The 72,089-nt window shown below is 38.0% G+C and overlaps 1 long non-coding RNA gene and 1 other non-coding gene across 2 annotated transcripts; both read right to left on the bottom strand.

Moving 5' to 3' along the window:
- Positions 1-49,051: 49,051 nt before the first annotated feature.
- On the bottom strand, positions 49,052-51,524 carry LOC122194617 (uncharacterized). The gene is made up of 2 exons (XR_008224619.1): positions 49,395-51,524; positions 49,052-49,291 (listed from the first exon to the last, which is right to left on the bottom strand). It is a non-coding gene; the product is annotated as an uncharacterized LOC122194617 (long non-coding RNA).
- A 15,652-nt stretch (positions 51,525-67,176) lies between these two features.
- On the bottom strand, positions 67,177-67,280 carry LOC111890866 (small nucleolar RNA R71). The gene has a single exon (XR_002850028.1). It is a non-coding gene; the product is annotated as a small nucleolar RNA R71 (small nucleolar RNA).
- Positions 67,281-72,089: the final 4,809 nt, after the last annotated feature.

The raw sequence follows: 72,089 nt of genomic DNA, 5'->3' as shown, positions 1-72,089 counted from the left end.
TTCCCTTTAAGGTGTGCGCCATTAATAATAATAATAGGACGCAAACATCTTTGAAACGCTTGAACCTAAAAAGTAAACAATAATCTAATTAAAGCAAATGCATGTGTATGGACATTAAATATAAAGAAGTAGGTATATAAAATATATTACCACGCAACCTGTAGTCATGAAAAAGTATTCAAATTTGTTGTCATCATTCGTCTCTATATGTGTAACCATCCCTAGATTCTTCTTCTGCAAGTTGTAACAGTATATAGGTAGTCTAAGAAAGCTTTCTTCAGGGGTCCTTCTCAATAGATTTAGAGCATATATTTTATCATTCCATGCTTGCTATTATGAAACATGTACACAACGACATGCATTTAAAATTTTTTGTATTTGTTTTCCCCCAACATATTACCGGTACTATCAGCTAATATGCCTTTCAAGAAATGACCCAATACCTTTTTGTTGGCGTGTCGGTGACGGGGACGTAGCTGTGTGTTTGAGAAAGTATGTTTCTCTGATAGTTTAACCACTTGAAATGAATCAGTAGTATTATGTTTTGTTTCCCTAATCCGCAGTCACAATTATCCATATAGCAAATAGCTTAAAACATGTCTTTTGTAAATTTTTTCACTTTATATTGGAAACATTCACTAACATTTTTCTTTCCTAAATTAAGCTTAAGTTCTTCCTTGTTTTTAAAGAGTTGGAATAACTTAACATGGGAATTATAGTTGTGTGTTGTGGCCCCTTTACGATTTTTTGAGCTAATTCGGGCAGTGGTAAAGGATCAGGCATGCCCCAATGAGTGGGTTGTGTTTCTTCATAATCGGAAAAATAATAAGGAAACTTTTCATGTTGTGCTTTTCGGGGTTGAGGTTAGGGATCAGTTTCCACTTCTCCATCTTCATGATCATCCCCATAAAATTTAGTGTAACTCTGAAAATGTTACATTGACTCTCCACATGGAACAATATTACCATAATTAACCAACATCATTAGTTTTGCCTCATCATTCACAGATTCATAAACATGTTTGTGGTTTTAATAAAATAAAATTTATATAATATTAGTTTTTTGTGGTTTAAAAAATATAATTTAATTAAATTTGAAAAAGAAAAAAAATGAGTGTAACGATTGTTACCAATCCCTATGAAATGCTAAGATTTAGGTGCTAAGATAAAAAAATGACATGACATTTAAAAAAGTGATGTGACAAGATGTTAGGAGCATTACTACTTCCCCTGACCTTAATTTTATGTTTTCCATTTTTTTCTAACTTTTCCCATTACATTTATAATCCGAAAATCTACTGGGTTTTGGTGCTCCGTCCTTGACTCGGGAAATGGGACATTACCTAAAACTAATGGTTAGTTTTGGTCGGTGGGGTCAACTTGGCTATGTCACGCTGAATCGGTCCAAATATAACTTAGAATCTAATAAATCATATAGTTAACGGCATATGTATTCAATAGAGAAATTAAATATCCTTCTACATTTTATTCCTATTTATCCTATGATGATATATGGTCCATTAGCATGGCCTAAACTGCTCTAGAGCGCCAGCCTGGCGCGCTCCTGCCAACCCTATCCGACGTTCCCTTTCCAGCCTTGTCTAGCCCTCCCCTGCTAGGTGTGCAGGGGGTTGTTCTGCCGGCCCGGTCCAACGCTCCCTTGCCAGACTTGCTAGGGACTCTCCTGACGGCCTGACATGGCGCTCTCTTTCTTAGCGCCCCCTTGTCAGCCTCTCCTGGTACACGCCCGCCAACCCCGCCCAGCGCCTCCGGGTGGCCTTACCCAGATCCTTTCTAGTTGGGCCTGAATTGGGGTGACCCAAGGCCTGACCTAATTCCATTTGACCTAATTGTCGACTATAAATAGAATAGTGCCTCCTCCATAGAGGAGGACTCTTCCTGAGGTGGCTCAGCCACCACACTATACTCCAGCCGGGTGGCTCAGCCGCCACCCACCGCCGTCATCCACCATACACCAGCACCATCACCAAGATGGTCCTCTCCAGCTAAGGAGAACCATCTCAGATCTACCAGCTGATCTAACTTGATCGTCAAAGTCCGCTTCTGGGGTACCGTCTTTGGGACGGCTCTAACGGCCTTGTCTGTTGTAACCTCACAGATTCGACTCCGACCACCTACTCTAAGAGTGTGTGCTTCTGCACCGGAGATGAATCTGTGATGTCACAATAGACAAGGCTTTTAGAGCCATCCTAGGGACTGTACCTGGGAGCGGACTCCAACGATCAAGTTAGATCAATTGGCAGATCTGAGATGGTTCTCCTTAGCTGGTGAGGACCATCTTGGTGCTGGTGATGATGTATGGTGGCTGACAGCGGCTGAGCCACCCGGCCGGAGTATAGTGTGGCGGTTGAGCCACCTCAGAAAGAGTCCTCCTCTATGGAGGAGGCACTATTCTATTTATAGTGGACAATTAGGTCAAGGGGAATTAGGTCAGGCCCTGGGCCAACCCAATTCAGGCCCAACTAGCAAGGAGTTGGGCAAGGTCACCCGGAGGTGCCAGGCGGGGCTGGCGGACGCGTACCAGGAGAGGCTGACAAGGGGGCGTTAGGTCGGGCCGGCAGGAGAGTCCCCAGCACGGCTGGCAAGGGAGCGCCGGACCAATCCAACAGGAGAGTCCCCAACACGGCTGACAGGGAGCGACATACAAGGTTGGCAAGAGAACGCCGGGCAGAACTGGCAGGAGCGTGTCAGGCCAGGCTGGCGCTCTAGAGCAGTCTAGGCCATGCTTATGGACCATATATCATCAAGTGCCCCCACTCTGATGTTATTGGTATGCAGCCAATGACATTGTACTGGACTTAGTCATATAAACCGTGTGTCATCATCCTCTTATTATATAAAATGTTGACATGTGACACACTTAATGACACATTTAATGATATTGATAATATTTTAGTCAATTTGTCACAATTTAATATTGGTAGGAACATAATATGAATAAAATATAAGAAAATTTTTAATTTCTCATATTCAATAATAAAGTTTTTCTAATCTTATTTAACTATCAATAAACTCAATATATATATACATATATATATCAACAACTGAATCTATCTTTTAATTCATACAAATTTTCAACTAAACAACGACCTAATTAGAAATAAATCAAATTTTATTTTGTATAAGCCGTTGATTTATAAATCTACTTGTAAAACAATGTGTTTATTTTAGAAATTTACATAAAAAGTTAAAAACCATTAAATTTTCTAAGCTTTTATTAGAAAATCATTGTTTTTTTTTTTCAAAAATATGGTTCATATTTCTAAAAAAATTCATAAAAACCTTTAAATAAAAAACAAACTTTTATAAAAACCAACTATTTTCTAAGATTTATTTAAAGAATACACCGTAATTTATAGCAACCGGGCAAAATTTGTCAACAACTATGGTGTTTTTCGGGAAAACATAGAATTTTATAAAACATACTAGTGGTGTGTAAGAAACCGTATAAAGTGCCCATACCACGTCGCACCACACATCATAATACGGTTATGAACTTTTACGGTACGGTTTGCGGTTTATAGTTAGAAAACAGTGGTTTAAACCGCACTGTGTGTGTATATATATATATATATATATATATATATATATATATATATATATATATATATATATATATATATATATATATATATATATATATATATATATATATATATATATATATATATATATATATATATATATATATATAAGTCCCATAATATTTCCAGCTGTCAAATAACTTTATAATGAGAAATTGAGTAATCTAACCCTTCTAAACAACCATTTTAATATAAAAGCCAATTTTTTTTTTTTTGAAAAAATGACCACTAGATCCGGAATACCATATTCTGGAGCATGATGTTTTCTTCCGTAGGTGTGCTCCAGAATACGATATTCTGAAGTATTTATGATATTATTCTGTAGGGGTTGTCGGCTAGTGGGGATGAGGTCCGAAATATGACACTCTATACCTTCCGGACCAGAAAAAGTGTAGTCCGGACTAACGTCCGGAACGACCGTACATTCCTGAGTGGTGTTCCAGAGATATAGAATTTGGTTTTTTTTAATGTTTTTCTTCTAAATATGCAATACATTTATGTTTTTAATATATTCATGTGTTCAATACTTTCGAAAAACGTTCCGAAATGAGTACGGATACGAGTTTTTTTCTAAGTTCCAATTTCTAGTGGAGGCAAATGGCAGCGTATATGTAGTATCTTGCTCTGGATTACATATGCTTTGGTATAGATATAACCAATGATATCAAATTCGTTGGGTTAGTTATGTTGGTTGCTTCCAAGTCCAGGTTACACACAAATCAAATTCGTTTATCTTTTCAATGTCCTTGATCAAATATAGTTATGCAGATTCTTGACGATAGCGATGTTAGATATTTTCTAGTTTTGTTACTACTATGCCTCCTAACACAATACAGTTGTTTGTTGTTAATAATGTTATGGATGGTGGTACTAATCAATTTCCCGGGGAAAATCATTTTGGAAATGGTTCTTCTGATATTAGAAGTAACCAAATTTGTAATTTACTACTTATGACAACCAACCATGTTTCTTTTTACAACGACCCTGTATATAGGGGTGATTATAGGTCTAAAGAGAAGGTTGTTGTTTAGGATGACATTAAATAAATTATATTTTTTAAAACACAAACATTTCATACTAAATTACGACTTAAAATACCAAGAAACACAAGATAATAATTCAAACCACGACTTAATACCTAGAAACATGACTTAATACCTAAAAACATGACTTAATACATAAAAAACACACTTCATAAAAACATACTAGAGTAATGGGTCTTCCTCCAAAAACCAGTCTTCTAATTCGTCTTGCAGTGACATATTAAGAACAAGATTGTCCATTGCCCAAAGATGATCGGTCAAATGGCGACGAAGATCGACATGGATTACTGTATTGTAGACTATCCTCAATCTCTGTATCCATTATTGACCAAAAAATTCATGTGGTTGTGTCTCGGGGATGATTTCATTCTCTTCATACAAACATATCACATTTCCTTCTTGTTCTAGTATCATATTATGCAATATGATACATATACACATCACCTCTGTCATAGTAGAATATGGTTGCTTTGGCAACTATTTGTCAATGCTCTTTAAGTGCTCTAGACGCTCATTTGATATATTTTCTCGCTTTTTCTTGGACTATCTTAAATCTGGACCTTTGAGGGTCATCCGAACATGACAAAATTCAACGAAAACAAAAAGGTTAGGATAGATCCTATCGACAAGATAGTACCCAAATTTGTATTCCGTTTCACTGAAAACAAATGACAAATCTGGGGTAGTACCGACAGATACCTTGTTGAGTATTGGTGAGTTATTGAGAATATTATTCTCATTAAGCGAACCGGCACTACCGAAAAAGGCATGTCAGATCCACAAATTCTCTGAGTCTACAACTTCAAGTACGATCGAAGGATAATGATAACTGCCCTTTGTGTATCGTGCATGATGCATTAGGACACAAAATCCATCTCTAATGCATGGAATCTAAACTTCCTAACATCCCACGTAAACCATGCACATTCTCATGATGAGCATACAAATTTTGTACGTCACCAGAAGTAGGATGACACAAATATCGTGGATCGTACAAAGACATGACAGATCTGTAAAATTCGTTAATACTTTCTCATGTGGTACGTGCAGACATCCTAAAACTCTCATATAGTGCATCATAGAGGGGGTGACATATGCTAATATACAAAATACAACAGTACATTTTGAATTGGATCAAAGCCTAACGTACCTCTTGTGTCTGGGCGTTGCCACATATAATTAGACATCGAACTCACACCTTTGACAATACGCATAAACAAATATTTATGCATCCATAACCGTCAGCGGAAAGAATGAAAGAGAGCATGCTCGTTAAAATAATCAAGAACCGTCAGCGGAAAGAATGAAAGAGAGCATGCTCGTCAAAATAATCATGCATGAGATGTTGGCGGGCTGTTACGCTATCAAAAATATTGTCTGATAAAGATGACGATGATGATGAAGGTGAGGACGAAGACAATATTTTTTATATAGGAAAGACTCAATTTTTGAGAGAAAGAATGATAGTTAGTGTGTAACACTCCAAAAATAAACAAAAAATTAGTATTTTTAAAAACAACCATTAACCATCATTGTTTACAAAAAGATCCATTGTTTCAAAAGTAAAGTTATATCAAAGTGTCCCAAAAATCCATATCCTGAAAATAGGAATATGTGCACGATCAGGCCTTCGCTTTCCCTCGATCCTCAGGAGAACCTGAAACAATAAACTAAAATTGTAAGCCAAAGCTTAGGGAGTTCCCCTAAAGTACCAACACACAACATAACAACAAAGCATGCAAATATAAGCCTTCAGCCTGACTGGACCGCCTCGCAGGGCCTACAACCTATCTAGACCGCTCTACGGGCCTTTGGCCTGACTGGACCGCCTCGCAGGGCCTACAGCCTATTCGGACCTCCCCGTGTATATTGGCCTACAACATAAAGCAGGAACGCCTCAACCCAACCACAATATGTCGACATATGTAACAAACAAACATACACATAGAACCAACAAATACAGATAACCGTATAAAGCTACTAAGCAATACCATACTATCATATTACTACTCTACAACTAGGATACATAATCTAGTGGCCCGACATTGGAGCCTTCGAACCACGTGTATAGTGAGGAAAACTCACCTCTTGGTCCAAACACAAGCTGAATAAATCTCTGCTCCGAAAATCGGCTCTACCTAACACTTAATAATCAAAACATTTCCTAATTTAAAATTAATATCAATTTACCCAAAATACCCCCTTCGTCAAAATTGGTCAAAATCAACAAACCAGTCAAGTCAACCCAGCCTCATACGCGGGGCGTGCACAGATGTATGTGGGGCATACTCATTTTGACTGAGGATTCGGGATGAAGACCACGTATGTGAAATGTAACCTTCAGTACACCCAACATATGCACCTGGTCAACAATCCTTTCTCAAAATTGATTAATACCTTAAGACTTTTCGTCCAAAACCAGATCCAAGTCCCAAATGTCATCCTTGACCATAAAGTTTCCAACTTTATGGTCTTGCATGGCCATTAAGTGCTTAACACTAAAAACCCCAACATATTAAGCCATTAAGACAACCAAACTCATGCATGGGGAAGAACTAAGAGCCAAGATCATATTTTTATCCCTTCAACTATCCTAAAACATCCAAAAGGACACCTTATTGGGTCAAGGGTAGCTCATACCCAAAAGGACCAAGAATATGGGGCTAAAAAGCATAAAATTTTAACATAAACAAGATCTAATGATAGGATCATCAAGTTCATAACTTTATACCTCAAAATGAAGCTTAGATGTGAAGTGTTCCTGGATCTATGAGGTCTTGGTCTTCCAAGTTGGTGCTTCTTTCTTCACCTTGCTTCACAGGCATCACAAACACACAGTTTTGAGCTCAAAAGAACACACACAAGATATTAGAATTACAATGGATGAGATGGAGGTTGGAGGTGGGTGAGGCAGTGAGTATTTGAGAGTTAAAGATGTTTATATAGGGTCCAAACCCTAAAAATTAGATTTTGAAGATCTCGCATGTACGCCCTACGTACGCAATGTACGCTCAGCGTATGTAACCTCGCACATGTTGGGATTTTGTATACTACAACATCTTATGGTGCACATACAACCCTAAATGATTTGGATCTATGTTTACTCTAATTATACATGCAATGTTGTATCCAAAGCATTAAGCCTACAACTAGCATGGAAATGACATAATCAACATAGGATTGAGTTATGGAGTTACCTCTTTGTTGTAGCTTGTAGAACTTCTTGAGTTTGGCCTTTAAGAACTTAGTGCCCCAAGTGTTGTGTGACATCCCCTAATTTCTCGGCCAGAAAAGACCGATTTAATTTATGCTTTTTAAAATCAAATCAGAGAAATCTTTATAAAAGATGTTGCGGAATTGGTCCCCAAAACAAAATATGATAAAAGTTTATCAAAACCTTTCTTTAAGAAATATATCATTTCCTTTTTATATCAAAACCTCAGGATGTCATGTTTCAATACAGATCAAAAGCATAAACAACACATTATAAGCCTTACGACAGTTATTTGTAACTACTGGCCTATAATCCAAAATTCACTCATCATCATCATCCGACTATGCTCGGGGTCCTCTACCTGTAATATAAACAGCTGAGTGGGTCAGGCTTGGAAGCCTGGTGAGCATATAGGGTTTTCAACCCACAATACATAAATTTATTATGTTTAAACATCAATCAATCAACCGAATTACCCCAAACCCCATTATTTTATTTATTTCTTAAGGGTTTACCCTAAGAATCAACTATCACTCCTTCCTAAAGATTCATCCTAAGGAATAGACACAAAGTCACCTCATGACCGGGGTTTACACAACGGGCACTAATTCAATAGCTGCCAAGGTTTATTCAACATGTGCTAAGTCCATAGCTCTCATTTATCGACAGTATTATTTACAGGTATTCTCTCCTGCAATACATGTCAATGGGTTTTTAGAGTACGGAAAATGAACATATAGTTCATTACACCTACAAGTTGCGGGCCTGCTAGTGTTCCATAGACTATCTAGAATAGTCCATGGTTGTCATCCATACTCTGCTGAATGACGGGGGCCAACATTTTGGGTAAGTGATTCTCTCAAACTTCACCACTCACCCTCAACTCATGATCAATATTATTGATCATCTCCTTTATCCAACTCACCTTTCATCATACCCACTATTTCATCTACCCATGTTTTACCCAACATTGTTCGTAGATAAAAATACATATATAGTTTAAATTATTTAAAAACATGTATAAATCATTCATTCAGCACCCATCTCAAATAAACAAACAATATATATTCACACAACACGTATTTTATGTAAAATACTTCATATCTATGTGTAAGGTGAAAATAACTACACACTCACTTGATTTAATGAAAACCGGGCAGCAATTCGTTTCCTAACACGATCGTTTCTAATAAAACCAGGAGTTTTATTGAGAAACCGGGCTCTGCGAAAGGTCGGGCTTCGAAACCGAAAAGATAAATTTTCCGGGCTTCACGGGCTCTTCGTGGCGTATTCTGGGGCTTATAATTGATATCGGGGCTTCAGGGGATGATAATATGAAAGAAATATGGTGAAAGGGGCTAAAAATGACAAGTTTTAAAAATACCCCTGGGAGGTCTCGCACCCTTCTATTTATAGGGGGAGGCTTCTGATCGGACGGTTGAGAAGGAACCACGCGTCGCAGATCCGAGGGCTCGCAGGGGAAGGCTCGCACGAGGGCTGCACGTGCGAAGGCTTGTTGGCTTCCTGTGATTGGACCGAAGTCTACTGGTCTGAAGTCGGCTTGGTGGTGGGGTCCGCAGGCGAGGGTGCGCAGGTGCGAGGGACTCGGTGGCAGCCTTTGATTGGACCGCGGACTCGTGACCCATGTGCGAGGCTCGGACATGAGGATAGTGCACGCGTCGAACTGCTAGTGGACTGTGGTTACTGTTCATGTGAGGGTGACTCAGCAGATTTCGCCACGTGGCATATGCGAGGCGAGGACACGTGGCAAAAGCGTGACTATGCGAATTTTCTCGATTTTTGTACAAAAACTTCTAAAATCCATAACTTTCTCATACGAGCTCCGTTTTTGACATTCTTCATATGCACGCATAGCTAAAATTACGCTCTATAACTTCTGTTTAGACTTCGTCGGCTAATTTTGACTTTAAATTTTATATTATTATTTTTAACAGACCGGGACAGGAAATCCGTTAAAAATTCATAACTTCTTCATCCGACGTCCGTTTTCGTCAGACTTTTTACCGTTGTGCTCCTAATGACGAGACCTTCAATTCTCGTTTAGGTTGTGTCGGCTAAAAATCGCTCTATCTAAAATTCGAGTTTTTAGCTGTCTACTGCTAAGCTGAAACTTCGAAAAATCATAACTTCCTCATACGAAGTCAGATTTGAGCGTTCTTTTTATCGAACTTCTCAGTTTAACGAATACTACGACTTTCGTTTAGATTACTAAGGCTAAAAAGTAGTTTATCAAAAACTCACTTTTTACGACATTCGGCACCGTGCCGGTTTTGTCGCGAAACTTCAACAGGTCATAACTTCTTCGTTATAACTCGGATTTCGACATTCTTTATATCCCCAAAATCCTTGTTTCGACCACTACAACTTTATGTAAAGATATCAGGCTTATCTCACACTTTAATATTGACGCTTATTTTTATTCTTAATTAATTAAACCCTAATAATTAAGCATAAAACACATAATTCACATAAAATTCACATAATTCATTTTCATTTCTTCTAAATGAGTTACAAAGGTTAACCTAGACCATTATGTCAATATTAATGCCTAGCCTAGAAACACGAGCGTTACATGTTGCACCTCAAATGGAATCACAACACACCTAGAACAAAGGAGACTTTTGAGAGATTATTTGTTGCACCAAAATTGGCTCAATGATCTCCAAGAACACTAGTGTACCATTTTGGATGCTAAGGGGCTTCTTATATAGTGTGGCAAGATTAGGGTTACACCATGTAAACCCTAATGTGTATGACCTTCCATATTCCTTAGGATCCTTGGGTTTAAACCCCCATGGGTTGTAACATTGGTTTAGCCCAACTTAAAGAATCTTGGATCATTGTACCACACCATAAGAATGGATGATTTACTAAATCAACCCCTTATATTTAATTAGTCTCTTTTGATAACAAAATTAATTCCAAATTAATTTTTGATCAATACTAATTAAATAATAATATGATTTCATTTTAATATATTAGAAATTATAGTATATTAAAAAATCATAAATAACCTCTTCTGAAAAGTTCATCCTATCGAATTGTCCTGGTGATATGCAACCCAAATGGACCATGTTACTCTCGGGTCAAGTACATACCAATGATAGTTATAGGCTTAGACACCTAATCCAACAGCACGTACTCCCTGTGTACGGTATGTAAACCCATCATACGTGACCTCGGCTGAATTTACAAAAATGCCACTATGGGTCGTTTTGCAATATTTCTCATACACAAGGGCTAAAATCCAATAACTCTTTATACATAGAGTTAAAATTGGAAAATACCTCATCATCGGAATGCTATAATTCTCCCCCACTTGGACTAGACTTCATCCTCGAAGTCTGTTGCTGAGAACAACTCCAGAAAATTCTCTCACGTCTCTTATTCGGATTCCCATGTCCATTCGGAACAATTTTGAGGCTGCCACTGAACTTTGACTAAAGTCACCACCTTGTTGTGTAAGGTCTTCGTCTTTCGATCCAGTATTGCCACTGGTCTCTCCATATAATTTAGGCGATCATCAGCCTGAATATCCCCCAAAGGAACAACTGTCGAATCATCAGTCGCACAGTTCTGAAGCTGCGAAACATGGAAAGTCTTGTGGATCTGGATGAGCTCTTCAGGCAAATCCAGTATGTATGCTGCCTTGCAAACCCTTGCTACCACCCGAAATGGCCCAATATATCGGGGTCTCAACTTGCCCCTATTCCTGAAGCGTATTACACCCTTCCAGGGTGATACCTTCAGTAAGACAATGTCCCCGACCTGGAACTCCATCTCGAATCGACGCTTATTAGCATAACTCTTCTACCGACTCTGAGCTGTCTGAAGTCTCTGCCTAATCTATTGGGTGAGTTTAGTCATCTGAAGGACCACCTCATTCCTTCCCATAACCCTATGACCAGCCTCCCCCCAACACATGGGAGTGCGACACTTCCTCCTATAGAGGAGCTCGAAATGCATCACACCGATACTGGAGTGGTAGCTGTTGTTGTCCGAAAACTCAGCTAAAGGAAGGTATGAGTCCTAGCTCCCACCAAAATCAATTACACAAGATCTCAACATGTCATCAAGTGTCTGAATGGTATGCAAAATCTGGTCATCCGTCTGAAGTTAATAAGCAGTGTTGATATGCAACCTTGTACCTAGTTCCTCATGGAACTTCTACCAGAAACTAGATGTGAACCGAACATCTCGATCATATATAATAAAGACTGGAATACCATGCCAAGCAACAATCTCAGGTACATACAATTCGGCCAACTTCTCCTCCAATGAGCTCTTCCGGATAGCTAAGAAGTGGGCACTCTTGGTCAACCGATCCACTATCACCCAAATTGCGTCATTCCCCTTACCCGTCTAAGGTAGCTTAGTGATGAAATCCACAGTAATATGTTCTTATTTCCACATGGAAATCTCTAGTGGCTGCAACTTGCCATGCGGGTTTGACTTTGACCATCCAACAGGTCAAGCACCTCTCAACATACTATACTATTTCCCTCTTCATGCATGGCCACCAGTATCTAAGTCCTATATCCAGGTACATCTTGGTGGCTCTAGGGTGTATCGAACACCTAGACTTGTGTGCCACCTACAATAGAGTATGTCTGATCCCTCCACAGTCTGGCACCCAAACCCATCCATACCAGGTCAATAATCTGTGATTGTCAGTAGCAAACATGTTAGCCTCACCCCTGAGTCTCTCTTGCTTCCAGTTGTCCTCCTTGACTCCCTCGGCCTAAGCCACCCTAATCAAATCCAACAGTGGCGAAACAATCGAAATCCTCATACATAGGCCTCCAATAGCAGGACTAGCCACCTTGCGGATCAAAGCATCAGCCATGATGTTGGCTTTCCCGGGATGATACAAAATCTCGTAGGCATAATCCTTGACCACGTCAATCCACCTATGCTGCCTTATATTCAGATCCGGCTGATCCATGAGATACCACAAACTCTTGCGATCCGTGTGGATAGTACACCGAACCCCATACAAGTAGTGTCGCCAAATCTTGAGAGCAAAGACTATTGCCTCCAACTCTAAATCATGATTCAGATAACGGACATCATGCGACTTCAGCTGCCGAGAATCATAAGCAATAACTATCCCATGATGCATACACACCACACCCAAACCCGTGATGGATGCATCACAAAATACCACAAAATCCTCAATAGCCTCAGGTAGCGTTAACACTGGGGCCTCACACAATCTATGTCTTAGTGTCTCAAATGTCACCTGCTGCTCAGGGTCCCAACGGAAATCTACGCCCTTCCTCGCCAGACGAGTGAAGGGTACTACAATCTTGGAGAAATCCTGAATAAATCTACGATAATATCCTAAGAAACTCCTGATCTCCAAGGGAGACTTTGAAACCTCCCACTGCATCACAACCTCAATATTGGATGGATCGACCAAAAACCTGTTTTGGTTAATGAGGTGTCCCAAAAACTGGACCTCTCTTAACCAAAACTCACACTTCGAGAACTTAGCATACAACCTTTCTCGCCTCAAAACCCCAAGAAGCTCTCAAAGGTTCTCCTTGTGTTGTTCCCTGGTCATGGAATACACCAAGATATCATCAATGAACATAATAACTGATCGATCGAGCATCAACCTGCATATCCGACTCATCAAGTCAACAAATGTCACAAGCGCATTGGTGAGCCCAAATGGCGTCACCACGAACTCGTAACAACCATATCGAGTCTGAAACGCGGTCTTTTCCACGTCATCCTCTCTAACCCTCATCTAATGATATCCTAACCTTAGATCGATCTTGGAGAACTAAGACACACCTAGCAACTGATCGAAGAGGTCCTCAATCTGCGAAAGGGGATAATGGTTCTTCACCGTCAACTTGTTCAACCGTTGATAATCAATGCACATCCGTTGTGAACCATCCTTCTTCTTGATGAATAAAATTATGCTCCCCATGGCGAACTGCTCAGTCTAATAAACCTCTTACCCAACAGCTCCTGAAGCTAAGAAGACAACTCTTGCATCTCAGGTGGTGCCAAACGGTACGACGCCTTTGCAATAGGGGCCACACCCGGAACCAAATCAATCTTGAACTCAACCCGTCTCTCTGTAGGCACACCAGGTAACACCTCTGGTAACACAACAACAACGTCTCTGACCATTGGCACCTTAGATATCGAAACCTATTTCCCGACTTGGGCATTAACCACATAAGCAAGATAACCCCTACACCCATGTTGGATATATTGTCGGGCACTGGCAGCAGAACTAAATGCTAATCCCAATTTGGTACTCTCAATATAAACAACCAGTTCTCCCCCACTTGGGGTTCAAACTACTACCCGTTGACCCTCACAATCGATTATAGCCCCGAATATGCTCAGCCAGTCCATCCCTAGAATCACTTACACATCTCCCACGGGAATAGGGATCAGATCAATCGAGTAGGGCACCCCAAAAATCTCCAAAACACAATCCCAAAAAACACTCAAAGTAGAAATCCCATGTTCGTTGGCGATAGAAACCCGCGTCAGACACTCTAGTTCTCCAAGGGTCATATCGAAACCCCTACTAAAAGAATGAGATACAAAGGACCGCCTCGCACCTAAGACGAATAACACAAGAGCGGGAAAAGAATTCACTAAGAAGGTACCTATCAGAAGCATACCATAAAATAATTAATAGAATGATAAATGGAAACATACCAGTAACAACGTCCGATGCTGCCCAGGCCTCCTCTGTTGTGAGCTAAAAATCGCGACCTTGAGCCCTCGTGGGTTCTGCCCTACCCTGGCACCCATCTGTAATCCTCAATGTAGCTGGTGCTGGAGCTTGCATCGGTCCCGCACTGAGCAAGGGACAGTTGGCCTTAATATGGGCATCCTGCTCACAGTGATAACAAATCCTAGTGATCGGTACGAGGACCTGCTAGTGATAATCCTTGGCATAATGCCCATACTTGCCCTATTTTTGCACCTAAAATAAGATTGAAAAAAAAACCATTATGAAACTTGCCGCACTTGCCACAAGTGCGGCCCCTCTGACCCCATATCTCATATCAGCAGCCTTAAACCACTTCGCTGCAGGCTGCGTTTGCACTGGAGCCTGGAACCCCATCTCAATCTTTCGCCTCCTCGCGGCCGCCTATAGCTCCAAAAGTGTAACATAATGCTAAGTGGACACAAACTGGAGGATTTTCTTCTTGAGCATCCTCAAGTACCGGGTCATCTGAGCTTGCTCATAAGCAGCAAACTCATGACAAAACAAAGCCCTCTCAATAAACATCTTGGTGATCTCATTCACCGACTCAGTCACCTGCCTCAAATCCAAATACTCCTGATCTATCCTCTCCCTCTCTACTAATGGAATATGCCGCATGCAAAACATCTTGTAGAACTGCTCCCATGTCACGACAACCCTCTACTTAGGAGTGTACGACCCAGTTACTAACCTCCACCAATCCTTCGCCCCTGATCGGAGAAGGTTCAAGGCGTACATGACCTTCTAGTCAGCAGGGAATAAGCATGTAAAGAAACATCCCTCAATATCGGACAACCACCTCATTTCAATGATCAGATCATGAACCCCATCAAACACCTAGGGCTTTGTATTATCAAAGTCCCGATACTGGAAGGCTCTCTCCCAACGATCCCTCGTGGCCATAACAGTCGTGGTATCTACAACAACAGCAACCTTAGAAAGTGCAACATAATAATTGTCGAAAAGCTCAATCATGGCAGTCTTGATAGACCCAAACAACTCTAGAATCGATCCCCGGACAAAAGTAACCACCTCAGCATAAATCAACTCCCTAATCTGATCCTCAATCAACCTTGGTCTATATTGGCCACCCGCTCCGACTCCTGAACCTGATCCCTTTGTGAGCACCATACTGAATATAAACCGTAATATATCAGACATGAAACATTTCATACCATACAAGCTATTCCAATAAACGAAACCCTAGGGGTTGTGACTTCCTTGTTACGCGTACGGGTCTTGTGCTTCCGGTAGTATGGGTCCATAATACCTTCTACACCTACTCGCATTTCTTTTAGAGGATCATCACAACAACCCTAACAACACACACTAGGATACACATACATCCTATCCTCACTCCCTAGAAAATGGCTAGACATTTCTTAACTGGATGGTTGTTCGCACATAAACTCATCCATGAAACTTCCACCAACCCTGCAACTCTTGTGTATGCTAGTCATACATAATAATGGATCCTATAGACAGTTGAATATTTGATTTTACCCTAAGCCCACAACCAAACAAGGAACACGAAAATAAGGCTAAATCAAACATTTTGAGGCTATAAAATCTTAGTTATGTACCACCATGATGATTACACTAAGAAACTACATTAATGATGTCAATTCCATATAAGAAATAACCCTACGCTATCATGCATCATATAGCAGGCAATTTTATCATGCAATTCCTGAAGATCCCTAACCTACCACTAGCATGTTGTTCTACTATAAACATAATATCAAATAAGAGTATGGGTAACTTGGGGTATATTTTCGTGCTCCAACTAATCATACACATCTCATCCTTCATTGGTTACCTTAGAAAATTATTTTGAAAACTTTTACAGCTCCTTAGTTTGAGTCTGGATTCACACGAATGTTTATCCAATTCTCTAAAACCAAGGCCCTGATATCAACTTGTAACACTAAAAAAGCATAAAAATTTTAAAACAACCATTAACCATCATTGTGTACAAAAAGATCCGTTGTTTCAAAAAGTAAAGTCATTTCAAAGTCTCCCGAAAATCCATATCTTAAAAATAGGAAGAGGTGCACGATCAGGCGTTCTCTTTCCCACGATCCTCTGGACTACCTGAAAAAATAAACTAAAACATTAAGCCAAAACTTAGTGAGTTCCCCCAAAGTGCCAATACACAACATAACAACAAAGCATGCAAATATGAGCCTTCAGCCTGACTGGATTGCCTTGTCAGGCCTACAGCCTATCTGGACCGCTCTACGAGCCTTCGGCCTGACTGGACCGCCTTGTAGGGCCTACAGCCTGTCCGGACCACCCTGGGTATCTTGGCTTACAACACAAAGCAGGACCGCCTCAACCTAAGCACAAAATGTCGACATATGTAACAAAAAAACATAAACACAGAACCAAAAAATACAAATAGCAGTACAGATCTACTAAACAATACCATACTAGCATATCACTACCCTACAATTAGGATACATAATCTAGTGGGTCGACATTGTTGCCTTCGAACCACGAGTATAGTGAGGAAAACTCATCTCTCGGTCCGAACACAAGTTGAATAAACCTCTGCTCTAAAAATCGACTCTACCCGACACCTAATAATCAAAACATTACCCAATCTAAAATTAATATGAATTTACCCAAAATACCCCTTGGTCAAAATTGGTCAAACTCAACAAACCAACCGAGTGGACCTAGCCTCTTACATGGGGTGTACACAGATGTACGCGGGGGGTACTCTGTTTGACTGAGGAGTCGGGGTGAAGACCGCATGTGTGCATCGTACCCTTCGGTATGCCCAACGTATGCACCCGGTCAGCAATCCCTTCTCAATAGGGCTTAATACCTTAAGACTTTTCATCCAAAACCAGTCTAAGTCCCAAATGTTGTCCTTGACCATAAAGTTTCCAACTTTATGGTCTTGCATGGCCATTAAGTGCTTAACAATAAAAAACCCCCAACATCTTAAGCCATTAAGACAACCAAAGTAATGCATGGGGAAGAACTAAGAGCCAATATCATATTTTTATCACTCCAACTACCCTAAAACGTCCAAAACGACAACTCATTGGGTTAATGGTAGCTCATACCCAAAAGAACCAAGAATATGGGGCTAAAAACCATAAACTTTGAACATAAGCAAGATCTAATGATAGGATCATCAAGTTCATAACTTATGCCTCATAATAAAGCTTGAAGGTGAAGTGTTCCTGGATCTATGAGGTCTTGGTCTTCCAAGTTGGTGCTTCTTTCATCGCCTTGCTTTAAAGGAACCAAAAACACACACTTTTTAGCTCAAAGGAACACACACAAGAGATTAGGGTTGTAGTGGACGAAATGAAGGTTGGAAGCTGGTGAGGGAGTGAGTATTTGAGAGTTAAAGATCTCGCACGTACGCCCTGCGTACGCTATGAACGCCCAACGTACGTGACCTCGGCCTGAATTTACAAAAATGCCACTATGGGTCATTTTGCAAGCTTTTTCATACACAAGGGCTAAAATGCAATAACTCTTCATAATTAGGGTTAAAATTGGAAACACCTCATCATCGGAATGTTACATTGTGTGTTTGAAATATTGAGAGTGCAGTGTTAATTTATACGGGTTGGATTATAATTTGAAATTTTGAAATTGGTTAAAAAACAGTTTTTAGTTAAAAAAAAGTGTGAAATAGGGTAAAAAGGAGGTTGGATCCGTTGAATGAAAATGCAACCACTCACAATCAGTCAAACTTTCCCCTCTCCTCTCGCCAAGCGGGTAGCGAGTATCATATAGTGAGCGATAGGGGCAGTGTTCAAATTCATTTAGTAAGCGTAGCGATCGTCTTTGGTGAGTCCACTCCGACCAACCTAATGGTTACTTTTGGTCGGTGGGGTCAACTTGGGTATGTCGCATCGGATGTATGAACCGGTCCAAATATAACTGTAATGTATTAGTTATTTTTCATATCTATATATTTTAGATGATTTATTTATTCCATGATATTTCTACCAAAACTCAAAATGACTTTTAAAATAATTAGAATTTAAGCGATAAAAACATATACATTCCAACGATATCCACGCATACATAAGATTATTTTTTCACATACCCCTAATTGCTTGATATACCCCCCCGGTATTATGAAAAATATTTTTTTTGTTCGGTCTATTTCGTTCGGATTATCTATGTGTTATTTTTGTAGCGTTTTTCGTACCATACACAGTATTCTTTTAATATTTTATTAAATACATGATTATTTTTGTTATTAATACTATTATTATTTTTTTCATTTGTTCATTCATATTGTTTCGGTCGGATTACTTCCGTGTTATTCTTTTGTAGCGATTTTCATACCATATCATTTATTATTTACTTTTTAATAATTTTATTAAATACACATTACTATTATTAGGCTAAACGGTATCATACCGTTTTCACTGATGGACCGGTAGACATTTTGCAAATTTTGCAACTTTTAAAAATGGTTAAGATATGGGGTTTTTGTTTACCGCCGGCAAAACCTACACAAAACACAAAAATTTGATTTTTGTCACCACTGATCTTCCACCGCATGTATTATACCGTCTGTAAAACAAAGGGTGAGGGGCGGTATTCACCGCCGATAAAAGTTGTCACATAAGATTGTCGGAGGTAAAAAACTACCACACCTCATAGCCTTATGGTTATTATAACTATTAAAAATGTTAGTTTCTGTTGTTTGTTTGAACAATTTATTCGAGATAACTCGATGTTATTCTTTTGTAACAATTTCATATCGTAGTTATCTTTTTCTTTTCTAATATTTTTATTACATACACATTATTGTTATTACTTATTAGTGAAACAATATATTAATACTATTTTCGTATCGTATTTGTTCTAACTATTTCATGTGTTATTCGTTGAACAATACATTACTAGGTGGATAATAACTTTTAGAATGTAAAAATAAAACATCAAAGACAAAGAATGGTCAATATTGTGTCGATTTTTATAATCATTGAACAATATATAGCATAAAATTGTTCCTAAAAAAACTCACGCATAAACATACATATAGTTGTTTGTATTTTTCAAAAAGGAAATGTATATTTTTCGTTCAAACTATATCTGGTTTTTTTTTCAGACTATCAATGTTATTCTTTTAAAAAGAATATATAAGATACAATTAAAAATAACATATTGATAGCCCGGATGAAAAAAAATAACATAAAATAATTGGAATTAAAAAAAAAAATAATGTATGAAAAGTTCGAACAAATAACCCAATAATAATATAAAAAACAACTCCATAAAATTAGAAAAAAATTAAAAATAAAAAAAAATAAAACAAAAAACAGAAAACAGAAAAATCAAATCAAAATATATTTATTAACCAAAACAAAAAAAAAAACAAAAAATACAAAAAATAACTAATCATTTTTTATGTATTTTTCAATTTTTATTAAATACATATTATTATTATTATTATTATTATTATTATTATTATTATTATTATTATTATTATTAGGGTTGTAAACAAACCGAACGAACACGAACGGGACTTGTTCATGTTCGTTCGTTTAAGTTAACCGAACAAATAAACAAACACGAACGGTTAAATGAATGAATTTTTTTGTTCATGTTCGTTCGTTTAACAAATTATATTGTCCATGTTCGTTTGTTTATATTCGTGAACATGCTAAACGAACATAAATGAACAAAGATAAACAAACATAAATGAACCTATACAAACATAAATGAGCATAAAAAGAACTTATATAAACGGATATAAACGAATTAAATGAACGTTCACGAACATAATCGAACGAACGAGACTATTGTTCATGTTCGTTCGTTTAACTAAACGAACGAGAAATTGTGTTCATATTCGTTCATTTATTAAATAAACAAATATAAACGAACTTCCCGCCGAACTGTAACGCTCTAAAAATTCAAACCAATTTAAACTTTTCGAAAACAACCCGCTTTTATTAATTCATTACAAAAAGGTTTTCAATACTTTTATTATCAGAGTATTTTTCCCATATCCATATCATAAAACATAAACACGAGGAGCGGTACGATCACACATTTGCCTTGCCACAGTCTCCTGAAGTACCTGAAACATTAAACCACAACTGTAAGCCCGAAAGCTTAGTGAATTACCCCCAAAATACTACATACATCACATATGCCTTTCCAGGTCATAACTCCATGGGATCTTCGGATCCGAATGTCTCAGGGGATTTCCATCCCATATCTCTGTTGACCTTCCGGTCCATACTCTGTTGACCTTCCGGTCCATATCATATTAACCTTCCGGTCCTTACCATACATAGCATACATAGCACATACATAAATATCATCTTAACCTACCGGTCCTTATCATACATGACACACATAGCACATACATATCATATAACTGCATATAGCATGATGACCTTCCGGTTCGTAACATGCTGCTTATATCGTAACATAACACATACAGCTCTCATAACACCTAACAACATATATCTCATAGTCTTCATAGCACATAAGACCTTCTAACAACATATATCTCATACTCTTCATAGCACATAAGACCTTCCGGTCACACATATACACTCCTAACTATCAGGATACCGACCTTAACCAGGTCCCTAACGTATATCATCCTAACTACCAGGATGCAAACATAGCAAAGCAAATAACATAACAACAATGCCCGAATTTCCATCCAATAGAGGGTCGGCCTTGGTGTCGTAGACCCTGTTAGTATAGTGAGGATAACCCACCTGTAACTGCCGACTGAAGAATAAGATCACGCTGCTCCGACCACCAGCATGAACTCCGCCACTGATCATTACCAAAAACCAAATCAATAAATACCAATAATTACCAAAATACCCTTGGAAGTCAACTGGTCAACCCTTGGTCAAAGTCCAAGTCCTCAGCCAAGGTCAACCTTCCTAGTTGACCCTACTCGCCGAGTCAACCCGTTGACTCGACAAGTTCCCATACTCAAAACTCTCATATCATGACTTAACTCGCCGAGTCGCCCCAAGACTCGCCGAGTCCAACAAACTTTGAGTCCCTTCATGCTCAACTCACCGATTCATCCTTCGACTCACCGATTCACGACTTAACCAGAAAAGGTTAGGAATCCTCAACCAGACTCGCCGAGTTTAAGAACAGACTTGTCGAGCCCAAGACAATCTTCAACAGACTCTCCAAGTTGTTCTTCCAACTCGTCGAGTTCCTGCCTATCTTCATCTAACTCGTCGAGTACACCCATGTAACTTGCTGAGAAACTACGCGATTCATGCCAAATCTCTAGTCCGACTCGTCGAGTCATCTCCCAGACTCGCCGAGTCCATACGTAATACCTTCATTCAGACGATCACAGGCCAAACCATTGCTTTCAATACATAGATCTGGACTCCTAGGGCCAGATCCACACGTAAAGTTTCCAACTTTACGTGCATGCGAGGCTCAACAAGCTCTACTCAAGCTAAAGTGAAGGTTTAAGGCAAGGACACTCTCAATCAAGCCCTAAAGCTATCACTTTCTAGATTCATGAGTCAGGACCAGTCTAGATCTGTAGTAGCAACCACAGATCTGAACCCAATACTCGAAAAGAGGCTCATATTTGACAATTTGGCCCTAAAACTTCCTTCATGAACCATCTAAACACAACAAAGTCAAGGCAACAGATTTTTACCTTTATTTTGATGCCAACAAGCAAGGAAATCAGATCCATTTCGCTCCTCTATGATCCCACCAACTCTTGCTTCAAGTATCCTTCTTCAAGCTCCAAAACACACTTAAATCCCTCTCACTCTCGATTTAGGGTTTGAAATCGATGGGGAAAGTTTCTGGACGTCAAAGGGGGTGCTAAAGAGGCTAGGGTGGGACTTAAGGTTCCTTATATAGGGTGCAAACCCCAGGAATTAGGGTTTCTCATTCCCGCACTGATTCGTCGAGTCTAGCCGCCGACTCGCCGAGTCAATCACTTAGCACATGGCCAAATCGCGACTCGACTCGCCGAGTCTATCCATAGACTCGCCGAGTCGATCTTCCTTAATTACACCAAGAACCCTGAACTTGCACTTCTGAACTTGGGGTGTTACACGAACGGTTCGTTAAACGTTCAGTTTGTTTACCGCCTAATTATTATTATTATTATTATTATTATTATTATTATTATTATTATTATTATTATTATTATTATTATTATTATTATTATTATTATTAGTAGTAGTAGTAGTAGTAGTAGTATTGTTATTATTATTATTATTGCTATTGTTATTATTATTATTATTATTATTAAAAGTATTTTTATTTTATTTTCGTTCGATTATTTATTTGTTATTATTTTTTTTAATTTGGACTACCACTTTGGTATTTTTTTCGTTCAAACTATCATTGTTTTATTCTTTTGTAGCGATTTTTTAGAGCGCATTGATTTTTTTCCCGATAAGTGGTATTTGGATTGGTGATCCGTATGTTCCGGTCAAAGGTTATAGTTCTTTGTCATGAGCTGAAGTGACTTAAGGATTTGGAGTTGTATCATGGGAAGTACTTGGGATTATTGTGCTCATTGAGATTTCGGGAAGTGTACATCTAGTTTTGGAATGTGTGTGATCGCTAAAGATTGGTTTGTAATGGAATGCTAGTTCTTGTGAGCTCAGGTTGTTGACAGTTTTAATTGTAAGGTTGTGATATGGATTTGAAATCCATATATTTTGTGGATTGGAATAGCACAGTCAAATTCAAGTTGGGGAGAATCGTTTGGTCTAAGGGTTTCACAAGAATGGATATTTAAGTTTCATTACCCATTAGTAGTGACGCATGGTAGGTTTGTGGGCATGAATAGGTTAAGGGTTATGTTAGGGTCTCCCTGCCTGTTCTTTTCTGCTTAAGGCTTTAAGGTACGGATCACAACCAAACACCTGGTTGGGGTATAGTCGGATGTGGGTTCGAATTAGGATGATTACGGTTGGTATAGTAGATGGACGGTAAGGTCATTGGTGGGACCATGTCAGCATTGAAGTGTTGTACGACTGCGGGGTAGCCATAGCATACACAAGGATGATAGGTTGTAGGAGAAGTGTTGTAAGTCTTCGATGTAGTTGTAGCATTCACCAGAATGAGGTAGGCCCTTGTAAGAGTGGCCATTAGACTAAAGAGGATCTTCGTATGCCTGGGTCGAGGCGGACAATATTGTCGGAGGATTACTCTTTGTTTTGAATGAGGATCGTTGGATCCGAGGCGAGGCTAGGCCCGTTTGGTTGTGATAAAGTGGGTGAGACTTGGTGGAGATTGGATTGAGCAAGGTATTGGACCATGTTTAGGGTGGGATGACTCGGTGGTTAGTGGTTGATAACCATGTGGTGGTTAGACTGGGGTAGCCCTTATTAGTTAGACTCTTAATCGATGCCTTGCGGTAGGACCAGATGTAAGACTGCCAGTCTCTGCGGTGGATTAGGGATTTTACATCTCGATTTAGTGGAAGGTCATCGTGGAATCGAAAGATTTTAAATAAAATTCAAGTGTAAATATTTGGATTTCGGGACGTGAGTTATGTTCCCAGTTGACACAAGGGGTTGAGACTCGCCTTGGGAGTCGCCTTTGTTTATATGAAATATCTTTTCGACAACAAGGTATGGGTAGGATTCTCTCTACCAAAAGTTTCGTCTAGATGATTTAGGACCGGAATGATTTCTTTCAGTTTGGATTGCAGAGATAGGCCCTATTGATAGTATTTTAGAATGGTTTTGCATGTCGGGAAGTCAGATAACGTATTGGATTCCTAGATCTGTGGTGAGTAATGACGATTGTCCTTTATTGGTTAAGGTTACTAGGAGCAGGAATTCATTCGTCGTACGTATGTGAGTTCTGCTAAGAATGGTTTCGATTATTGGAAGGTCACTGTATGATGGGTACGACTTTCATCAGGGATCTGGAAGAGTTGGTAATATCGTCTGATTTCTTGGAGAGTAGCTAAGAGTGATTTCAAGGACCGAATCTAATTTAAGTGGGGGAGAGTTGTAACACTCTGTTTCGAATCGTTTCATAATTTGAGGCCATGACCCAAAGACTAGTTATCACAAGGTTGTGGGCCTTAAGGGAAAGAGAGATTTAGACCCCTTTCGATGTGAGTAATATAGATTAGTTGATCTGATAGTTTGGTTGGTGCTTTGGAGCCCAAGGGTATAACTGTAAAGGGATAGTTCGGGCCTTTTATGAATTTTGGATTTATGTTTGGAAAGTTTTCAGGCAAAGGAGAGTTGATAGGGTTGTAGAGCTTCTCATTACTTTTTCATGGATATAAGGAACGTTGAAACCGGAGTTGAAATGAAGAATTTACAACCGTTTGAAGTTAGGACGATTTTTGGGTTAGCCGCGTACGTTGGGCGTACACGATCAGCTCCCAAACCTTATTTGCATGGTTTAAGCCCTATTTAAGCTCCTTAACTTCCCCAAACCCATTCCATTTTCAGCCTCCACCTCTCCAACACCCTCCCTTGAAACCCAAACCCCAGTTTGAGCCTTGAGAGCAAAAAGAAGGTGTTTATAACTTCTTTGGAGTGTTCTTGGTGCACCTTGGAGAAGAATGAACTCATTGAATAAGCATTGGTTACATTGGAGCTTGTAGATCCAGACCTTATTCACCTTGATCTTTCTTCTGGATGTATAATGTTTGAATCTTGATGATGAAACTTTTAGATCTAGTTAGTTTTGGGTGTTATGAGTTTTTCCGTCACTTTAGTGCATAAAGTTTAGATCTTGAAAGTTTTTGATCTTGTTATGGATAAAGTTTGAGACTTTATCCATCTAAACATCATATTGATGCAAATCTAAAATCTTGAGACTTGGACTTAATGGATTAATTTGGAAAAGATGCAGTTTTGGTCCCTTTGAGATTTAAAGACTAGATCTTGGTTGGTTGGACCATTCTAATGGATAAAGATGGAAACTTTATCCATTATGGAGTTATTAGAAACCATAAAAATATCATCTTGATGAGTTTTGATGAATCATGCTTAAGTTGATGCTCATATTATAAGTTTAGATGGATATAAACGGGTTTTGGGTCCCATTAAGACATACGAAGGATTGAGGTGAGTCTCCTCACTGTGTTTATTGGGTTGAAGTCACTAATTTCGGCCCATGATTTATTATGGTTAGGATGCAAGTGGTGTCTGTGAGTCTTGCATATGTAGTATGTGATATGTATACCGGGTGGGGTCTGATGCCAGGTGGGTCCTTATGAGTGTATTGTATAATATTTGTCTTAGTGATTCTTGCATGTGTTTTATGTGTCTATACGAATGTCGGGCGGGCCCGATGCGAGGCGGGTCCTGATGAATGTGATGACGCGAGGCCCATCTCATGTTATTGACAGATTTGTTCCGAACGGGACCTGATGGTTGTTGGGCATGGCCCATTGTATATTTGATATGTATAATATGTGGTATTTTGGGGAGCTCACTAATCTTTGTGCTTACAGTTTTATGCTTATGGTTACAGGTACTTTCGGTACAAAAGGGAAGGGCCCAACATGACTGCATTACATCCATCCATGTTTCCGCAACTTTATGATTTTGGGATTGTATTCTGATAACTATTTTTACTCTAATATATTTTTGAATGATTGAAAAGGCCAAATAGTGTTTATGGTTGAATTATAAATGAAATTTTTACCTTACAGTTTTTGGGGTGTTACAAGTTGGTATAAGAGCCTTGGTTTGAGGGATTCAGGCATACTCTTGGGTGTATATGAATTCAAACTGAGTTTTTGGTAGATTTTTCATAAAATCAAAGTTTTAATTAAGGATTTACAAATAAAATAAAGGGGTGTGATGCGTGAAATCAACCGAGTTCAAGTAAGTGATTCCTAGAATACCCATACATGCTTGTTATGTTATATGTTATGAGAATTTCATGCTAGATTAGGGATAAGGATGTGCTCAGGATTTTGTGCTAGGAGAGATGCCTTTATATGCCTAATTGTTTGAGCTTTTAGAATTACATGCTATTATGGATTCAATATGATTGGATGGATGGGTTGGTATGTGATCCATTGTAACATAAGATGAATTGGATGTTATACTAGATTTGGAATCTTTCTTGGTAAGAAGTGAGCTTGAGATGTCCTCTGTGTGGCTGTAGGTTGGAGTGTTACTGCATGAATGTTGCTTGCTTTGTGCTTTATGGGATTCTTGATGATGTGAGTTAACTATTAAGTGAATATGTTAAGTCACATGTTGCATAGGTTAAATAATCTCAGAGTGATGGATATGACCCTACTACACAACTCTCATTTGAGTCTAACCGTTGTAGAGTTAAGTCTTTTACTCGAAGGATTATCTAAGCTTTGTTACATGTGATTGTATTCATGAAGTAGTTAACTGAATTATTGGGAGTTCTTCAGCTGTTGATGGCAGGGTGAGTTCAGGAACCTAGAAGAGCCCAGGATGTGCTGTAGTGGATTGGTTGCGCTGCTTAGCGGGTATCTGGAGTATCAATTTGAGAAGGTGACTTAGAGGATTCGGGATGATTATTTAGGAAAGCATGGATAGGTGTGTAAGGTAGTATTGGGCCCGTACTACTGAAAGCAAATGATCCATACTCGACTCGAGGAGAGTCACGAAGAATCTTGGAAGCCGGTGGGATGACGATTATAGGGTATGTTTTGATGATGTGTATGATTGCTTTTCAAGAATGGTGATGAGTACGCATGGAGAAGGTTCAAGTTTTGGTTTAGGCTCAGGTGATGAGCCAATTGGTGAGAGGACTGCTAGGGTTCTGAGTTTGTGTTGGATTATGGAGTTGGAAGGTGTATGCGGCACTAGTCCCTATCCGATAGGAGCCAAGGTTCGATTTGCCTTGGATCTCTTACATCATGCGACAAGAAGTTGTTGGGACTTTATTGCACAATTTATTATGCTTACTGAGTTGGAGACCATGTCTTGGTAAGAGTTTGTGACCCAGTTTAGGGTGGAGATTGCACCAACTACCGTAGTGCAGTCGTTGGCAAGGGAGTTTGTGAGCATGTTAGGGAGTAAGATCATGAATGATGTGATTGCTGGCACTCGTGAACGCGAGATTGATTTGAAGCACCTCTGGAAGAGGAAGGAAGAATAGGTTCAAACCATGGGGGGCCAGGTGAAGAGGCCCAGGACTCAGGATCAACGAGTAAGGGGTCACCAGGGCCAAAGTCAGTCTAGCACGTGCGAGAAGATTCACGATGGGGTTTGTCGATCTAGGGTTATGGGTTGCTACAAGTGTGATAGGATTGATCATTTCAGCAGGGATTTTCCCCAGGGTACGAGTCTATTATGTTTTCACTGCAACCATGTAGCACCTGGTTCCTGGTATGTAAGATATATCTGAGTATTTTGTATTTTGGCCTTGGACTCGGCGAGTTGGAGGCCCGACTCGCCGAGTAGAGACGAGACTTGGGACGCGGTTAAGTTGGCGACTCGGCGAGTCCGCGTTGTCTGATGAAACCCTAATTTCCAAGGGTTTGCACCCTATTTAAACAACCATTTGCGCCCCAACTCCGCCCCCTTCACCCTCAGAAGCTCTCCATTCAATATAACCCTTGTTCTTGTGAGTTTGAGGCTTTTTAGTGTGTTTCCTTGAAGATTTTGGGAAGAAAGAGGAGTAGATCAAGAGGAAGGGAAGGAAGCCAAGCATCTCCGTGTTCTCTCAGTAATTTCTTGGAGGTATAACTCGTTTTCCCCCTATTTCTATGCTTATTACTCCATTAAAGTCCTTTTTGAACCATGTCCCAAGCTTGGTAGTGCATTGTTGGTTGATGCAAGTTGTTAGCCTTTAGATCTAGACCCTTTTCAGTCCCTGGAGCTTGGATCTACTGCCTTTATGGAGTCATATTGCACACAAGCCCTAGATCTACCCCTTTTGGTGCACTTTGAGCCTTAGAACCTTTATTGGTGATGATCTACATGTAAAGTTGGAAACTTTACGTGTGAACCAGGCCCTAGGAGCCTAGATCTGTGGATAGCATAAGCTGGATTCAAGCAAAATCGACCATATAGAGACTGCATGGTAACGAATCGGCGAGTCGTTCATCTGACTCGGCGAGTCTACTCGCGAGTCTCCAAGTTTGTCCCTTTTCCATTGTGTCGAGTAGAGTAGTGAGTCACAGGGTGTGACTCAGTGAGTTGGAAGCCGAACTCATCCATGAAGGAACTCGGCGAGTCATTGCCCTGACCCGGCGAGTTCAAGGCAATCTCCTTAGATCAAGATCAGACTCGACGAGTTGTTCATACAACTCGGCGAGTAGGATGAAGGACTTGAGCATCAGTTTGGAAGGAGAACTCGTCGAGTCAACGCCTAACTCGACGAGTAGAGACGGGATCCAGGTCAGTTGATTGGATAAGGACTCGGCGAGTCGGGGAGCCAACTCGGCGAGTCAGGTCAACTGAAAGTTGACTCTGGCTTTGACTTTTAACTTGATCAAGGGTAAAATGGTCAATTTACCCGAGGGTCAGTTAGCAGTGTTTAATTGAGTGTCTTGTGGGAATTATAGCCGGAGGATTTCCGGAGCAGCAGCAGCAGCAGTCAGTCAATTCCCACGCAGACCATCAGCTATTTCGAGGTGAGTTTCCTTCCAGTAGGAACGGGTCTAAGGCACTAAGGCCGACCCGTGTAGACGAGGTGTTAGCACTAGAGTGTGGGCCGAGCCCGTATCTCTTGGTTTAGTTAAGTATGATATATGTGTCGGTATGATAGAGTTGTCTATACTTGTTGTCTGTGTGATACTTGTATATTATGAGTTAGTGGTTGAGTGTGGGCAAGGCCCGTATCTCTCCGAGAGTGGAGTGTGGGCTAGGCCCGTATCTCCCAGATAGTAGAGTGTGGGTGAGGCCCGTATCTCCCGGTTAGCGAAGTGTGGGCAGGGCCCGTATCTTCACGAGGGTGGGCGAGGCCTGTATCTCCCGGCTAGCGAAGTGTGGGCAGGGCCCGTATCTTCACGAGTGTGGGCGAGGCCCGTAACTCCTAGTTGAATGTTGTATGTTATATGCTTGCATGGTATGAGGTATTATGGGGGAACTCACTAAGCTTTGTGCTTATAGTTTGCAATTTTGGTTTCAGGTACCTCTTCATCGAAGGGGAAGGAGCTGGCGCGGTAGCGGCACATCATACACACACACTGGTTTCCGCATTTACGAGATTTCTCTGGGAATTATACTCTGATATTTCGATTGGTTGTATGATATTGGCTTTTAGACATGGGTTACGTTGTGATGTGGTTTGGTCAAACAATGTTAATATTTTCTAAAGTAATGTTTTAAAAACGAAATTTTTGGACGTGAAAATTGAGTCGTTACAAGTTGGTATCAGAGCCCTGGTTTGAGGGATTCGGACACACCTTCGGGGGTGTCTGAACTCAAATCGAGGGGTCAAAAGATTTTGAAAAAGAAAATGTTTTCTAAAAGGTCAAGTAAAGTATTTTAAGAAGGAACGAAGTGTGTGATGTGCGCAACCGGCCGAGCTCAAGTAAGTATTCCCCAAAGTACCCATACAAGCTTATGTTGTGTTTATCAGTTTCAGTAGAACAACATGCTAGAATAGGACTAAGGATCTAATAGTGATGCCTTATGTGCCTGCTTTATGTGCTTCAGTGTATGAAAACTGCATGCTAGAATCGAGTAGACAACAGTAGGATAGCCTGTTAGGTTATGCCTGATAGTATGAGTTTAGCTCTGTATGCTAGATCAGTTTCTCTCTATGAGAGCAGATTTGCCTGAGATTGTTCCCTTAGTTCGAATGTTGCTTGCTTTATGCTTTGAGGGACTCTGAGTGGTGGGAGTTAGCCATTAGGTGAATACGTCACGTCACGTGTGATCAGGGTTGAATAATCTTAGAGTGCTGGATTTGGCCCTATTGCGCAGCTCTCGTTTGAGTCTAACCGTTGTAGGGATGAGCCTGTTACTCGAAGGATTATCCGAGCCTCACCACATGTGATGGTATTCAGGTAATGGTTAATTGGCACTACTAAGAGACCTTCAGCAGCTGAGGACCTGGTAGGGTGGAGCTTGAGATTTCCCTAGGGCAAGCCTAGGATGAGTATAGCAGTGATTAGCCGTAGTGGAAGGGATCTGGTGGAGTCGAGGCAGTCCTTGAAGAAGGTATGGATAGATGTGGAAGGTAGTATGGGCCCGTACTACTGAAAGCAGAGGATCCGTACCCGAACCAAGGAAGGCCAAGATAAGACCAGGGAACTTGTAAGTAGTTGTGATCCCTCAAGAAGTATCAGTATCACTAATGATTGTTATTATGTATTGCAGAATGGTGGTACTACGATCGAGGCCGATAGATGGCGGTTCAGGAGAGGGTTCAGGTTCGGGATCGGGTTCCGAGCCAGTAGATGAGGGACTACGCGAGTTCATCGCGTCAGAGATCACCAGGGGTATGCTTGAGTCGACCCCCATTATCTTCGGGTCGATCAAGGAAGGGATCATCGAGTTGATGGAGGATCGCCTCAGGGCGTTCAGGAGTGACATGGACTCTGGCCAGTCGGGATCTCGCACGCTGTCCTTTAAGGACTTCAGGGGCAGTGGTGCGCCGTATTTCCACGGGGTGAAAGACCCCATTGTTGTCAGGCGATGGATTGCGGACATCGAGTCTGCACAGTTGACTAGCTTCTGCCCCGAGGGGTCGAAGGTGAGGTATGCCGCAGGGTGTTTACGAGACCGAGCTCGAGACTGGTGGGAGTCAGTGGGTGAGTCGTTGGGAGCCTCAGCGATCGAGGCTATGACTTGGTTGGATTTTGTGACCAGATTCAGGGCAGAGTTTGCACCGGCTGTCGAGCTTCAGCAGCTGGCTAAGGAGTTTTTGGACATGAGGCAGACGACGGAGACTGTGGCGGAGATCACCGCCAAGTTCCGGGAGAGGGCTTTGTTGGTGCCCCAGTATGCGGGTGACGAGGATATGAGGAGGACCTGTTATCATGATATGCTGCAGGCTGACATCCGGGAGCATGTTAGCTTTTCAGCTTGCCCTGCCCTGGAGTCCATGATTGCCAGGGCGAGGGAAAGGGAGATCGATTTAGAGCACATTCGGAAGAGGAAAGCAGAGGCGGGGCAGGTGATTGGGGCTTCAGGAAAGAAGCCCAGGGGATCAAATGGGAGGCCGAAAGGCCAAGGGGGACCTGGCCGCTGCAGGAAATGCGGCAGGACGCATGAGGGAGCATGTAGGATGGGATCAGCAGGCTGCTACAAGTGCGGCAAGGCAGGGCACTTTAGCAGGGATTGTACTACTCCTGTTTCGGCTATTCAGACTTCGGAGTTGTTGTGTTTCCACTGCAACCAGAGGGGCCACAATAAGGCCAATTGCCCCCAGTTGACAGCATCTGCGCCAGTAAAGACGCCAGCTCCAGCGACCTTGCGGATCACTGATGGCCGGCAAGGCAAGGCAGAGGCTCCGGTGGTGAGGAGCCGGGCATTTCAGCTGACTACCGAGGAGGCACGCGCCGCACCCGACGTGGTGACGGGTATGATTCTTTCCCTCTACTTTATTTTATGATGTTATGATATTGATATGTGCTCTGTGTGTATATGTATGCATTAGGATCATTCCATGTGAACGACATCCCAGTTCAAGTGTTGTTCGACTCGGGTGCCTCCCGATCATTTGTTTCCCTTGCGCTTAGCAAGAAGTTTCCTAAGTCTTCAGGCATATTGGATTGCCCTTTAGAGGTAGAGATTGCTGATGATCGATCGGTGCGAGCATCGATGGTGTTTCAGGATTGCGTATTGCGTTTGTTTGAGGAGCACTACTTGGTAGACTTGGTTCCCATTCCGTTGCACGGGAGCAAGGTGATTATAGGCATGGATTGGTTGAGACCTAATGGGGCAGTGATAGACTGCGGACAGCAGCTAGTGCGAGTCAGGACCCCAGGTGGGGGAGAGTTAGTGATTCACTGCGAGAGGCCACATTGCGGACCCACTATATGTTCAGCAGCGAGGGCTAGACGCTATCTTCAGCAGGGATGCGCAGGATATGTCGCATATGTGAGGGATACCCGAGAGGCGGGTAAGGCGACAGTGAGCGAGGTTCCGGTGGTTCGAGATTTCGCAGATGTTTTCCTAGAGGAGCTTCCTGGGATACCTCCAGAACGACAGGTGGAGTTCAGGATTGTCCTCGTTCCTGGTGCGGCTCTGATAGCCAAGGCACCGTATCGGTTGGCTCCTCCCGAGATGCAGGAGTTGTCTACGCAGCTGCAGGAGCTGCTAGACAAGGGATTTATTCGTCCGAGCAGTTCCCCCTGGGGAGCCCCGATCCTGTTTGTGAAGAAGAAGGATGGATCACACCGGATCTGCATAGACTACCGGGAGCTGAATAAGGTAACAGTGAAGAACCGTTACCCACTCCCGAGGATTGATGATCTCTTTGACCAGCTTTAGGGATCGTCTTGGTTTTCCAAGATCGATTTGCGTTCGAGATACCATCAGATGAGGGTCAGAGAGGAGGATGCACAGAAGACCGCGTTTCGGACGCGCTATGGCCATTATGAGTTCATGGTGATGCCGTTTGGGCTCACCAATTCTCCTGCCACGTTCATGGACCTCATGAACCGCGTGTGCAGACCGATGCTGGATTGGTCTGTGATAGTTTTTATTGACGACATCTTGGTTTATTCCAAGACACAGGAGGAGCATGAGGAGCACCTGAGAGAGGTATTGGAGACCCTGAGGAGGGAGAGCTTGTATGCCAAGTTCTCCAAGTGTGAGTTTTGGTTGCGCGAGGTGCAATTTCTCGGACACCTTGTCAACCAGAACGGGATTCTAGTCGACCCGGCCAAGGTCGAGGCCGTGATGAGATGGGAGGTTCCTAAGTCTCCATCCGAGATTCGGAGGTTCCTGGGATTAGCAGGCTACTATCGGAGATTCATTCAGGATTTCTCCAAGATAGTCGTACCCCTGACGCGGCTGACGAAGAAAGTCGTAGTCTTTCGGTGGGGACCGGAGCAGCAGGCTGCGTTTGAGACGCTGAGACGAAGATTGTGCGAGGCGCCAATCTTAGCCCTGCCAGAGGGCGTAGAGGATTTTGTGGTTTACTGTGACGCGTCCATTTCAGGGTTGGGCGCGGTACTGATGCAGAGGGGGCATGTCATTGCCTACGCTTCAAGGCAGCTCAAGCCTCACGAGGCGAACTACTCGACGCATGATTTGGAGTTGGGGGCGGTGGTTTTTCCCTCAATATTTGGCGGCATTACCTCTACGGGGTTCGATGTACCATCTACACGGACCACAAGAGTTTGAGGTACCTCATGGATCAGCCGAATATGAACATGAGGCAGCGTCGGTGGTTGGACGTGGTGAAGGAGTATGATTGTGAGATCCTTTACCACCCAGGGAAGGCCAAATGTGGTGGCCGATGCGCTTAGCCGCAAGGCGGCGCCGATCAGGGATATGTGTATGAGGATGACTGTGGTGACTCCCCTGTTGGAGCAGATCCGGGAGGCTCAACAGGAGGCTATGAAGGAGGAGCATCGGAAGAGTGAGCGAATAGTGGTTCACGTCACGTCTTTCGAATATGATAGCCGAGGACTATTGACTCTACTGTTGGATTAATGTCTAAGTCCATAACTATAATTGGTAAGACTTGACCCGACCCGGCATGGTCCATTTGGGTTGCATACCATCATGCACTTGGATAGACTATAATGAGAGAAATAAGACCCTTATGGTTGTTAATATATTATAAGTTCTAGTATATTAATAATAAGAATAATAAGATTATTTAATTAGTATTGATCAAGAATTAATCTAGGATTAATTAAGTGATCAAAAGAAGACTAATTAAATATATGGGTTGATTGTGTAAATCATCCATACTTGTATAGTGGGCTAATGCTCCATGGATAATCAAGTTGGGCTAAAACCCATAGGATGGTCCATGGATGCTCCATGGTGTATTTGTACCCATGGATCATGGAAATGAAAGGCCATGTCAATTAGGGTTTACATGGTGTAACCCTAACTATATAAGCATATTATTCTTGACCAAATCGGCGACTAGAATCATACTAGAGTGTGAAGTGAAAGGGCTAGCCGATTTCATGAGTTGTAGAATTCTCTCAAGCTATTCTAAGTGTTTTGATGATTGTGATTCCATTTGAGGTGTCACACTTGGGGCACTAGGCACTCAAGCTTCATGAAGACTTTCTACACCAAAGAGGTATGTATTCTATCTTGCTATAGTTATTGTTTTGTATGCTAGATTAGGATAATACCTTGGATGTTCTTATTTGCATGTATAATAGAGAAAACATAGATCCAAGGTATTTAGGGTTGCATGTACACTTAGGAGTGTTAGAATGCTCAAAACCCAACAGTGGTATCAGAGCCTAGGCTTGTTTTCTTGTTATACTTGCAAAACTGCTTGAAAAATCGAATTTCTTGTTGTCTGGTCATCAGACTCGGCGAGTCCATCAGGAGACTCGGCGAGTCCATGCCTAAAAAGTGATGAATTCGATCCAACTCGCCGAGTTGGTTCATGCACTCGACGAGTTGGACCCCCAGACAGCATAAACTCGACTTTTTTGGCTAGAAATGGACTAGGAACATTACCCTAAGTTGTTTTTGAACTTATAAACTTGTTTTTGATGTGGTAATGTTCATGCTAATCCATTTTCAAAGATAATTGTCAATAGATTCATGTTTTGTATTAGTTTAAGGTTTAGACTAATTACATGAAAAAGTTTGATTTGAATTATCTTGTTCTTATGAGTTGCTTAGATTAATAGAAAAGTTAATTGAAATAGTTGTTTTCAATCCATTTTAATCTAAGAGTTGAGTATAAAATGTGTTTGTGTAACTTGTCCTCAAGTTACATGAAGAGTCACATTAAAGACTCATAAAACTCATAAAAGAAAAATATGGTAACTTGTCCTCAACTTGTCCTCAATGGTTACAAAAATGAAGAGTCTTGTGTCATTGAATAATTTTTATGACTCCATAACTTGTCCTCAAGTTATGGAAGTTCAAGAGTCACTTCATTAAAAGAAAAATATGTAACCATAATTAAATCCATAAGTTATAAAATAAAGAAAAAGTTAGTTCTTTTATTAGTTTAAAGTCTTCCATAACTTGTCCTCAAGTTATGGAACTTGAAGAGTTTTTGGATTAAAACTACTTTAAACACATAAGTTATGGAATTAATTAGTTTTGAATAGTTTCAAAACTTACCCTCAAGTTTTGGAATTTGAAAAGTTTTCCTTATGAATACTTTAATTCCAAGTTAGCCCTTAGAATTTTAAAAGTTAAAATTCAACCCTTATACTTTATAATATTATAAGTTAATAATATATATATATATATATATATATATATATATATATATATATATATATATATATATATATATGTATAAGAGTAAAGTCAGTCTTACCGCTAGTACGCCTCATTCACGAAGCCGGTCTATAAGGTGGGTATAAGGTTGTTGCCTATAAAATGGCAACTTAATGGGTGTCCACTCTCACCCACCGGTTGCTTGACTGGTGGAGGGTCGTTAGCCGAACGGGTTTGACAAGACTAGAATTCTCCCTTCATTAAAAGTATTAATGATAATACTAAGTAACTAAACTCTTAATAATACCCAATCTTAGTTACTTAGGAAAAATGTGAATAAGGTGCTAACCCATGAAATTACACTTTACACTTTGTCTAAGTCGTTAGTGGAGCGTGTGTGGTTAACCGGCACACTAACTTGGACTTAACAAGGTAGGTAAAGGGTGACTTAATATTTATCATAGTATCGATGGAGCGTGTGTGGTTAACCGGCACATCGATTGAGGGGTAATTTATTAAGGGTACCAAGTAATTTGCATGGTTACTTCACACCTTGTTTTGTGATCCTCGGCATCCCAATCACAAAACCTGAAGGGCACACTCGAGATTGAAACATGCCTTTGAACAGTTCAATGAATCTCAAAGATCTAGGAGTTTCAAAACCAATTAAAACCTAATAATACATTTCGTTTATCTTGGTGGAAATTGGTGAATCGTCATTCACCTACCTTCAAATATTTTATAGCTTGGATTACGGCATACCTCTTCTAAGTTATAAAATAGTTTGTTGGGTCCTAGCCTTAATATTTCATATTGGGTGTCATATTAAGGACTTTAAATCAACTATCTTGAATATCTCCCAAAAGTTGTCTGGTTTAGGCACCTATGATCTTCCCAAATCTTTTGGAACAAGGTTTCCTAATGAAGATGATGTCCCATGGATATCATACTTCTTTCTCCTCCTCCAATTATTCTCCCCAACCCACAAGTTCTTGAAAAGTTTAAGGTCACTCAGGCCCTATTGGCAAGGCAAGGTCTAGGTGTGGTCACGTCTTGGAGATGTAGTCACATATTGACAAGTCGGGAGAGTTGGGTGTCAAAGTCTTGAGAAAGTCGGTGGTTCAATCACTTTCTAAGTCACATAGTGAGTTCCTTTGGGACACCTATGAAACAGACTATGACAGGACCCTTAATGATCTTATCTATTTGTTAAGATCAACTTCCTTAAAACTTGATGGACATTGACAATAGTGACACAGGAAATCCCGGAAAGCATTCTCTTCCCAATGGAAAGGGATCGGCCATAGTCAACTCGGTTGACCAAATGGTAAAGAGAAAAGCTAAGTCTGTGATAGTCCCGTGTACCATTATCAAAGGGTCCATATGTTTATATTGCCAAAGGAAGGGGCATTGGTCACGAAGCTGCCAAATTTACCTAAGGATGTTAAAGTCAATAAGTTTGACTCTACTTCAGATAAAGTCCACTATCTAACTCTGTTAAGTTTCTATTCTGAGATTCTTGATACATGATGTGATTGGGTCACATGGTGATGTTTAAGAATCAAAGAAAAGTGAAGAAACTTAAAGAAAGAATATGCTGAATCTGATCGCGTAGATGGATTTCTATCGCATAGCTTGAAAATCGGATTCTTGAGCTACTTCTTAGGAGTTATGATATTTTTTGCTTAGGAATAGATAACAACAAGTTTTCATATGGATTGTAAGAATTAGTTTTTCCCCAAAGTTTTAAAATAATAGAAAATTTTTTATTTTATTTATTTTAAAATATCCTTACAATGGCATTTGAGGAAAAATTGTTGCTTATAAGATTCCATTAACAGCAAGAGTGGAAATATGAAATTGATTCTTTCATTTGTGGTAATGTCTAAATTTACCAAATAAGGAAAGATTCTCATCAACCAAATTTCAGTTGGATCGGAACTTGGAATCATGCAAGTTGTATAGCATGATGAATGAGAACCTTCAAGTATTGGAAAATTAAGACTAATTACTTGTTCACATGGATGTGTGAGTCAAATGAAGGACTAAGGGATCGAGTACACATTCTTGTGCACTGATTAAGTCCACCACAAAAGTTTGATAAAACTATTCGTCATAGTTTACTAAAGCTCAGTAAATATGATTATACTTACAAGCTTAAGTGTAACTCTGAGACATTGGAAAAAGGTTCCAATGTATGACAGAGCGAATAAGAAGAATCAAATAAGGCAGAAGGATAAAAGTTTCTCAAATCTGAAAAGATGGGAGAGTACTTTAGTATCAGTTTTGTGATCATCTTAATGATTAAGAAACCATATCACAATTATTTCTCTAAGGGAATCTTAGTGCATGCTTATGACTAAGAAGAGGGATCTTGAATTGTTGAAGTGGTTAAATCAAGAAGATGAGTCATACTTCGTTCCAATACAAGTCTTAGAGTCATACTCCAAGATTGTAACTTGAGTGACATGTCTTAAAGAAGGTTTAAAACACTTATCAAATGTAAGAGTAAAAGTTTTCTACTCTTGTACATTTGAAATTGGTAAGTTGTGATGTTTTGGATAAAACAAAGACCAACTAAGGCCAATTATGTGAAGTGTTTGTCTTGATTAGAATCTTCACTATCTCTTGGATGTTTGACAAGGGAGTCTTATAGGTCAAGAGGACAGTGGGAGTCTTAAAGGTCTTGAAAGTCTCAGGAACTAATCAAGAATAGAACCTGAAGTTCTTCACAAGCACACGACTTGAGGTTTATAACCTATCATGTTGACATATTCTGTGCCCATTCCAGTTAAAGTTGGCTTTGCATATGAGTTCTTAGAGTTCTCAGTTTGTTGCATAACAACTTGGAAGCAATGGCAGGCCCTTGAGCTGCCAGGTGGCAAGAAGTTAAGATTGAGTTCAATCCATATGGTTTTGGATTTGTTATTATCTTTATCTTGTGATTATGGTTTGACAAATTCATATGGGTAGGAACTCATACACCATATAAATCTAAGTGTCATAAGGTTTCTCTCCGATTCATGAAAATGATGGTGAGGAAACACTTTCACTAAGTAGATTTTATCTAGATAGCAATTGTGATATTTGCATTCTCAAAGTTGTTAGTGGAGCGCGTGTGGTTAACCGGCACACTTATATGGACTTGTGAGAAGTGGCAAAAAGGTCTAACCATTATGATTACGACATACCTCTTCATAATTGTTTAGACTCACAAGTGTGCTATCTAAGGGAAGGTGTATGATTTTGATAAAGTCTTATCAAAACAATCTAGTATCAGAAATCTGAACTTTGGTAAGAAAGTCAATGAAGTATTGATTTCTAGAAGTCCAGCTGATTTCTGGATACATGTCAAAGCTAGTGGGAGCATAAGTGTTATGTTAATAATCATCATGTTAGTGGGAGCATGATAATTATGATAAGTATTGCAAGTTAGCAATGTTAATTATAGAAAAACAAAAGGTTCAATTAGGAAAGAGTTGTTTTGCTATAATTAAGGGAGAGGAAATTGTACTTCATCTCAAATCTATAAGCTTAGATCGTGAGGTTTTAATCATTTAGTCAAGGATATATATATATGAATTTCATGTTGGAATGGCTCAACATAAGGAAATTATGTATATGGGTCCATTATTTGCGTTCTAAAATTCGATTATGATTACGGCATCCCTTTTCATAATCTGAATTATGAGAACTTGGCAAATTGAAATGGAAATATTATAGCAAAAGACTGGTTTAGTCTTTATGTAAGACATCATGAATCGTGTCCCATATGCTTCGGATATAGGATCGATTACATGTGCTATATTCATCCGTTCTAAAATTTTCCAAAATGCCTGGGGCATTAAGAAGGGAAAAGGTTTAGAACTGGGTATGACTAAAAGGATTAAACAATTGTCGAGAACAATCTAAGGTTTACCAAAGATTGGTTGCTCAAGGACAGTTGGAAGTATAGTGATAATTCTGGAAGGACCATATTGACACAATCTGTAAGGAGGCAACTCTTGTTCAGAAGTGATAGTCAAAATGGAATCTGGAAATGTTTCAAAGTTAGTTTTTTCAATCTGTTTAAGATTAGGAAACTTAATGCAAGAAGGATGTTTCCAAGGAGCTGATCTCCTTTGGAATACTCTGTAATGATTGTTGGCAAGTCTTTCTGACTTTGTGCATAATCATTACAAGAGGATCAATGCATATAAGTTTAGAATCTGACAGATTCCCGTAAATGGCATGAATTTGGAATTCTTGCATTTGCAGTAAGGATTTGGGAGTGTGAAAAGAGAATCATTGAAGTTATGTTCAATGGATCTAGTTCACAAAGTAAAGATCATAGACAAACATAGTATGCATACTTGGTGTGTGGCATGACTAGTGTTTTGAAAAAAACATAGTGTACATGCTTGGAGCATGGGACAACTATTGTTTTTTAATTCAAGAATAAAGTTGATAGCTGAAACAGTATACAATGAATAATGTGTAATCATATGGTGATAAATAAAAGGTGTTTTATTTATGTTCATAGGGTTTGATACCATATTGGATTCAATTATTATTGTGTTTCACTTTGCATGTTTTGACTTCCCGAATAAACTAGGTTATTCTTTCTGAATGACTAAGTTATTCAAACCATCCATAGTCGGTCATATGTTGGAAGTAGATATGAATTAAGACTGCCATGGGTTGGCTTGTAGAGGTCTAAGGTGTTGGAAAAAGGGCTACAACACTCATGAGTGCTCATAAGTTCTGAGTATTGGATTCAACCCGCACTCATTGGAATCACTTCATGGATTTTATCACGAGTGATCATGAGACGATAATATATTATATTCTTCAAACCTAGAGATATGAGTTGTTACTATGAGTTGATAGTACATTGATTGCACGAAAAACGCATTTGGTAACTCGGTGTTATAAAACGTGCCTTTGTGTATGATTCAACAAGTAGTAGAACAAGCCATATGAGTCGAAGTTTATCCATTACTTTTACCTTCGGGATAAAAGCGATATCTGTGGGACCCTCGATGATTTGATGATGACAAATGGAAGTGCTCGGCCGGGCCAGGACTGATTTGATTTGTTCAATTAGTCAGTCGTCATAAATCGCAAATCGGGAAACAACAAATGGACAGAGAGAATGATTATAATCCATGTCTCAGTCCATATGATATCTAGAATGGAGGAATATATGATCCCTTATCTAATGGACAAGTCATTGACATAGGTCAGAATTCATCTACAAGGTCAGAGTTCGACAGAAGCTTGTGAGAGCTACGATTGCCAGTTGGTTCCTGAAGTCATACACAATAATAGTTTTAGACTTATCCAAGTGGGAGACTGTTGGATTAATGTCTAAGTCCATAACTATAATTGGTAAGACTTGACCCGACCCGGCATGGTCCATTTGGGTTGCATACCATCATGCACTTGGATAGACTATAATGAGAGAAATAAGACACTTATGGTTGTTAATATATTATAAGTTCTAGTATATTAATAATAAGAATAATAAGATTATTTAATTAGTATTGATCAAGAATTAATCTAGGATTAATTAAGTGATTAAAAGAAGACTAATTAAATATATGGGTTGATTGTGTAAATCATCCATACTTGTATAGTGGGCTAATGCTCCATGGATAATCATGTTGGGCTAAAACCCATAGGATGGTCCATGGATGCTCCATGGTGTATTTGTACCCATGGATCATGGAAATGAAAGGCCATGTCAATTAGGTTTTACATGGTGTAACCCTAACTATATAAGCATATTATTCTTGACCAAATCGGGGACTAGAATCATACTAGAGTGTGAAGTGAAAGGGCTAGCCGATTTCATGAGTTGTAGAATTCTCTCAAGCTATTCTAAGTGTTTTGATGATTGTGATTCCATTTGAGGTGTCACACTTGGGGCACTAGGCACTCAAGCTTCATGAAGACTTTCTACACCAAAGAGGTATGTATTCTATCTTGCTATAGTTATTGTTTTGTATGCTAGATTAGGATAATACCTTGGATGTTCTTATTTGCATGTATAATAGAGAAAACATAGATCCAAGGTATTTAGGGTTGCATGTACACTTAGGAGTGTTAGAATGCTCAAAACCCAACATCTACACCGTAGGGTGTGGGTGCCATATCACGGAGGCGTGCGCCAGATCTTGATGGAGGAGGCGTATAAATCTCGATTCTCTATTCATCCAGGGGCGACAAAGATGTATAGGGACCTTCGTCTAGATTATTGGTGGCCCTGCATGAAGCGGGATGTGGCTTGGTACGTCGAGCGGTGCTTGACCTGCAGGAAGGTCAAGGCCGAACATCAGAGACCGCATGGCAAGATGCAGCCGTTGGACATCCCGTTGTGGAAATGGGAAGATATCACGATGGATTTTATCACGAAGCTTCCCAGGACCGCACGTGGAGTAGATTCGATTTGGGTCATCGTGGATCGATTGACCAAGAGTGCTCATTTTATTCCAATTCAGGAGAGCATATCGGCCGAGAAATTGGCCAACATCTATATTAGGGAGATTGTGGCGCGGCACGGGGTGCCAGTATTGGTTATCTCGGACAGGGATGTGCATTTTACTTCCAGGTTTCATGACGAGTTGGGTACTCGTTTGCATTTCAGCACCGCCTTTCACCCGCAGACAGATGATCAGAGCGAGCGGACCATCCAGAATCTGGAAGATATGTTGCGGGCGTGCGTGCTAGACTTCGGTGGTAGCTGGGATACTTATCTTCCCTTGGCTGAGTTCTCATACGACAACAGCTACCACGCGAGTATTGACCATCCCCCATTCGAGATGTTGTATGGTCGGAGGTGCAGGATCCCGATATGCTGGGGTGAAGTTGGCCAGAGAGTCATGGGGAGCACCGAGGTGGTGCTCAAGACGACCGAGAGGATCCAGCAGGTTCGGAGCAGGCTTCAGACTGCTCAGAGTCGACAGAAAAGTTACGCTGACAAGCGTCGATCTGACTTGGAGTTCCAAGTCGGGGATATGGTTCTCCTGAAGGTGTCGCCTTGGAAAGGCGTCATTCGATTTAGGAAGCGGGGCAAGTTGGGCCCAAGATTTATTGGACCGTTCAGGTTTGTAGCCTGGGTGGGCAAGGTGGCGTATAGGCTGCATCTGCCAGTCGAGCTCAGCCAGATCCACAGCACTTTCCATGTTTCTCAGCAGCGGAAGTGCCTAGTGGACGATTCAGCAGTAGTGCCGATAGAGAATATACAGGTTGATGACAGCCTGAATTACATTGAGCGCCCAATCGCAATCCTCGACAGGAAGTCGAAAGATTTGAGGAACAAGCGAGTGGAACTCGTGAAGGTGCAATGGCAGCACCGGAAGGGATCGGAGTGGACTTGGGAGCCGGTGGAAGAGATGATGGAGCATTACCCCGAGCTGTTTCAGGATCAAGCAGCAGACTTCGAGGACGAAGTCTAAAATAAGTGGGGAGATTTGTAGCACCTGGTTCCTGGTATGTAAGATATATCTGAGTATTTTGTATTTTGGCCTTGGACTCGGCGAGTTGGAGGCCCGACTTGCCGAGTAGTGACGAGACTTGGGACGCGGTTAAGTTGGCGACTCGTCGAGTCCATATTATGGACTCGGCGAGTCCGCGTTGTCTGATGAAACCCTAATTTCCAAGGGTTTGCACCCTATTTAAACGACCATTTGCGCCCCAACTCCGCCCCCTTCACCCTCAGAAGCTCTCCATTCAGTATAACCCTTGTTCTTGTGCGTTTGAGGCTTTTTAGTGTGTTTCCTTGAAGATTTTGGGAAGAAAGAAGAGTAGATCAAGAGGAAGGGAAGGAATCCAAGCATCTCCGTGTTCTCTCAGTAATTTCTTGGAGGTATAACTCGTTTTCCCCCTGTTTCTATGCTTATTACTCCATTAAAGTCCTTTTTGAACCATGTCCCAAGCTTGGTGGTGCATTGTTGGTTGATGCAAGTTGTTAGCCTTTAGATCTAGACCCTTTTCAGTCCCTGGAGCTTGGATCTACTACCTTTATGGAGTCATATTGCACACAAGCCCTAGATCTACCCCTTTTGGTGCACTTTGAGCCTTAGAACCTTTATTGGTGATGATCTACACGTAAAGTTGGAAACTTTACGTGTGAACCAGGTCCTAGGAGCCTAGATCTATGGATAGCATAAGCTGGATTCAAGCAAAATCGACCATATAGAGACTGCATGGTAACAACTCGGCGAGTCGTTCATCTGACTCGGCGAGTCTGCTCGCGAGTCTCCGAGTTTCTCCCCTTTTCATTGTGTCGAGTAGAGTAGTGAGTCACAGGGTGTGACTCAGTGAGTTGGAAGCCGAACTCATCCATGAAGGAACTCGGCGAGTCATTGCCCTGACCCGGCGAGTTCAAGGCAATCTCCTTAGATCAAGATCAGACTCGGCGAATTGTTCATACAACTCGGCGAGTCACAGCATAAGTGTTCATCGGATGAAGATGAACTCGGTGAGTTGTTCATACAACTCGGCAAGTAGGATGAAGGACTTGAGCATCAGTTTGGAAGGAGAACTCGTCGAGTCAACGCCTAACTCGACGAGTAGAGACGGGATCCAGGTCAGTTGATTGGATAAGGACTCGGCGAGTCGGGGAGCCAACTCGGCGAGTCAGGTCAACTGAAAGTTGACTCTGGCTTTGACTTTTAACTTGATCAAGGGTAAAATGGTCAATTTACCTGAGGGTCAGTTAGCAGTGTTTAATTGAGTGTTTTGTAGGAATTATAGCCGGAGGATTTCCGGAGCAGCAGCAGCAGCAGTCAGTCAATTCCCACGCAGACCAGCAGCTATTTCGAGGTGAGTTTCCTTCCAGTAGGAACGGGTCTAAGGCACCAAGGCCGACCCGTGTAGACAAGGTGTTAGCACTAGAGTGTGGGCCGAGCCCGTATCTCTTGGTTTAGTTAAGTACGATATATGTGTCGGTGATAGAGTTGTCTATACTTGTTGTCTGTGTGATACTTGTATATTATGAGTTAGCGGTTGAGTGTGGGCAAGGCCCGTATCTCTCTGAGATTGGAGTGTGGGCTAGGCCCGTATCTCCCAGATAGTAGAGTGTGGGCGAGGCCCGTATCTCCCGGTTAGCGAAGTGTGGGCAGGGCCCGTATCTTCACGAGGGTGGGCGAGGCCCGTATCTCCCGGCTAGCGAAGTGTGGGCAGGGCCCGTATCTTCACGAGTGTGGGCGAGGCCCGTAACTCCTAGTTGAATGTTGTATGTTATATGCTTGCATGGTATGAGGTATTATGGGGGAACTCACTAAGCTTTGTGCTTACAGTTTACAGTTTTGGTTTCAGGTACCTCTTCATCGAAGGGGAAGGAGCTGGCGCGGTAACGGCACATCATACACACACACTGGTTTCCGCATTTACGAGATTTCTCTGGGAATTATACTCTGATATTTCGATTGGTTGTATGATATTGGCTTTTAGACATGGATTACATTGTGATGTGGTTTGGTCAAATAATGTTAATGTTTTCTAAAGTAATGTTTTAAAAACGAAATTTTTGGATGTGAAAATTGAGTCGTTACAAACCAAGTGGGCCACAAGAAGACCAACTTTCTGGAGTTGATGAGAGGGGCAATCAGGGAACATGCTCCAACCACTATGAGGATTAATGATGGTCGCAAGGGCAGAGTGGAGGTTCCTACGGTGAGGAGCCTAGCATTGGAGTCACAGACGAGGGGATCTGAGTTCCATTAGTTGACGTCTTAGGTATGTGTTGTATTCACTTCCTTCGTTCTCTTATTAAATTTGTTTATGATTGTATGATTGTGTGTGAGATTGATGTGTGCAAACTCACTTAGTTTTAAACCTACTTTTAATTATCAAATAACACACAAAAGGCTGTGAACCTATCAATTGTGGTATAGCTAAATAAGCAGGGTATCGATCACAGGGAACGGTAAATTAAAATTAAAAACTAATTTTATCTAAGTTAATTAATAAATAGGGGTTTTATCTAGTTTTACAAGACTAGAAACTTACTAACTATTACTAATTTAAGAACTAGAAAATAAAGACTTAACTAGATTCAATAATTGGAAAGGAACTTCTGTTTAGTTCAACTTAGTTGATTCTATGGTTGATTTCAAGGTAATGGTGCAATGGATTAATTCTTTCGTTGGTTACCAATTAAAGTGATTAGATTCGTATTCACTACCCTAATCCTTAGCAAATAAACTAACTTAAACAGTGGCCAATTGTCTAATTTAATTAAATTCACTAGATTAATTATTCGGGTTAAGTTAGACTTGCAATAATTAACTAATTTATTCTTTTAATTAACTTCTTGTTTGATGGTCATCTTACAAGCTTGCACATGGATTTACTCAATTTTCTTATTAATTCTAGTTTCATATTCATTAATCCTAGACATATGGCATAGTGATCACATAGCATATGATGTTAATAATCAATAAATGTTCATGATAATCAATTATCTTCACACACAAGGTTCTTTAGCAAGCTAAAATAACAAAAATTCACCAACTTAGAATTAATCCTACCAATCAATCAAACCATATTGTCAACTTTGTATCCCCAAACAGAAGTCTAAAGGTTTTAGCTCATAATTGAAGTAAATAACAGCAAACAAACAAAGTCAAATTGCTTAACCATAATGATAAAACAAAAGAATAAGTGGAATGATGAAATTTTGCCTCAATTACTCTCCGGGATTGAATTCTAGCTTCTTTTGTCGTCTTCTAGGGTTTTTCTGCCTTCTCAATCGCAGCTAAACTCTTCTAAATCGTTCCAGACTCCCCTTCCATCGTTCTGAGGAGTTATCTTTATATATACGAATCGACTCGTCGAGTCAAGTGGCGACTCGTCGAGTCCATCTCTCAGTCCCCGTATTGTGATAAGTCTTCGGGATCCCGAGTCATTATCTTCTCGATTCTTCAATCGGACTCGCCGAGTAGTCGACCCTACTCGCCGAGTAGGTGTTATTTTTGGTGTTTTTCTTCTTTATTCCATTTTTGATCTCTCAACCGCTTCTCCTGCTTCCTTCTGCTTCCGAGCTTCATTTTTGGACTGAAAATATAATTCGAACACTTTTAAGTACCTTTTGTCCATAAAATGCAATAATTTAGCTAATAAATGAATAAAAATCTATACTTAATATGAATTAAATATGCACATATCAGAGATGTTATATGTGGTTTATCTAAGTCTCCACCAGGAAATTAGAGCTCTCTTCATGATTGTCTAGACATTTTATCTTGAGAATCTTCATATGCTATTTTGCATACCGAGGACCGCGTTTAGGGATTTTGGGTGAGCCATTTTTGAATTTTGATGTGGGAGGCATCAACCATCAACAGAACAAGCTTAAGTAAGACAATATCAACAGTCGATCCGATCTTTGGTGGTATCAACAAGAATTCAAGGAATCTGCAAGGTGGGTATGTCGGGTTTGAATGCAGGATATGTAAAGGTTCTTCATGGTTTCAAGGCGATGAGGAATGGGTTTGATCATGGGTGTAAGGTCAGTAGTTGTCAAGTTTATGGGAATATTACAACTCATGTTGGTGAAAATTTGTCGCGAATGATAGGTATAAAGGATTGTTCGTAAAGCAAGTGACGGATGGGTATCTGTCAAATTCATGTCTTCTGGATGCAAGTGTGCTACTCGCATAAGGGGATTTAAGGAAAAGATATTGTAGAAATTGGTTGTCCTCACCTGGGACAACAAATTTAGAAGATAGGAGCTTTTGTATCGCTCAGGAGGGATGTCAGCTGATTGTTGACAGACTTTGAATCGGTTACTACTGTTGGGCATGGCCCATTGTATGTTTGATATGTATAGTATGACATATTTTGGGGAACTCACTAAGCTTTGTGCTTACAGTTTTATGTTTATGGTTTCAGGTATTTCCGGTACAATAGGGAAGGGCCAGACGTGAATGCACTGCATCCACCCATGTGTTTCACAACTTTATGATTTTGGGATTATACTCTGATTACTATTTTTACTCTATTATATTTTCAAATGATTGAAAATGCCAAATAGTGTTTATGGTTGAATTATAAATGAAAATTTTACCTTACAATTTTTGGGATGTTACAAGTTAAACTATAATAATAATAATAATAATAATAATAATAATAATAATAATAATAATAATAATATTATTATTATTATTATTATTATTATTATTATTATTATTATTATTATTATTATAAATTTAGATTAAAATTATATAAATGACAAAAAATCATATAAAGAGAAGGGTACACTGTTCGGTTTTCGGGTATCTATATAAGGCTTATTCATTTTTCGGGTTATTCGGTCCAAAAGGACCGAACTGAATATGAAAAGTCACATTTTTTCCCTTGCACAATTGCTTATTCGGTTTTTTGTTCTATCAATCATTACCCAAAATACCCACGTAATGTTTGATGTTTAACTTATATACTTATAGATAGATTTTTGGGTGTTTTGGATGTTTAATGTTTAGTGTGTAATATGTTGCTTAATAACTATATCTTAAGATTGTGGTGGTTGGATTTTACATTTTATACATCAAGAATAGTTAATCCATGTTACTCGTGTTTATTATAAGCTACAAAAGTCATACAAAATACAATATTTATAATAACATTGTAAATGTTATTTGGGTTATTCGACTCCTTAATCATCTTGTACATGTTATTTGGGTTATTCGGGCCAAAACCGAACCGAACCGAATAATACCCGAACCGAACCGAACCTGTATTACTTATTTGGTTCGGTTTTCGGTTCATACAATTACCCTTATTCGGTTTTCGGTTTATTCGGGTTCGGTTCGGTTCGGTTCCGACCCAAATAACATCCCTACTTAGGATACCTTTGTTCAAAAAGAGGGAAAGATACATATTATATATAAAAATATTTTCTAAAAACCAAATAATAAAAAAACAAAACTAATAATAATAATAATAATAATAATAATAATAACTAGATAGGAAACCCCGCTTCGCGGGGGTCGGATTCGCCACTAATATCAATAAAAAAACCGACTCAAGACATTATGTAAAAGATGGTGTCATCGTTTATTAGTCGTTCGTCATGGAAGTAGGATGCTATAGTTGGTTGACTATGAAAGTTTGATGCCTAAAAATGAAATAAAGTAGAAGTAAAATGAGATATATTCTCTTTTTAAAACACATATGTTGGATTCTTAAAGCTACACATATAAACAAAAACACATATTCAGAATTTAAGTATACATCTTTAATCACAAAAACAAAATGCTTATATCAAAACTTTACAATATGTGATCATGTTGTTTGGTTAGAAATAGAAAGACGTAAACAAATGGACAGAGGGTAGAATTGGGAGAACATCTATTGGTTTAACTTTACTTATATCAAATTGAAGATGTCATTGTGCAGCCCATCACCCCCATCATCCTGAAGATAAAGCAATATTTGACTTAGCATATAGTTACATAGGAAAGTTTGACTATTGACCAAATGTCTAAAATGCCCTTTATTTTGATTAATATATACATACATTGGTCACATATTTGAAACCTTTTTGATAAAGGTGGGAAGCTAGCTACTCATAACAATCAATCCTGAATTGCCTCAATCGTTTCAAGAATATCCATGATGTAGGAAAGCATGCCAAGTATAAAAACAAAATAAATAAACAGTAAGTAAAATTAAAACTGAATTTGAGATATTTGTAGTCAAATAAACTATATAACAAATGAAACAAATAGAAATGATAAATTTAGGAAACTTATGAACTGAAGTTCATATAAAAAGCGAGTATTGAAACTAATATTGAATCCAAAAGTTAAAGTAAAAGTAAAGTCACTTGATTTTGGAATTGAAAGATTGTACATTTTCTTCATATTTTGGAAAATATTGAGATAGAGACTGTGGGCGTTCATTCCAAAACTGAAGTTTTGAAATATTTTTCTTTGTTTGACTATTCTTTGCACACACAAAGCTAAGAAAAAAACTGTAAGTGTAGAAAAAGACATTTTTACCCTTGTTACATACACTTATAAATACATTGGTAATATAAATTTTGACAGACGAACCACTGATGTTGTGCAACAGTTGCATTGTGTCCAGCTTACGATTTGATTTGAGATTCCATGTAAGCATAGCATATGGCCCTACTCATCACAAACATTTTTCTTCATCAAAACACACAAAAGTATTTATACTAAGAACGCCTTTTTTAAGAGAGATTAAGGAATCAAATTTCAGATGAAATCCCACATGTCACACCATTAAAAAAATGTATAATTACATTATATATAATAATAACAGTAATATATAAAAGCTTTTTAAAAAACATGATTGTGTTTATGTTGCTCATTCAAGAGATTCCAGTTTTTTTTTTCAAAAACATGCTTGTGTTCCAGAACTTACTCCCCTGTCAACATAGACCTGCCCAAAACCACCCTTACTCAACTTCCTCTGGACCTTATATACATGAGAATTTCCCACTTGTACCCACATGAAAAGGGGAAAGTTAATCTCCAAGAAAGAGAAAAAAAGAATATCCTTTCGGGAACAGGATTTGTGTTGTCTTCTTCTTCTGAAACCATAGCTTTTATTTTTTTCATGAATCATTGAATGAAAATGAAGGATGGATTAATAAAGTTAATAAGTCATACCGTCCATGCTTGAAGCAAGCAAATTCCTAACATCTATAAAAAAAGATAGCTTTATGAGATGCACAATCGCCATTCTATCTGTTAATTCAATTATTTTTTAGGATATATACATATGATGGCCAAAAAAAAATATATACACATAGGTAATCGGAAATTATGTGTACCAAAAGGGGAAAACCGAATGTAATCCAAGCCCTAAATGACATTTAGAATGGAAAAACAAACATGGTTAATTTAAACAATCCACATTTGTTGAACAAATTTAAAAACATACTACTTTAAGCTATTACAAAGTAGAGGTTGAGTGAGATTAAACATTTGTAATCATGGAAAATTAATTATAGCAAATATGAAAAGGAGGGTCTGAGTGAGTAAGATGGGTGAGATTCACAGAAATCAGATGAATATTAGCATCAGTTTAAGCTATAATCTCACTTGAAATCTGAAATGTAGGATGCAATCAAGATGTCAATGTTATTCTAAGAAAATATGGATCAAACATCTTGACTTCATGACTGTATTTAAGAAAAAGACCCTAACATAATAAAAATATACCTAGTAATAGATGATAGACGACACCACCAACTCTTCCGGGTGGTGGCATCCATATGGGTGGGTGGTTGTTTAAGTACTTTCGTCGAACACTTGGCGTGCAATCTTTCAAACTCCACCTGAAGAATGGCAAACGAAATAAGATGAAGACATAAACAGATAAACGCAGAAGAAACAGGGGTAGAAGAATACATGGGAATGAAAGAAGAAAGCGATTGTGAGAAATTCAAGAAACCGACATCTAAAAACACAGAGAAATGATGAAGTGGAACACGTGGAAATGAAAGAGAAGAAACACATTGCACATTCCACCGACTAAACAGATTCCCAAACCCAATATCGAGGGTACCAAATAACAAAAAAAAAAGGGGGAAGAACTGACCGGTGGCGGTGGCGGTGGCGCAGGAGGAACGAAAATGAAAGCGGTGGAAGGAACTGGTGGTGTAATAAAGAACGAAGCAAGGCGTTTGGGATGGTGGGGCGGTGACTATGGTTGAGGCAGTAAAACCATGAACAATACCTGTGGTCAAGTATTGTAGCTAAGGAACAATAACTTTAATATATATATATATATATATATATATATATATATATATATATATATATATATATATATATATATATATATATATATATATAATGGATAGTGAATATCCAGTAAAATATAATAAATTTACAGTTATACAATTCCATAAAATATATATTTTTTGTGGATTGAATAATTGATTAATTTCTTAAGCGAAAATATTAGCTTTAATAAAATAAAAGACAACATAACAAAATACAAAAATAACAAAGTTAAATCAAATGATTTTATAAAAAACTCAAATTGGAAAAAATACATATAACATACCCAATAATAAAATAATATTCATCCCCTTTTAAAATATATCTTTTTTTGCCGACTTAAAAACATAATTTTTCGTTTATATTTTTTTCCTTCAACTCGAAAACAAAGGTACTCAATTTCTGTTCTATCCCTCGTTTTCTTTTTCTTTTCATTTCTTTTACTTTCTTTTCCATTCTTTATCATTAAACCATAAAGAATGCAACGTTGTTATCTAAACTTGTCCCCGTATCACGACACACATGCACTGTATGGTCCACCCTCATACAGGGCCGGTCCATTGATTTTTAATGCCCGGGGCGAGATTCTAAACTAATGCCTTTATTTATTTAAAAAATATTAAAAATGAAATAAATTTTACAATCAAACTAAAACAAGGTTATACAAACAAAAGTATACATAAAATTCATCTAAAACGATGCCTCCTTGCATTTTTTGAAGCAAAAACATCTATTATTTTATCATAATCAAGACTGCATAGGAATTGACTTTCAATACTCAAAATTGCTAATCCATTTAATCTTTCTTGACTCATGGTACTTCAAAGATATGACTTCAATAACTTTAATTTCGAAAAACTTCTTTCCGCGGAAGCAACTGTGACCGGTATCGTCAACAAAATCTTATATGCCACCAACACATTGGGAAACATGTCCATCTCCTTTGCAAACTCCATAATTTGAATAGCTGTCCAAGGAAGTTCACCTTTATATGTTTCATCCGGCAACATTTCCTACAAAACTTGTAACTCAATAAATAAATCTTTTCCATCAATATCAAGTTCCTCACCATTTGTCAAACTAGTTTCAAGTTTCTTACAACATTTTTTTAATTCATCATCAAGTAAAGATTTTAACTTTGAACCATCAAACAAAAATCCAAAAATGGATTCAAAATGTTGCATTTGCTCAAATCTACTTCTCAATTGAGTTAGAGCCATATCTACTATAACAATAAAATAATCAGTTCTAAATTTTTTTTGAGATGATTATTGTTCTCTTTCAGTATTTGGAACTTCATCAAATTGTTTTTTTCTACTATAAACACGTTTGATAGGAAATTTTGGTTCAACTCCAATATTTTCTGCTATGTTTTTAGCCTCATTAATAGTAGTTTCAAACCCATTTTCCCTATATTTTTCAAAATAATTAACTAATCCTTCTAAATTTTTTATTGCAACATCAAGAATCATATCTTTGGATTGTAATTTTTTACTTACCAAATTAATTCTAAATAAAATTTCATGTCATATCACTAAACTTAAAATAAATTCAAAATTAGAAAATTCACCATCTACTAATGATTACGCATCTCTACAAACCTTACAATCATCACTCACTTGAGCTAATTTTGTTAATGCTTCTTTTATTTGAAAAAGTTAAGTTTTTATTGCTTTAACACTTTCAATGTGACTTTCCCAACGAGTAGTAGACAATGATTTTAGGGTTAACTCATCTACATGGTCAAGTAAAACACTCCATCTATGTGTGGAGCTAGAAAAAACATTATATATTGTTTGACAAGTACCAAAAAAATGTTTTAGCTTTATGAAAAGAGTTTGCCATATCACACAAAACTAAATTTAAACTATGACATCCACAAGGCATATAAAAAGCTCTTGAGTTTATATCAAGCAATCTTTTTTGTACACCTTGATGTTTGCCTTTCATATTTGCTCCATTATCATATCCTTGTCCTCGAATACAATTAATATCCAAGTCAAGAGATTTTAAAGCATTTTGTAAAACATTAAAAAGTCCTAAACCGGATGTATCTTCTACAATTAAAAACTCTAAAAAAAACTCTTCTACTTTTATTGGAACATTTGCAACATCAACACATCTATCAATCAAAGTCATTTGCTCTTTACGACTGCATCCGGAGTGCAATCAAGAATTACCGAAAAATATTTTGCTTTTTTATTTTTCTAATAATTGCACTTTTAACTTCGGATGCCAACAATTCAATTAATTCATTTTGAATTTTATGACTAAGGTAATGAAAGTGACTTTTTTTTATCTTGAATAAGTTGAAAATGGTGTTTCATTATTGGATCAAACTCAGCAATCATTTGAAGTACACCTAAAAAGTTACCATTAGATTTCTCATATATTTTTTCATTAGTTCCACAGAAAAGCCAAATTATATTCAGCTAAACATTTTACAACAGCAATAATTCTTACCAAAACTTCTTTCCAATGTTGAGTATCTTTTTTTATTCTTTCTTGTAACTCTTTATCAATTGTTTCATTTTTCCTTAACCTAAGTCGTGTTTGTGTCCAAGTTTTTAAATTAATCATGTGTTCAGAACTATGTTCATGTTCATTTAATTTTTCACTAAGATGTTTCCAGTATTTAATTCCTTCGGTTGCCAAATTACTTCTAGATCTAGCTGTTTTAAATAACTTACAACAAAAACAAAACACTTTATCAAGTTCTTTTGAATATACCAACCACTTTCTATCATAAGAGTCACCATTCTTTAATTTACAAATACAAAATTCACAAGAAAAATGTCTACCTAGTGCATCTTTTGGAAAATTTTTGTCATTTTCTATTTCCCTAATAGGCCATTTTTCTACAAGCAAATCTTTCATTTTTAAATCTAACTTATCCCATTCTCTTGGATCAAAAATATTAATATCACTAGATTTATCAACAAAATCATTATTTTCATTATCATTAGAATTTTCAATAGGTTCATTAGAAGTTTCAATTGGACCTTTAGAATTATCAACAAAATCATTAGTTTCAACATCATTAGTATTTTCATCATTATTTTCATTTCTAACAAAATACTTATTTAAAGATCTTTGTAATTTATTAGTAAGATCCTGTTCTTTTCGTTTTCGTTTCCTATTTTGAGCACAATATGGTTGTTTTCTAGGAAACATATTTAAACTTCACAACAAAAATTAAAAATCAAAAAGATGTAGTAATAACAAACAAGGATACAACCTGAGATTAGCAATCCGTGAGATTAGCAATCCGTATCCACAACCTGAAGTTAACAATGTATCCACAACCTAAACAAAAAAATAGTATCTTTTAGATTTTCAGAAATTAAATTAACATATTATTCAGAAATCAAAAACACAATCAGGTTATTCAAAAATCAGAATTTAAAAAAAAATCAACAGATTATATTCATCCAATTATTCAGAATTCTGAATTAACATCTCAGCAAAATCAAAATCAGAATTCATATCGCATCTCAGAAAAATCAAAAACAAAATTCATATATATCGCAATGTATATATCACTATATCATATTCAACAATAGACATGCTATATCTGATTCAACAATAGACATATACATAACTTAACAGATTTACAGATTATATAAAAACAATCAAAATCAAAAACTTAATTTGATCATAATTTCATAAAGCAAGAGCAGTAGAAGAAAAAGAAAGAAAACAATTACCTGTAAATTAATGAGGCTAAAAGTCTGCAATCCAGTTGTTTCCTTAACAATGTAAGTCTGCAATCTTGGATCGGATGAGTTGAATGGAAAGTTCACTTCTCGCTATATAAAAAAACTGAAATTTCAAAAACTTACTGGATTAGGAGTTATGCAAGAAATTTTCAATTAGGTTATGTAAGAAATTTGAAAGATTAGAAAAAAAACTTACTGGATTGATTAGGCTTAAGGATCTTAGGGCTTATGAGGACGAATTCATCACAGGGTCGGTTCATCAATAGCTCTGTATACACCTTTGAATAGAGGACGATTCAGGAAACTAGAAAGAAAGAATCAAAGAAAGAAGTAGACGATGGCGATTGGCGAGAGAGAGAGAGAGAGAGAGAGAGAGAGGGCAGTATGCGAATGCGATGGCCAATGGCGATAGCCGATAGACTAAAAGTCTAAATATTGATTTCAAACTATAATCGTCCATGTCCATCTCCATTCTCAAGAAAGGACGCCTCGTGTTCTTCATCTTCAATTACTGGAAGTTTAGATCGAAGAGTCGGATACCATTTATTAGGTCTCCAAGAATCCGCTACCCTCTTAAGCCTTGAACCAGTTGGATTTTGTTGGACTAGTCTTCATGGCCCAAATATACCTATAAGAGACTTTGAAAAATTGTTGCCCCATTATAATTGCTGCCCTGGGCCATGGCCCAACTCGCCCTGGGCTTGGGCCGGCTCTGCCCTCATACAATTGCTAATTATTATTATATACTAAATCTTTTATATTTTTAAACAACAAATTTAATCTACTTTTAAACAACTTTTTAATTTCACTTAAGTTGTGATTCATAATTTCACGTAAGTTCACAACGAGATTTGAAACTTTAACCTCAAAGAGGAAGGATAACACATATTACCGTTGGGCTAGAAGCCCTTATATATATATATATATATATATATATATATATATATATATATATATATATATATATATATATATATATATATATATATATATATATATATATATATATATATATATATATTAAATCTAAGATGTTTGTTTTTTATCTGCAAATCTTCTTGACCTCTTTTGTCTGCACCGTACAAACCACCCGCATACATTAGTCTTCGCATACTGTTTTTTTTAGAAGATCGAAGACTTAAAAAGGTATGCGCTTCATCTTCTTGGCGCAGATGTGGACTAGAGTATTCTAACATCTTCAGACATCTTTTAGCTTAAAAAAATACTCTAAATTTTTTTTTCAATGACATAAGTATATCTTATATGTTATGTGGGATTAGTTGCAAAATATTAAATGGTAAACATGATTGGTTATAAAGATTTGTGATTTTATATGAAACCTTATTTTTTATAAAAACAAATTAAGAAATTCAAAATCGTTTATGAAGAAATTAGTGTAAATTGAATTACATTTATAATCTACCTTTAAAGATTAATGAACGAATTCATTTGGTGAGCCATTTTACATATTTGTGTTTTGGTTTTATATTTTCTCCATAATTCCTTTATATGTTTCTCCATTTGTGATTAAAAATATTATAAATCTTAAGTTTGATTTTGAAATTGAAAGAAAATTGATTATGATAAAACATTTCAGTATGGAAAAACTATTTTAACTTTAAAAAACTAGTTTATTGAAACTTTGGTTTATTTTAACAGCATGGAGACATTAAAAAACAAACAATCTTCTTCTTCCTGATTGAATACGTTTGCTCCACTTCTACTACAGAGGTATGCAAATATAGTCCGCAGAGTGCAGACATTTTGTCTAAAAAAAACAAACAGCACCTAAGTGACCCCTTACAAGCAGTAATGTTTATGGGTTTACATCTTTGGCATAATATTTTGTGGGATTGATAAGTTTAGTCCATGGCCTTAATTTTTGGCTGATTTTGCCTTTTCGGACACATGTTCTGTTATCAGCTCCCTTTCATAATGTCTACCGCGTCTACCAACTACCATTACATCAGACGCATCATCTATCTTCATTTTTTTTGCATCTACATGCTTCTGACATTGGTCCCATGATGTTGTGTCGATTCCCACTTGTAGGGTTTATCTTCTATTTTTTTCTCACTCTTTATTCCGATTGTTCTTTTCTTTAAATTGATTTTGATTGAGTTCTTCAATATGAATCTCATTCTTCTCTCAATTTCATCTCTCATGTCGACGAAAAATCAGTTGGGCCAGGAAGAGGATACGGAAGGAAAACAGCGAAAACTACAACGCTTCTGTAAGGTGGGCGAACAATCTATGTCTGACGGTGAACCGCTTCTCTCTTCCCATTTGTTTCTCCCTCTACTTGTTGTCTACTCAGGTTACCATTTTCGTTGATTGTTAGTTATGGATTCTGGTATTAAAAAACCCTAGTTATTTTTTGCAGTTGTCATTTACCCAATAAGGATTGTTTCTGAAATTAGAGCATTCAGGACATACCTTCGGGATAGAAGACTTTGGTGCCGATTGCAAACAAGTGGCTTATCCCACCTTTGATTCTCTCTCTTTTGTAACTATGTATGTAACCCTATGTAAGTATAATAACGTGTGTTGTTGATTTCATACTTCACTAATTTTTGTCTTGGTTTGGTTTCGTTACATGTTTAATGAAGGTTTTAAGAAGTCAAACCTCTATGTGTAAGTGTTTTTCTTAATTTTCTTTTTGTTTTTAGGTGTTTGATGATTTGTATTTCATGTTAATGACTTTGAAATTTTTTAGTGTGTTTATAATTCTGTTTCGAAGTGTGATATCTACCTCGATGGTATAGACATAATTTTAAAGGTAAGTGCAGCTTTCCATTGATTTTTTTTGGAACGACAGAAAATTTCTAAAAATAGCGAGAAGCTAGGAAAGCATTACAAAGAATTACAAGCTACATTAGGATCAAACAACCAAGTCAACCAAGAGATCTTAGCTTTCTTACACCTATTTGAAACTCAAAAATAAGAAATACTAACAATATCATCAAATAAGATTGAAAACTAGGGTAAACTGCTCCAAAAACGAGATTGTTCTGAAACCTCCATAAGGACCAAAAGGTAGTAATAATAACCGCATCAAAGGCCTTGCGAACAGAGCTAGAACCCCCCAATAGAATTTGCCCAAGAAATAAATCCCATGACCGTAAGCTCCACTAGAAAATCAAAACTCAACCAAGAAGTAATACAACCCCAAATCTCCTTGAGTAAAGGGCAATTAATGAAAATATGGTAAAGACACTCCAAATTAGAATGAAACACTAGGAAAAGGATGGAATCAATCTTCATGCCTCTAGTCGATAAGTTATCCCTCGTCGGGATTCTACCAAGCCTAATTCTCCACATGAAAACATTAAGTTTGATAGGAACCCAAGAATTCCATCTTGTAGCTATGTCAGCATACTTCAAAATAACCAACATCAATAAAAACGCGGGGCAGAGGAGACTGAAAGACAGATCTAGAGTACATCTAAGACTATCAAGAAATGGAGACAAACTAACCAGACTAAGGACCGAGCTGCTCTATCCATTGTGTCTCTTACATGCCTCCTTTAGGGAACCTGCGAAGGGAGGAGGTAAAAACATCCACATCCAATCTATCATTCACTGTAACATTCTTGCACAAATCAAGAGCATATATACGATGGAAAGTGGAGGCTAAGGGATTTTCTCCCGACCAGACATCTAACCGAAAGCGAGTATTCTTCCCGTCACGAACACGAATAGGACAAAAAGCAGTCAAATCCAACCCCTTAGCTCTCAACTGATCAACCACCTTGATAACTCCAACCCAAGGAGAAAAAGAAAAAGACAACGAATTCATATTAGAAGTGGAACCGAAACCATGAATATAATGAACCGCCTTGGCCCAAATGGAGTCCGAACAATGTAATTAACACCATCTCCATTTAAAAATTAAAGACCGATTCAAAGCAAAGAGGCTACTAACCCCAGACCAGCTTCTTCTTTACTAGCTAAAATTTTATCCTACCATACCAAATGTAGTTTTCTATCACCTTGATCTTTACCCTAAAAGAATGAAGCCCTAAAAGATTCAAGTAATTTTTTGACCACAAAAGGAACTGGAAAAATAGACATAGAATAGGTACTAATACTACCAAACACCACCTTAATCAAAGTGAGTCCACCTCCAATCGACAAAGTCTTAGCTTTCGAAGAAAGCTTAGCTTTAAACTTCTCAACAACGGAAGACCAAGCATTAATTATGGACATATTTTGACCTATAAATTGACCCAAGTGAACAAAAGGAAGCCGGACAGAAGCACAACCAATCAAATTTGCTGCAACTTGGACTTGATGAAACGAGACTCCAACACCAATCAACTTGCATTTTGCAAGGTTGATACACAATCCGGAGGCTAAAAAGAAACATCTTAGAAAATCAAAGGATCCTTATAACATACTCCAAATCCCAATCACAAATAAAAACGGCATCATCTGCATAAAAAAGATGAGAGATATGAACAGGAAACGAGCCAACCGCAAAACCTGAAAAAACCCTATTCTCTTTGGCCTGGATAAGAGAAACATGGAGACCCTCAATAACAAGAATAAACAATAATGGGGAAAGAGGATCCCCCTGACAAAGACCCCTATGAATATCAAACTCATCTATAGGAGAACCATTAACTAACACTGAAGCCCAAGCAGAAACAAGAGCTGCCCTAATCCAACTACCACCAAAACCCATAATATCCATAATCTCCAATAAATAATCCCATGAGAGAGAGAGTCAAAAGCCTTTTCAAAGTCAACTTTGGAAATCATAAGTTGCTTCTTTTTAGCCTTCGCCCAAGCCACCACTTCATTAAGGATAAAGGGACCATCAAGAATTTGACGATCCTTTATAAAAGCAGACTGCTCTCCACTAACCACTGGACTTATAACTTCAGATAATCTATTGGAAAGAAGCTTTCCAATTATCTTATACTGACACCCAATAAGACTAATTAGCCGAAAATCCTTAATAGACTTAGGATTTAGAATTTTAGGGATAAACGTAAAGAAAGAAGCATTACACCCCTTTGGAATTTTTTTCATCTTCAAAAAACCTTATGACAAAAAAGACCACATCATCCTGAATAATATCCCAAAACCAATGAATAAATTCAAACACAAACTCATATGGACCCGGGGCCTTATCACCCCTGCATTCCCAAACCACCTTTTTGATTTCCTCCCGAGTAAAAGGAATCACAAGAGAGATTCTCTGAGGCTCCGAAAGAGACTTAAAGGAACAAAGAGAAGTACTTGGCCACCTACGCCCTTGCCTTTGAAATAGCTTATGATAATAATTTTTTAATTCATTTTTAACTAACATTAGATCATCTATCCAAATGCCATCCACCATAATCCCTTTCATAGCTAATTGTCTTCTTTTTCTGTGTAAATGATCCAAGTCTCGTAATTTCTTAATAGCCTTAAGCCGAGAATCTCTAGCATTTTAATTATCATCCAAGTCGACTATGCTAGAATCAAAATTATCAATATCTCTTTGAACCTCCAAACATCTCCTATCTCTCTCCATACGAAACCGGCAATTCCAACTTCTAAGATTATTTTTAAGGGAATGGAGTTTTTTCTTAAAAATCACCCAAGGATCATCAACTCCTGGAATAGTTTGACTCCAAGTAGAATGAACTATATCTTCAAATCCATCCAAAGAGAACCAAGAACAGAAAACACAAAAAGGGTAAGGACCATAATCAACCACATGCTCCAAATGAAGAATCAATATGAAATCTTCTTTTCAAGAATAAGCCCTGTCAGATGAGGAAAAGAAAACCCCCCTGAAACTAGAAACCTATCAAGTTTACTTGATTTGGAATCCGAAGGATTCTCGACCAAGTAAACTGAGGTCCTCTTAGAGGAACCTCAATGAGGCCCGCATCAAGGATGAACTGATTAAAGACCCGCGTTGATATAGTACAAAATTGAGACCCGTATCTCTCTAAAGCATCCCAAACTTCATTGAAATCACCCATAAGAATAACTTTAGCCTCTGTAGCTTCAATCAAAAGAATGATAGAAGACCAAACACGTTTCTTGAAATTAATATCCTGAGGAGTATAAACCGTAATGACAAGAATCTCTAAACCAGTAGGCACCCACACCGCTTCCATCGCAATAAAGAAATCATGAGAAATTGATCTCTTTGTACAAGAAAAGGCCCGGATCCCAAATAACCAAAATTCCTCCAAAAAGACCCCAAATAGGAACATTCAAAATGGAAAGAAGGATTTCCCCAAAAATCTTTAATCATAGAAAGATCCAAATTTTGGGTCTTTGTTTCTTGAATCCCTAGAAAATTCATCCGATGCTTATTACATAAATTTTTTATCCACAACCATTTATCATGACTCCCTGCTCCTTGCATATTTATCGAGAGACAATTCATGTAACACTTTTTTTCTCCATTCCAAATTAACATAGCTCTAAAAATTTCTCACAACCAATCATCGAATACCGAAGAAACTTGACCATCTCTATAGTTTTAGAAATTTCATCCACCATGACATCCTCCAAACAACCCGTATTTGAGAAAAAAGAAGACTTTTTTGTCTGGATCCCGATCCTATAACATGTTGTTGTATGGTTTTTGAAAACCGGATTTCATCCCCCAAAGGTTAAACTTCGACAGATGGGGTCCAACCCGCAGCTTCTTTGACTCTTACATTGAAATCTTTCCCATCAACTTTTACCAATATCACCTATGAAATTATACCCAAGTATTTAGCAAGCAAGTAGATTATGTTTTTGTATACATTTAAACCAAGGTTATTGTCCATATGAGCAACAATTCCCCATTTAGAAACAATAGATTTAAAAGCCTACTTGCTCCATCCAAGCAACGGGAGACCTTCAATATCTAGCCACACTAACCGGTCCTCACGGACAAAATGTTTATCCCACTTTCGTTTCGAAGATAACCAGTGATCCATTGATTCATTTTGCATGATGTTTTCACAAACCACCGAAGATGTAAATTCAAAGACTACCCATAACCCACCTACATAGCGTATTTCTACTTCTTCAAAGCCTTCATCTATACAAGGCGATGTCAAATTTAGGAGAGTAAGGAAATCCCGAGCTTTACCAAGATAAGCCAAAGATTCCTTATGCTCTTCAATAACAAAATCACTTGGTTAAATTTTGATCACTTCCTTTTTCAATTGAACAGAATGGGTCTGAGCATTTCCAATATTAGCTTTTCGCTTATCTCCAAAAACAACATGAGCATAGGAATTAGGAGGGAGCATAGAATCATCCAATTTAGAAGGCATAGGACGATATTTATCATTGGAATTACTCATATCAAACTTAGGAACTGTAGCAAACAATTTATAATACCCAAACCACACGTCACATCCTTCACCAAATTCTGAATATTATGGACATTAATAAATCAAAGAAAACCAAATTGTTTCCCCAGTCTAGACTTTTTCTTAGCAATAAACACATCGACAACTATTCAAAGAAAACCAATAGCACCACTGGAACAATATTAATCACAAATTCACAACACCCAAACGAGAGTAAATCTGCATGACAATGTATTATATATTTGTATTTGATAAATTCAGAAATAGAATTCTCTTTTTAATAATTTTGGAATGAAATTTACATGTAAAAAAAGTTCTTCTTCCATTAATTGATTTAATTATCAATCCAATAGCAAATCTGTCTTTCTATATTTTATTGTCATACATCCTAAAAGCTTATGGTTAAATTGGAATTAGTTGGATTCAGTGTTGTAAAACTCGCCGAGTTAGCCGATTACTCATCCGAGTACTCGCTACTCCCCCCCCCCCCCCCTTGCCGAGGTGAGTTACATAATCCCGAGTACTCCCCGATCGACCCCTTACGAACTAAGTAGTGTTGTGAAATTCAGACAACTCGATGATTAATATGTATAATATACTTAATGATTTATTATTTAACACACACGCATGTGATTATTACTACATATATATATATATATATATATATATATATATATATATATATATATATATATATATATATATATATATATATATATATATCTTAAATTGTCAGTAATTATTCACGAAGTGAGACCATTATGTGTTTTTCATTTTTTGTGTATTCACATGTATCCAATTTTGTTATATATTTTAATCAACTTATGATTTTATCTTATGATTTTGACATATATAATTTCCCAAAAAATATTTCAACACAAATTTCCAAATCCGAGAACTCCTGAGTACTCGGTAGTCGGTCGAACAGGTGCCGAGTAACGAGTTCTACAACCTTGGTTGGATTTTACCCGAATGCTTTTAGTTATTATTTTGTCTTCTTTAATGGTTTGGATCTTTCTTTTGCTTGGTATAAGGACAAAGTCACTAAAACATAGTGACCAAGTTTCACACATGTTCTACATTTGTATCTTAATTGTTTTTTATTCATGTGGTTAAACCACTCAACTTTTAGCCGTATAAAAACAAATTTAGTTTTGTTCCATTGTTGTAAAATAATTTGGTTATCCTTCTTGTAGGATAGACACCCACAAGCACCACCACATATAACAATTTTCCTTTTGAATGATGATAGTCTTTCGTAGGAATTTACTCTGTTGATGAAAATGCTTGTGGTCCATTGCAAAACATAAAATCTAACCATTTTTACTATTGTTTCCATTTGTAAAATCATTGTATTGTGATAGTTTACTTTGATTTTAATTAACCAGAATATGATGTCTCTTTTTTTAACTGATATGAAGGTGATGATTTTCAATTTTTTGCAATAGACATGGTCGATGTGGTTAGATCACAATGCAATTTTTCAAAAAAACAACATAAAATTACATTTAACCACAAGTTTGATGCCAAAACACCACATGCCTCTTTGTAAGTGTATAAAAAGGTAACCATATTTAGGGGTGGTTTGGTAGAAAATATATTTGTAAAGAAGTATATGTAAGTTGATATTATTAGAAAGAAACTGTTAGCACATGTTTGTTGGATTGGAATAAAAAAGGACTTGAAAACTTACATGGTTTCTCTTTTAACTCCGGGGTATATGTCCTTTTATATATAAGTATATATCAAGTTGAATTTTTGCTTTAAAGTTTATGCTCTCTTTAATAAATTTGTGAAAACTAGGTTCTCTCAACATTTCCATTTTTGAAGGTACCATTGCACTGTTTGAACATTTTCCAGATTATAACTTCATATTTTATATTCGATTAATCCGAAACCGGGTTTTAAAAAAACAGAATATCAGAATTTATAGTCGATTATGCTAGATATTCATATGTCATACACAAATTGCTCTGGATCTAAATAAATTCAATGGTCAAAAAATGATCTTATTCGTGCTTGATTAGAAAAAAAGGTTTTGTTGTTTACACCTCTACTTTAAGCATTGTGTGACGCTGGACTAAAATGTGAAAAGTTATGTTTCTATTTTTTAAACATGACAATGACATATAAATAAGTACAACTAAAAGTGAAGTTTTAGTTTTTGAGCTTTTGATAGAAAAGTGTGGACATGAGTGGGTTTTATAATACTTTGATGAAAAAAGGAAATGAAAAAGAAGGAAAGATAATAAGTCTTTTGATATGTGCATATTTAGTCATCTGTTTTGGGCATATTTCTAATACTTTTAGCTACAATTATGTTTATTTTGGGACATAAGGTACTTATTATGTTTGAAATTTTTTTTGTAGTAGCAAAGACATGCTCGGGACGAAAAGGAAGAAAATGAGGAGCTGGAAGCAGGAATGAATGAGCTAAGGCAAAAGAAGAAAAGGAAGGCTTGAAGATAGAAGACCACGACGTGGTGATCATCCACTACGATCTGGCGAATGGAAGATTCCTCGACCAATGAGCTGACTTGGAGAATACGAGATATCCATGAAGACCACGACATGGTGCATTTTAACCACGTCGTGGTGGCCAGATATATGGAAACTATATATATTCGATCATTTGGTCTAATGGAGAGACCCCCAACTGATTTTCTGAGAAGGATTGCGACTAAAAACCTCTAGAAACCTTAGAGAAGATCAGGAATCAATTGGAGCTTAAGAGTTGAAAAGATATAGAAGAATTCTACATAGATATAATAGGTTTGCTAACATACACATGGCTAGTCTTATTTGCATGGATTTTGTGCGTTGAAAAGATATAGAAGAATTCTACATAGATCTAATCGGTTTGCTAACATAAGGCTAAAACCTTATACTTATGTTTACTTGTGTAGTTGTGTTTGATAATTAAACCCTAGCATGTTTTAGTTCAAGTTTTTATTGCTTATTAATCAAGTTTTGTGTGATAGTTGATCATTTTAATAGCATGAATTTGTCACCTAATTTTTTATGATCATTAAATAATTAGAACTAGGATTAATCATATCTTAGATAAAGTAATTAAAGCTAGTAACTTTAACTATGTTAGAGAGCCTAATTATTCTTAATTTGTGTTTGGTTGCTTAACTTGATCATAGGAAAGTAACTACTATCATTCATAGTCCAATTTCTGCTCATTATCGATTTGGTGTTTAACTTGTGCTTGATCATTGCATGGTAATTCACAAATTGGTATGTCTAGATATTTGATCATAATAGCTAGTTAATAAATTGGTAATCAATAAATTTCATCCACTAGAAATCAACCCTAGGAGAAGGGGAAATCGAAAATAAACAGGAGTACTCTTTAATCTTGAAGTAAATTAGTTTTTATTTGCTTGGTTAGTTGGTAATTTGGTAGTGATTTGAATTAAGTTCTTCTGATCTTGCAAAATCAGTAAAAACCCCCAATTTAAGTTTGTTTTCTTAGTTTAATTAGAAGTAGTTATATTGATTAATTAAATTATGTTCCCTGTGTTCGACACCCGACTTACCAAAGCTATTCTATAATCCGACTAGGTACACTACCTATAGGTGCATATATTAGTTAAGTTAGTTAGGTTAAAATTTTAATACAAGTAGGTACTTTTGTGCACATCAAGTTTTTGGTGCCATTTTCCAGGAACAACTTATTTGATTTTTAGTTTAATTGCTTTTAGTTATTCGGTCCTTTTTGTGGGGTAAAAACCGCAAAAAGTTATTTTTCAGCATTTATTTTTCTGTCTAAGCAACAACCATGTCGTGATCATCTTAGCCAGGTCATGGTTTTGTTTCAGTCAAACTTTTGTTTATTTATTTTTATTCATTTTACGTGTTTTGTTTTATTTTATTTTTGTTTCAGTGATTTATGAACCGATGATCCAACACTCAAATAATTCTACCACTGAAAAATCAAGAATTAGTTTTCCATAAGAAGAAAGACAAAAAGGTCGGCGAGTCTAGCAACACTTTTCAATCTGTAAAATTCGAACTATTTGAGAAGACTCATAGTAAGAAGGAAGTAGGATATGAGCCAGAAACATTTAGCAAAGGAATTTCAGAAGACGAGATAAAAAGCGAGGTTGAAGAGATGGCGGGCATCACAAGAATGACTATGGGAGATTAGAAGAAGCAGATCCGTGAGAATAACGGTCCAGGTCTTGTGCCGCCCGAGATTCCAGCTGAAAGAGGTTGAGCTCAAGGGGCACATTCTATCAATGCTCAAGCGCATACCTTTTTCCGAAAAAGAATACGAAGATGCATTCAAACACATCGATGAAGTAAAGAAAATTGAAAACTACTTCAATGTTACAAACGTGCCACGAGACTCAGTGTTACTTTGGATGCTTCCGGTGACATTTACCGATGAAGCTTAAGTTTGGTTGAAATAACTCGCGCCTGGATCCATTACTACTTAGGCCAATCTTTGTGAAGTCTTCATTGAGCAATTCATCCCACCTTCAAAGATCTCCAAACTCAAAAACAAGATCGCTAATTTCCAATAAAACGATGGTGAATCCTTATATGAAGCATGGGAGATATACAAAGGATTGCTTAGGAGTTCTCAACATAATCTAAATGTCCAACAAGAACTGTCGATTTTCTATGATGGGGTGAGTCTTACAACGAGACAACTTCTTGACTCTCAAGGACCAATGACAAAGAAAGAACCGACCACCATTAAAGAGTTAATTGAAGAATTTGCAAAATACTCCCGCGAAGATCACAACCCACGAGAAGATGTTACTATAGGTAAAGGATATGGAGGAACAAGAAGATGGTTGCAATCATTGCTAAACTAGAGAATATGGATAGACGAATGACGAAATTAGATCAATCCATACACGTCATAAGAGTTGGATTTGACAATTGCCATGGGCCACATTTAACAAAGGATTAGGATTTGGATGAGCACGGAAATAAGAAAGCGCAAGTGTTTTAAGTTGGGTTTTTATTCAAAATTACTTTCAAAACATGATATTTATCAACGAAAGAGTTGATACTTTGAACACCATAAAATAATTTTAAACCCACCAAGGATCGTCTTGCAAGTTATAGAAAGATTAAACACCGACCAAAGAAAAAGATGATTAAATAACAACCTTTGTAGTTCTTTGGATCCTCTAAGGAGGCTTGGAAGTTGATGAAGAACAATGAACTTAATATACACCAACAATGATTCAACTTGATGTAGAATGCTAGTTCTTTTGTATAAAACTATTAAGACTCTTAAGCTTGAAGTTCATAACTAAAGTATGAACTTCAAGAGAGTAAAAGCAAGTATATGTTCTTCATAAGATGATAAAAAATGAGAGAAAACTCAGACCATAAGCATTTTATGATTTTGGAGTCTTAAGCCAAAAGGAATGAAATCCTTCACATAAAGCATTTCTTTAACCATAACTCCTTAACACTTTAAGACCTACCAAGCTAGTGCCACCCATACTTAATCATGTTGTCCATGCATGCTTCTACAAGGATTATTCTTTTGATTAAAGTAATAAAAAGTCCATACTCCTCCAACATTATCCTAGATTCGGTTTTAAGAAGCAAAAGACAAGACCCGATTTTTATAAAACTTCCAAACTCTTTTATATTTTATAAAATTTGGCTTTTGGCTAAAAGACAAAAGTCTTTTTAGTCCAAAATGTTGTAAAAATAAATAGTTTTTCAGTTAATTATAAGAGTTTATTGAATATTTATTAAAATCAATTTCTAATAAATAATCAATTGTATCAAGTTGTTGTTAGTGTGATCCATTAGTATCATATGTTAATTAGAGACATCACTTTAATATGACTCTTGAGCATACAAGATCTTTCATTTTACTATAATGGTGACAAATATGATGATGATTAGAGAAATTCAAAAAAGGAGTGGTTGCCTTATGATGAATACAAGAAGTAAAAGGATAAGAAATATAGACAATCCGGTCGAGGCTACTACCAAAAAGAACAACCAACACCTGAGAAGAAATTGGATTTTGAGTCAATACTTAATAGGTTTATGGAAGCCTCTAAAAAAAGACATGATACTACTGATGCTAATGTGAGAAATCATCAAGCTTCCATCAAGAACATTAAGACTCAACTAGGCCACTTAACGAAACTTGTTAATAAGAGGATGCCTCCTAGAAATCCCGACCCAAAATCATAACCTCATGTAATGGCGATTTACATTGAAGAAGAAGTTCGTTCTAAGCCATCAATGATCCATGATACAGCTACTATTCAGCCTGATCAATAGCTGGAAGGAGAGAAGATCAAAGCAAAATGTGAATCACGTTCTGATGAGTCACCACATCGTGTTGGCCTTGCCACATCGTGTTATTGAAGAATCAAAATTCTTCTCCTTTAAATTTGTATCAACCTCCTTTACCATTCCCATCTCGAGCCATTAAGCATAATCTCGATCCAGAACAGAAAAAGTTCATGGAACAAGTACTATCTCTCTTAATTAACGCTCATTTCCTCAAATCCATGGCTAAGCTTCCTAAGGTTGCTAAAGATGTGATGACTAATCGAAAAGAGTTGGAAAAAGCATCCACAATCATGCTAAATGAGTATGTTCAATTGAAATCATCAATGGGATGCCAATCAAAATGGGAGATATGGGCCAACTCACTTTTCCATGTGAATTTGGCAATACCACCTCCATAAATGCTTTAGCCGATTTGGGGGAAAGCATCAATCGTATGCCATATTCTTTCTACAAGAAGCTCGGTCTACCAACGCTCCAAAACACAAAGATGACACTTTGAATGGCAGATCACTCAATCACTAAACCACATGGAATCATTGAGGATTTGTTGGTGAAAGTGGGGAAATCTATTTTTCTAGTTGACTTTGTGGTTCAAGACATGAAAGAAGACGAAGACCTTCCCATAGTCATAACGACCAATGGTTCCAAAGTATTATTGAATCATTTATCTAATTGTTTAATTATGCAAGTTGTGTGGGCTTAGTGGTATTGGGCTTTATTTGAGTGGGCTTGATGAGGTCGTACACTGGGTATAAGCGTGGTGTACGCGGGGTGTAGTGGTCCATTAAGGAACGCGGAGGCATGCATGTACGCTTAGCGTACGAAGAGGTACGCACAGCGTACGTGGTCAAGACCAAAAACCTTAATTTTGGGGGTTCAAGCCCTATATAATGTCATTAAGTCCCATGGGTTAGCCTCCTTATCAGCCTCTATTGTCTAGAAAACCTAAAATCGACCCCCTTTATCATCTTGCTATGCTGTTGACCTTGTGGAGTGCATTTTTGGTAGTTTGGTGCCTTGGAAAGAAGAAGAAGTTGGTGAAGGAGAGTTGTTGGAGTTGAGCTTGAAGATCCAGGTTATCTTGATCATCTAGCATTCATTTGAGGTGTAAAGCTCAGAACTTGATTTGTTAATGTTTAGATCTACTTTCTTTGAGTTTTTGGATATTTTTGGTCCTATAGATGAGATCTTGTGGGTTATTGTCATTTATGGAGCTTAGAGTTGCTACTCTTGGTGTTCATTTGGTCCCTGATTCATAAAGTTGTCATCTTTGAGGCTTTGAATCATCCATGCATGATTTTGGTTTCATTTTATGGAAGTAATGTTTGATATTTTGAGATTTGGTTCATTTGAGGCATGCTAAGCCACGAAGTTTACGGCTTTATGATTTAAGACACTGCATATGAATCAGATCTGTGATTGGACCCCTAGGTATTAAGGATTCAACTGCTTTTTAGGATTATGACTTAGTGAGTGAGTACGTTGGGCGTACAAGCTAGTACGCACAGCGTACAAGCCATGCAGCATGTACGCTTAGCATACAGTTGAGTACCCCCCGCGTACTCGGTGGATTTGGGCTTTGTGTCGTTTTGGTCCTTGGATGGTCTACTTTCATGAACTTTGTGTCTTGGGCCTTAGTAGGCCATATGGAATTGAACCTTTAGGCTAGGGAAGCATTATTGGGCCTTAGGCTAAGGCTTATGTGAAGGGATTGCGCCCAATTAGAAATTAGGCCATATGTTGGGCATTGTTGGATTGTTTAACTTTTAGGCCATTGGATTGTGCTTTAGGGTTTCATTCTTGGACCAAGTTATGATATGGGTAAAATAATATTTTTACCCCAAGTAGGGATTTTTGGTTATGATGTAGATCCTAAATGTTACTTAGCTTTTATTTGGTAATTGATAGCTCGGGGAGCTATAGGACTAGCAGTCAGGGATCATTCATTTTGTTCAGCTTTTTGAGATGAGTTTTCCTTACCAGGTTTAGCGGGTCTAAGGCACCAAGGCCGACCCTTGATGATTATGTTGATATACTTGTTGTTTGTGTGATACTTGTATGTGTGTATATGTTTGCTTATTTGGGTGGGGCCCGTATTACGAGTGTGGGCAGGGCCCGTATCTCATTGGGTGGTGCCCGTTATACGAGTATGGGCGGGGGCCATATCTCTTTAGGCAGGTCCCGTTATGTGATATGTTTGGTATGAGGTATCTTTGGGAACTCAGTAAGTTTTGTGCTTACGGATTTTAGTTTGTGTTTCATGTACTTCTGATTCCAAGGGGAAGGCCTCGAGTTGACTGTACCGCACACACTATAGGGATTCCGCATTTAATATTTACTCTTATTTTAATAACATTTGATACATTAATTTTGTTGAGATGTATGGATGATATTTGAAAATACTATGTTATCTATTATAAAAACAAAATTTTTGGTACCATATTTTTGGATGTTACAAGTTGGTATCAGAGCCTTGGTTTGGGGGATTCGAGCACACTCTTGGGGGTGTCTGAACTTAAACCGAGGATTTGGTAAGTTTTCAAAAGATAAACATATTAAAAAAGGTTTCTAAAATAAGAAAGGGTGTGATGTATGCAATCAGTCGAGCTCAACTAAGTTATCGCAAAATACCCATACATGTTTATGATATGTTTGAACTGTGAATTGTGATCACATGCTAGTTTAGGGCTAAGGATCTACGAGAGATGCCTTTGAATGCCTGCTATATGAGCTTATAGATTTGCATGCTCATACTGATCAGTCGGTAATAGGAAGGCCTGATTAGGGTATGCTTGGTTCTGATTACTTGATGTTCGAATGTTGCTTGCTTTGTGCTTTTAGGTGTTTTAACTAGCTTTAGGTAACTAGTAAACAAATATGCTATGTTACATATTATGGGAACTAAATAATTTTAGAGGGTTGGGTTTTAACTCTATTGCGCAGCTCTTGTTTGAGTCCAACTGTTGTAGTGTGAGACCTCTCATTCGAAGAATTATCTAGTTTTTGTAATATGTAATTGTATTTGTGAGCTAGTTATAGGAAGTTAGCAAGAGTTCCTTATGCAGCTGATGACGGAGAGTGGTGTAGAGTTTGCCCTACGAAAACCTAGGATGATATTTTGTAT

The sequence above is a fragment of the Lactuca sativa genome, chromosome 6 (genome assembly GCF_002870075.4).
Source record: "Lactuca sativa cultivar Salinas chromosome 6, Lsat_Salinas_v11, whole genome shotgun sequence".
Taxonomy (NCBI): domain Eukaryota; kingdom Viridiplantae; phylum Streptophyta; class Magnoliopsida; order Asterales; family Asteraceae; genus Lactuca; species Lactuca sativa.
The sequence above is the reverse complement of the archived record's forward strand: the minus strand, read 5'-3'. Positions and strand labels throughout refer to the sequence as shown.